We start from the raw sequence: 72,089 nt of genomic DNA, 5'->3' as shown, positions 1-72,089 counted from the left end.
CAATACTGTAGTTTATGCCTCATATAATCTTCTTTATGCCTGGATCTCCCAGAGCCATTGTGTAGACTACCATGGACCCCCGATACGGGCAAGTTTGTGTGGTATGTTGACATACTGTTTAGTGAGAGTGATCAGAGTCCTTTTAAGATCTCGGACTTTTTAACAAACAATGCATTTCCCTATTTGTGTGAAATTTCCTGTGAGTCTATTTCATGTAGACGCCTTGTGTGACCCTTTGGAGCGGGGGGGACACGGGACAAGTGCCTGTAACAGTGTGTGCAGTACAACAGTGCACAATTTATCACAGTGTGACAAAGCCAGATCAAGGCAGCAGAGTACAATAATCAAATGGGTGACTGATAAGCAACAGCTGGGTAGATGAGATTTTTTAGAAAAACAGAAGTATTTAATGATGCAGCTTAAAACCTTTCATGACTGCATATGTTTATGTAATAAGATATTTTAGCATTGAAAAACGTTATAATCTAAAAGTACTTACAGGAGATGCATTAGTCTAGCAAGTAATTATGTTGATCTCTCTGAGACTCTTCACAAGATAAAGTTGTGCAGGATTTGACCTGTCTCAAGCTAAAAGTTGTTAACATCGATTTGTATCAGAAATTAAATACTATAAATCAAATATTCAACTCTGAATTTTAAAATTTGTTGGACATGTCTCCAGACTAGAATCATATTCTTTTGCAGATTGGCACAGTTTAGGGATGCATATCTTTATGCAGGGCTGGGGCTTTTAGCTGACACCTCAAGAGAAGGTTAATGGATTGAATAGGTTCTGCGAGGTTGCTTCTCTTTGTGTTTTCACAGTAATAGAAAGAAAATCTAGTAAGGAATGCAGTATAGGCGAACAGAATGGGATGTTGTGCAATCTTCTCAGTTCACACTGTAAAACTTATACTCACCCAAATCAGTTGTACTTAAAAAATAGTACCTGAGGCATATGTATAAGAAGTTCTACCTTTTACACTGGCACTTTGGTTATCAAATTTAAGCACAAATTTGAAGTTTTGATTTGTCTAATATTGTTGTTTAGGATGGCTTGTGTTGATGCCTTCAGATTTTCTGTAGGATTAAATCGTATCAGCTCTCCTGCGCAGATCATTCTTGAAAAAAACAGGTTGCATTTAAACAAAACTGTATCAAGGTATAATTGCCCCTTTGCATCTGTGAAAGTGTGTCTTGCTTGCAGTGTAGTGGGAACAAGAGTTCCTTTATGCTTCAGCATCCAAGCAGAGATTTCCATTTAATGTGTGTGCTAGAGGCTTTTGATTGTGAAGCAAAACAATTACATTTCTCTACCTGCTTTTCTAGACTTCAGCATTTTATGTAGTTTATTGCTTTGTATTCTGGCTGTGTCTTATTTCAGAATGGTATCTAAGTTTTAGGTTTCCGATTTTTGGAAGGAAAGCATTTAACCAGCTTCTTTGAGTCACATTTGCTGTATGAATTCTGATCATAGGGCTTTTTGGTAGCCGGGTAATATACTTACTGTTGTTGAGTTTACTGTGTGTTGAGGTAGAGGTGGTTCCTTTCCTTGTGGTTAACCCAAATATCATTTAGCCCTAGATGATTCAAGAAAGGCTTTTGCTTTGGGAGCTAAAGGGTGATGATTCTGGGGTTAGTTCTTCATATGTTGATTTTCCTCACATCTGCATTGCAGGAATGGCAGAAAAGGAAAAGGGGACTAATCCAAATTTGAAGACTCAGATTTACAGAAAGTGAACATAAAGTTCACATGGAAATTATGGTGTATAAACACAAGAAGTTGTAACAAAAAAGAGAAATATCCCCAAAACATTTTAATGTGGAGATATAACATGTAAATATACCCAATACAAACAATATCTTTTATACTAATATATAGAAGAAAATTCAACAATGCTAGGTATTAAAAAAAGCCAATTTTTTACATCATCATAATTTACCTTCTATTCATTGGAGGCTATTCTAAACACTTCCATATTTTTTTTTTTAATTTGCCATGTCATTTCTATGTAATTTACTGTACATTAAATAACTCAAGTTGGTTTATCACTGGTGGACAAGTCTGTAGTAAATTTGGGATATTGAAGATCCCTGAAAGTAAGGAAATAGTATTGTCCTGGATTTCAGTAAAAACTTTTTACAGTTAGGGCAAGATGTCTACTTCTAATGGGAAGAATTATCCCCCGCCTCTTTTTAAATCCGTCTGTGATTTATAGTGAGCTTCAGGAGTAACCACCTCTGGTTTCTACTGCTGGGAACAGTTTGTGACAGAGCAGATCAGGGAAAGGGACACTTTGTTGGCATAATATGAGAACTTTAAAAAAAAAATCAAAAGACGAGCAAACAGAGAAAGTATTAACACAGTGGGTAGTAAAACTCTAAAATCAGTTGCCACAAAAAGTTGCAGAGATACAGTATCTGAAGGTTCAAAGAGGGAGTAGACAAATTGATGGGCAACAGGTCTATAAACAGATACTGAACAGCTTAAACAGGGATGTGCCCTAGAAATATGCCAAGACAGTAGTTTTGGATGCTGGGAGATGCAAGGAGAACAAATCACACAAAATGATCAAGGTTGCCTGCTCTTATCAAATAGTATCTCCCTTTTCCCTCTGTGGGAGACAGGATGCTTCCCAGCCTGAACTATTTATCTGACCCAGCAGAACATTGTATGAGTTCAGAAGAGAAGAAGCTGTACAATCTTAATCTTTTATTTAAGCCTTGTCTTTGCACTTTGATCACTGACACTGTCTGAGTGAGCGCTTCACACCTCTGTCCTTTTGCACTTCAGAGGCAGGAGAGAGAATGAAGCAGCTTCTTCAGTTCATGCACTTGTATTTGAACTTTCGCTTCTAACGAGAGCAGGAGAACCTCCAGAGGACATGGAAACTGATCTTCTTGTTTTATCTGGGCTTCAGGAGTAAACCTAAAGGGATGAACATGCCCCAGCTTTGCAAAAAGAGAAGGAGTGGTAGCTACATGAAGTTTATTACGCCCCATCAAGTCTGCCAAGTTTAATCTCCCATTACAGAGAGAAAGCTGGCTGTGAAATGGTTTGGATTGACTGACAACCTTAACTAAACACTGAGAATGATTTTGTCTTTGTAGTACAATTCATGTCTTTCCATCATGTCCGTGTGTGTAGTGTTTTCAGATGAATTTAATTATGAGTGATGAATACTAGCCTTATGGACATGCTTTTCTCTGTAATACTGTAACTGGTTGCTGTTCATCTGGACTTCTCAATGGTGTTCGCAAGTGTCCCAGGCTGCACTTCGCCGCAGTTAGTTAAACTGTTGGGGCTTGGTTGTGAAAGTTGAATGTTTGGTTTGGTTTGTTGTTGTTTCAATCCTGAACAAAAGTTTTGTGTTTCTTGTTGTTTCTCTCCTGAGCAAAAGTTTTGGGTTTTATTTTGTGATTACCCAAGAATATTAATTTCTGATTGGCTAAATGGAAGTTAGTGCCCTTGATTTTATTTGTGATTTCTTTGGAGTAGATACTGACTCAATTTTCGGTTTCTTGGGCACAGCTCAGTAATGAAGGAAAAAGTAAAAGTTACAACTTTTTTTCTGGTAAAAACTCCTTTTGCTGATATTTGTGAAGATGTTGCTCTGTGCATATGCTACAGGTATGCATCTGACCATCTCCCTATGACATGAGAAATCAAGATCGTAAAGTCTCATGCTACAAGTGAAAATTGATCTTTGTTTCAGGAGAAACAAGCTTCTAATTTTCCACTTCCTGGAGTATTTATCTGTAGCTCAAAAGCTTTTAGATTGTGAAATGCAACATCAATGGGAAGAAAAGCAGAAGACTTTGTTGCAAAGTACATAGAAAGTTAGATGATAAAATAAATGTATAGAAATTACTGCTATTACTATATTACTGCACTGTCATGTGGTGTTATATTCTTTATGTGCTCAAAAGAAAGTGACGACTCCTTTTCCCTCCAGTCTCAACATGTTGGCATTTGCTTTGATTTCATTCCTGATGCTAATTTTATACTGAAGCTGAGGTGACCTTTATATGTACCACTTTTCCAGGTGTAGCCTACTAACTTTTTAGCCATGCAATAACCATTATTTGCATTTCTAATGAAGAAAGGGACTAACTTCTGTTACCTTTTCTACCAAATTTGCTTTGAAAATTATGCTCATCTAAAAGGAAATATATTTGTTGGAAACTTCTGAAACACATAGGATCAGCTTTAAAAAAAAAACCCTCTAATTGGCTAGCAAAAGGAGGAGGCAGCTGGAGTGTGGACTTGGAGCCCAAGGCAATGGTCTGAGATTTCTTCTCTGTTTACACCACTGCTGACACAGAATAACTTCTACCATTTTTGTGGTGTTTCTCTGCAGTTCTAGTAGTGCATATAAGAAGACTTTTTAATACATCTTGCAAATGTGAAGGAGTTTTACCTGGCGGGCAGGCTTGCTACTCTGCTCAGCTAGGTAAGATGCATTCATTGTCATAATTCGTGAATGTAGGAGCGTCTGAATTGGAATTCTTGCTGTTGGGAAAGGGCTTCTTCCTGAAAATGTTAGTCGAAAATAATAATTAAAAATTATAGAAGAAATTTAGCTTGAGGGCAAGTGGGACAAGTTGACATACACTGACACACATGGATAAGTTGTCATTGTGGTATAGGCTCATGTGGCCATGTCTGAGTCCAGCAGTGTGCTCCATCTAGCATGCAATGTGCTGATAACATTTGTAGTCTTCAATGAGGGAGGAAATGTAGGAGTTGTATTAATAACCAAATACTTAGGCCTCCTCCCTTTGATCTTAACCATTTTAGTGAACTGTTTGATTTAAGTACATTTGTTACATTGGTGGTGGTGTCACTGTTAAAAGACCCCAGCTGCCTGCTTTTTTGTGAACAGAACTGCTCATTTTAGCTGTTGAAAGATGTTGCAGGTCAAAGGAAGAACCAGAGATTGCCAGCCCAATTATAAATGTGGGCATCTGCACAGAGCTTGCAAGGCCTTGGTCCACAGGTCACAGTGCCAAACTGCTCTTTGTGTCCCACTCTCACAGATGTGATTGGCACATATTTCGTTCCTTTTAAGTGTGATGTTGCTGGAAGTCCATGTCAGATAGTTACAGGAGGCATCATAAGGGTTTGAGTCTAACTGGTGTTTGTGTTTTTGAATTAAAAGCCAAGGCATGACACTTTTTTCATACAGATATCAAATGTAGTATGCAATACTCAATGATAGTAGATGAGCCCTAAAAAAAAAAGACATTTTTATTTCAAGTCTTATCCATTCATCAATCCTTGTCCACCCTTCTGTTCCCTTCCCGAATCAGCAATGTCCCCTCCCTGCCCACCTGGCACCAGATGTGCTGTCAGGCACTACTGTGTGTCCCAAGTCCTCCGAGTGGCAGAATGCAAAATCTCAGGTGACATTCACCTGGAAGCGCTTAGCCCTCAACAGCTGCAGCCCCTTGATTACCTTGCCCGCCTCGGTGGCTCCGTGCCGCCACCATATCAATTGCTTGTCAATTCGGCTTAGCTATGACTTTGACTGACTGGAATGAGGGAAGTGGGAGTGGGGTGTAGGCGAATGGTTAAAATTAATTGCTACATAAGAAAAAATTGAAAGATAATTATTCCTGCTTTCCTGTCAGTGCTCGGGGGTAGATGACCTCATTAACTTGCAGCTTGTACACAATTCAATTACTAGGAGATGGAAAATACATTTTTAATTACCTCGGTGGCTTGTGCTCCATTCATCTCCATTTGCATGGCTTTTTTACTGTTGTGTTCTGAAGAAGCAGCATGGTCTTACTAAGGCTACCGTAAAAGCTTGCTTCTTGTTACAATTATTCTTGTTTGAGGTACGATATTAAATGTGTGAGATTAACCCTTTGGTGCCAAGTGAATTGGGAGGTCCTGTGGTAGCACTCATGTTTTTAGTTAGCTTGGCATGTGAGGATTTTGAAACTAACCGTGCCCAATAATTATGTGGGGTAACTTTGTTCCGTTGTGCATTTTGTTGCTACATACTTTAAGAAAGCATTAAATTGATGCATAATAAGCAGATCACCTAGTTAGACAAATATCATATCGATGTATGTCGTGGGAAAGGATTCTTTTGTAATTTCTAAAAGCCTATTATGGCATTTACCAAATTAATGATGACTTAATTGTTTTAAATACATAGCTAGACAATGATTTTAATGCATGAGTTTTTAAAACTGTCAGTGGTGTGTTGAAGTGTACAATACATGTGGAAGGAATATTTGTTCATCACCAATCATTTGACTTAAAACTATTGCAGTACTGAAAGGCTTGGAGCTAAGAATTGAGGAACCCTATGACTTGATGCATGGAATTTTTTGCAGGAAAGACTTGTCAAGGATTATACACTACCACAGCTTAGGACTGTGTCATTGCTAGGGTTGCATCCAGCAACTGCCACAAAAAAGTTCAAGACCTGATCTTGAATGTTTCGACTCCTGCTAGTCACAGCGTGACACAGGCTGTGATCCTTGCTCTGATGGTGCACGCTGTGCTGGTGGGGAGAGCAGGAACAGGCCAGAGACCAGTTGGTTGTTAGATCATGAGGTAGTGCTGAGACAAGTTGTGACGTACAGAGATGTTTACTGGCGGGAACAGAATGCTTTATATTATCTGTGTCTGGCCACTACTTTGGTCTCTGCAAAAAAAAAAATTTGGGACATAATGCGAGCCATTCTTGAACTATTCATATAAACTTCATTGTGAATGTATTAGGCCTATTTAATTCTTCTCTAAAGAGCATTAAAGCAAGATAAGGCGCTTTAAAGGCTCACTGTCAGAGAGCCTTTAATGGTGTTCTAAGAACTTGCACTGAGAACTAAACTATTAGTCCCTGGTGTGCTCTCAGGTTAGGTTTGGTGGACCTGTTGCTGGCAAAATCTCTAGTGCTGCCAAAAGTCATTGCATTTGCATGAGATGCAAACAAAGTCTGTTACCAGGTGCACTGTGTTTACTCTGACATGTAGCAATATTTCTATTGTTCTTCCAGAGATAAACAATAATGCAGTCCTAAACTTTCTTGGTTTGTTAACAACAGTCAAGCCAAAAGATGTAACACAAAGTATATAAACATTTTAAGAACATGGACTGTATGTGGAAGCAAATGTGACTTGAATATAACAGTTGGAGGAAATGAACACAACTTTAGTTTGCTTGGAATATACCCTGACCCCTTCTCATCTGCCTCCATCTATTATTTTTATTGTTACATCAGTATCTGTTGGTCAAAAAATTTAGGTTAGCTGAAATACTTATAGGCTTCTGTGGCTGCCTGGACTGTCAAGCCTTTGAAACATATGTGACCACAGCAGAATTTTTTATAGTGCTGTAACTGTCTTCCCATTAAGGGAAAATGAATATAAATGGAAAGATACTAATTGGAAACTGAGTTAAATGTGATATTTGGGCCAACATCAGTGATTCTGTAGCGTTAAAATATTTTCAAATGACACATAAGCCAAACCTTTCAGGATCTAAGGAGAGAGTCTGATTCATCTGAATTTTTCTGTGGATTTTTTTTTTTTGTGCTGAGCAGCCACTGCCCTCACCATTGAGCAGCAGGGCTTTTTGCAGCTCTGTTTCTGTCCTCCACCACCTAGAAACAAATGACATCTGTACTATTTGCAAAAAATGGATCCTATCATGACCTGTAAGTCTGGATTTTCCTTCGTATTGTTTGAGGGAGTGTTTCCCCTACCATAGTGAAATTTTTGTTAACATGAGTTTGTGATGGACAAGTGCCATTTAAGACCTCTACTGTCATGTACATGGGTATACATCCCAATTCACCAGTCCTTTTTTCTGTGAGCTTGTGTGTCTTTGTGGTAGAGTGTTGTTCTGTGTTACATGGTGCAGTGTGGGGCTGAAAATGGTGAAGAAAGTGAGATTTTGTTCTCAGTTTACAGCATGAATACAAAACCAAACACAACCTAAAAACCAAACCTCATGTTTATGAAGTATTCAGTAATAGGAGTGCAGTAGTGGGTAGGTACATCTCACAGTTTATCATCTCTACCTGAAAAGGATGTTCTGTCAATACTACATCCACCTACAAATACAGAGGGTGTATTTGGAGACTGAATATCCAGGCATGAATTCCCAGGCAAATTCAGAATGTACCTGGAGTCAGAGCATAGTCCTGGAAATCTGTTTCCCACCCTGACACATAAGCCTGTGTCAGCACAAAACCCCTGGTATCTACCTAAAAGTGCTCACCTTTGCTATGGAAAACTCCAGCAAGGAAGTAGAGCGCATTCCTCGACTCAGTAAGAAAAGGAAAATTGCATGTGTGAAATGAAGTTTCGAGTGAGATGGTACCCCAGGACTGTTGGAAGACACATTCTGTAGGAGATGTCGTGGAAGGGATTTTACGTTCAATGGTCTATTTCTCTGATCACATGGTAGTAATAACTTGTAGTTAACTTACAGTAACTTCCTTTCTTGCAAAAATCCGTGTTGATCTAGTTTGTTGGCTCATTTCCAAAAGAGATTTGCATATGTTGATTGTTAGAGGCTTTCTTTTAATCCTCTTCTGCCCTCCTAGTTGAAGAACTATTGGAGTTCTTTTCCTCCCTCCCCCCACCCTTGTAATCAATAATATAGCATTTACTCCCAAAGTAGTATAGGATTCTGTTATGATATCAAATACACTATATTATCCTATTATTGTGTTTAATTATAGTAAGGAGATTGCAGTTTTACAAAATATGCAGTTTCAGGTTCTCAAAACCTTCAGTAAGTCAACGTTGATATAAACTGTAATATGTCTTGTTTAAACTGCAAAGCCCAGTTATCTCTTACAACTGTAGAAAAACGGTTCATTAGAAGGACTTAAAAATACAGATAAAGTAAAGGAATGGGCTCATTATAAAATGTTTCACACATAATCTAACTAATTAACATAATAAATTGCAGGGAACCGTATTGGAATATCATAATTAAATAAATTCCATATGGGCCACATAATGTTTTCTTTTTGGAAAATTGTATGCCTTGGCAAATAAAATATTCAGAGGATTAACTATAAAGAAAAAAATGGCTTTGTGTAATTATTCTCTCTTGTAATTTGAATTAGACATAATTACATTTCCTAAATACGAAAGGAAAATAAGTGTGATCTATAGAGAACAGACAACACCACCGAGACAAGTCTGTCTTTGTTTCCTGACCCATTAAGTGACAATTATGATACTTGTGTTAAACATCTTAGAAGTGGCATGAACTTGCCATAACTCTTCACTCATTCTGCTTGAAAAGATCATAATAGGAAAAGCTTTTGCTCTTCTGTTTTTAAATGGCTTTCAGACTATCACTTGTGCAACACACAAAGTTCATGGAAAAATGTAATTGCATCAAGTACTATTTTCCCCACGTACATAAAATAAAGGAGTGCTCTTATTGCAACTCCAAAGCCACATAGCTTTCTAGAATATACTACTGTAAACCTCTGTAAAATGTATGTATGCTTATGTCCTGTCACATGCCACTGGTAAGTGCCTGTGCGGTTTCAGTGGAAAAGACACAGAGTTTGCAGATATCAGGTGTGTTCGTGCACTTCACGTTGAATTACTGATGCAAGTTGTGAATGTCGATCTTCGTTTCTGCAGGTTTTTCCCCCCTCTCCATTTATTTATTTAAAGTTAACAATTGTCAGACATGTAATCTGAAATAAATTCAGTGGGTTTTCTGAACATATTTTTTTACCAGCTAGCAAAAGATGCCTCGGAACTTTTTGTATGCTTGTGGAGAGCTATATTACCTAAGTTCAGGTATATTCCATGTATTGATGCATATCCAGTCAAGTGTCCTGTGTGAGCTTGAGGATATACACACAGACTTTACAGACTTTGCCTACTAGTTGTGCTGCTCATTCTGTGTTAGACTAAATCGTATATGCTATTGAGAGTATACCTACTCACTTATTCTTAGATACAAACCATACATTTTGGCATTTGCATGGAATTAATCTGTGAATCATCTACTTATGATTTATTGTGTTGTGATAAAAGAAAATTATGGAGGTAAATTATAATTATGTGGCTTAACTAAATAGTTGCTGAGGTAATTTCATCATTATTTATCATTTGCAATTAGCTAGGAACTATTCTTACGTAAGTGAGGGAAATAGATGGCTTTTTTTTTGCTGAAATTCTTCAGCAAGACATGGTGGTTCACAAACTCCTTCAATTTTTTCTGCTGGGAGACTTGGAGACTTCATGAAAGACGCTTCTCAGTATGTATCTGTTGCTGTGTAGTGATGAAAATGTCTTTTTTTGCTTCTGTTTATGTGATAAAAATTATCTTCTGTTTGTTTGCTGTTAATGTTGTTTTCTAGTCAGATATTTTGAAACAACTTTTCCTTTTTTAATATGTATTTCTGCTTCAGTAATTTTCTTTATGCACAAGCCCTTCTGTTACTTTTTATGTGTTGGACTCCTGTGTGTTATGCTGTTGCACTCTGATTTCTCCTTGGGTCTTTTGGCTCATGGACTCTGAGAAAGGCCAGTGGAAAATTTGCTTGCTGTATGTGTGCTGTCTTCTGTCATTCACAGAATTTTGCTGATAAATCATCCTTTTTTTCTAATTTCTTTCCATGAAAAAAGTATCTCCATCCATAAGTTCTTGTGGGATCCTTTGATTTGCAGCAGCCAAACCTAAAGATAAAAAAAAGTAATTGATATAACTGTGGTATTTTTATTTCTTGCTTTCCTATAAGGCACTGTGTACTGGTACTCCTCTTGGTCGTAACACTGCTTTTTATTCACAGTGCGTCAATAGCAGGAAGATGTTACCCACACGTTTAGATTCCCTGACCTTGAGCCACTGAAACTAATTTTCAGTCTGTTTAGTATCCAGTATTATAGGTAATGCTAAGCAGTTTCTTTATAGGATGCTGTGGCCCTCATTTTCATGAAATCTGAATGTCATTGTGTTTCTGAATTACCCATTGCAAAGACACACAGGGAAACCCTGAGGTTTTCCAAAGCTATACCATTTTGAAAGTAGAGACTTCTACCATCTGTACACCGTTATATGCCCCTTTATTTTCAAGTATTTAAAAATAAATACACAAATCTGTCTGGAGCCAGCATGTAGCTTCTTTCCTTGGGGACTCCTCTTCCTGAACTGTTTACTGAGCCTTACCTGGGGTTCAGCCCTTAATGGGTTCGTGTTTAGTCTTGACAGTAGCTTAGTGCTCCCTGTTCTCAACACCCATCCTGACACCTTTACAGTCAGTTTAGATGGTGTCATTAGTAGATCCTTAGAAGGTGCTTCAATCAAAAGACTTTTCAATACTGCCTAAATTACAACCACGTGTGCTTAGTTTGGCAGTTTTGACAATTCCTATGTGTAGGACAGGAGGCTTATTTCATCTTTACAGATGCTGCTCTTGTTTAGTCTCACACTGCACTGGAAGAAGAGCTGGTGTGTTTTTAACTAATCTGCTTGATACTGATGTAAAGAAGACTCAGCCAGAGCCAGATTTTCAGCTCCTTCTCTTCTGCTGCTTTGCCTTGCTCAATTGATAGAATGCATCCAGATCTCTATCTTGTAGACTCAGACGGATCCAGTGAAATGGTCTATGATGCACGATTTCCAGACCCATCCATAACACCTGTCTTTTAAGTTGGTTTTAAGTATGATCATCATTTGGCCTTTGCTGTTCCTTTGAAATGTATGTCTGTATTCAGACAAAATTTCTTCTAATAGCTACAATGCTTGCTGCTCTTGGAAATTTCTGTAAGCCTTACCTGGTCCTAATTTTTAGTACAAATTCACTGAAAATAAGCATCTCCTTTCTTAGATGTCTCTGTTTATGGGATATTTTACTGAATTTGAATAGGTTTTCTGGAACACCATGCCCTCAGTTATCTGTGAAACGGCAAGATTCTTTTCGTGCTGAATCCAGTTAACAGAAATATTTTTGCTTCTCTGTAGTCTCCTAATTCTCCTTATCTATTTATATATTGGTGCTTAAATAGATTAAATAGTGAGAAGTCTTCTGAGACTTAGCCTCCTTGCTTCTCCAGCTTTAGCTGTCTGTTCTGCAGATTCCTCTTATTTCTCTGTAACATCACAATCCTGATACTATATCTTGCTTTTCCACACTTCAGACTCATTTTTAACACCATCATTTTAAATATAGTTTTACTACTTTGGACTATTCTTAAGTCTGCTAACTTTTCTCATTATGAACTATTTCTGACTTCCATCTTTGCAATAAAATCACTTCCCTTTTTTAAAATATTACTGTTGATTACTGCTACATGATATGATGTTCTGCAAGGAGGTCAACCTTAACTATTGATCACTGCTGAACTGTGTGTATTCTCTTGCAGTCCTTCCAGTGTCTAAGGGCTGAGTCCGAGATAGCTGTCACCTTTCCACTTTTATGTGCTTCACCATAGTTTTTGTGAAAATCAGCTGATGATAAACCAAACATTAGTTTCCTAACCTGTGCTGTTATGAGACATTCAGCCAGTTTTCCTCATCCCCTTCTGCTCCACTACCCCCAGTATTTTGCTTTAATGCTGTTTTCTCATCTACAGACTCCATGTGCCTTTCAGATTCTTTGGTCTTTAAAATTTTCTACGCAAAAAAATACTTTAAATCAGATGTAGAATGGAAATCACATGCAAGTACGAATGGGATTATACTATTATTCTCATTAGTCCTTGTTCCAGAAATGATAATTTAAATATGGATTCATAACTGTTGTTAGCCATCTTAATAAATTAATTCAGTTGGGTGGTTAAATTAGACCTGTAGAAAGACACCTACACACTTGGAATTGTGTGCCCAGATGCTAAACCGTGGAAGCAGAACTGTAAGTCTTGCTACATTAAATTGAAATTTGTGACCCAACTAACTGTATGCTGATTTTTATTAGGTTTTGTTTTGCTCTTCTTTGCCAAATGCTTCTGCAATACCATGTAAATAGATATCTGCATGCTTGTTCTGGCCCTTGGGATTCTAATTGTAAGAGACTTTGCATAAGGATTTAGAGATTCCTGAGTCATCATAGTCCTGAATTTGTCATCTGTGTGGATTATGGAAGAGGGCAGAATTTTATTATGTTGTTTTTAGAGGCATGTTCCCATTTTGTAGAGGACTATGCTCTTGGTGTTTTCTTGAACTTCAGGCTCACTGCAAGCTGGGGTCCAAATGCCGCTGTTGGTGCCATGGCTAGGTGCCGTTGATCCACAACGTTTTAGTGCTGTGTGAAGTATGGCTCCTGACATCTGAATGTCAGGAGGCAGCCTGTTGGTATGCTTCTTGCTGAAGGCTGAGCTAACTCAAAAGTTGTACCAGGTCTCAAGGGGCTTTATACAGTTGAGTTTTGAAAAAAACAACATGGATGGACATTGCAGAGTCTTTCTGGGCACCTGTTTCATCCTAGTTATCTCATGACAGCCCACCAGTTCCTGCTCCAGACTCTCCCCATGACTGGGGATGTTTCTGGTATCCACAGGCACTGTGGCTACAAACTTCTCTAGCACTGCAGACTGAAGCTCTGTGGGACCTCAGGTCTGGTAGCTCAAACATGGTAGATGGATGAGGTAGCTAGATTTCTAACCAGCTGCATGTATGGTCATCTGCATTTACGATGAGAGAATTCCCTGTCTGTCTCGCTTTACTGTCGTGAAACAATTAACTGGTTAAACCTAGAAAGCCAGGGGACCATTTGCCAGTCATGAGACCTTTATTAGTTTGACAGTTAAACTATCTTTGTGTAACCCTTGGATACATTACTCAGATAAGAGGGAGAAGGGGTCTTTTTTCACCCTAAATGGTTGATCTGAAACCCATATGACTACATTGGTTTTTTTCCCCCTGCTAAACATGATAGAAGCCTACTGATAGTTTAGTGATGCAAAAAATCAGACATTTGCTACTCTCTGACTTCCTCCTCTGTTGTTGACTTTCAGGCTTTGGTGGCCTCACACGAAGCAGCCCAGTGTGTAACCGCATGGCTGGTAACTCTCCCGGTGCCTCCGTGTACTGGAAACGATGATTTGCCATGTGGGACACCACAGCAGGGGAATGCCCACGTGCAAGGGTCTGATCCAAAAACTTCTGAAGTCACTGAGGATTTCTCGTTTTATTTCAGTATTACTTAAGCCAGGTCCTCCAGGCTGTGATTTTTTGATTGGCTTGCCAGTTGTATATTTCTAAAATACCGCCTCTTTTATTGACCTTCGCTTTGTCTCTTTGGCGCCCTTCCTAATCCTCTTATTTCTGAACAGTAAATTGGTGTGTGCAATATTTTGAGGCATAGGAGGAAGCTTTGAGCCGTTTGTTCTCTTACTAAAACAAATGACACAATGGAAAAATAACATCGGGACATGAAAGGGAGGGAGGGGAGGAGGAGGAGGAGGAGGGGAAGGCGTCGGTGGGCAAGGGCAAGGGGAAGAGCTCTCGGGGAGGCCCGCTGTGAGACGCGCGAGGGCTTGATGCTCGCTGCTCCCTTGCTCCAGCCGTACCCTTCTGCAGCGGGGACTCGCTCTGCTCCTGTTTTTGTCTGTCGCTGGCCTCTTGGCTCAGGATGTTTTCCGTCTTCTCTATATTTCAAAGCTTTGTGGTAAATAATCAATTCAAACCAGCACCGAGTCTCTCTTTCTGTAATTCTGAAAACCCATTAAATTATATTGTTGGGGGAAAACAATAGTTGTGCTAATCGTGCTCTGTGCATGTGCATCTTAATTTCCCCAGAGACCCGAATATGAATTTTTACTAACATGTTAATTTTGTGGGTTAATCAGTAGCTGTAGGCCGAATGAATGGATTGACTATGTAAAACTGTTTGATATTGAAACAACTTCTTTTGACCCTCTCAAATTGGCTTCATTCCCCTAAAGACGGTTAAAGTTAATTAAGCACTCAATAGGTTTATGGTGTTTAAATTAAAATATATCACTCCTCATTGTGTAGTCATCAGCCCAGGCCGAGGCGCTCCCCCCCGGGCTGCCCTCACCGCGCCGCGCCCCGCCCAAGGCGCCGCCAGGGGGCGCCGTGGCGCTGCGCTCGCCGCGGCCGGGCGGGACGGGGCGGGGGGACGGGGACGGGGGGTGTCAGGGCGGCCGCTTCCCCCCGCCGCCGGCCCGGCCCCGCCCGCGCCCGCCAAAGGCTGGACAGCCCCCCCCGCCCGCGCCGCACCCCCCGCTGGCGTTCAACCCCCCCTTCTCAATTAAACTTCCGCGATGAAATGCCAGGGCCCTGGGATATATGTTTACTGAGAAATAACTGAAATTATGCATGAAAAATATATAAAATAACACTTAACTCTTCCTTTTAAAAAGACGCATTGAAAGCTGTAACAATTGATGTGCTGCCTTTCCCCTCTGGGCCCTTTTAAAGGGCTGGTGGTGGCTGGGGGTAGCGATTGCTGCTTTTCAGAAGCCATGACAGTCACGTTAAGATCTCCGAAAAGAACTGTATAATAGGTAGAGTGCAAAAAAATGAGATAATGGTAATTCTCAAAGGAATACACGCTTTAAATTAAAAAGCCACGGTGCTGCTGATGTGAGCATTATATTAATGCTTGTATGACACAATCCTCAAAGCTCTTCTTCCTTAACCGGTTTACTTCACCCTTGAAAGTGAGGGCTATGTGGTGCCCTGGCAAGGCCAGCACTGTGCACGTCGATTCCCTGTTTACTCGGGAAACAACAAAACCAAAACTCCAGCATGCCTTTGGCAGGTTTAGTTAGTAGCTGGGTGCTTGCAGCTAAATAAAGCTATTCTTTCTCCTAAAAAAAAAAAAAAAAACCACCACCAAAAATACCAACCGAACAAACAAAACCTAAAAAACAACCAACAAAAAATCACCAACAAATGAAAAATACACATCCTCAACAGTTCAAGTATAGTAACGAACGTACACTTGTGTGTAAGAGTTTAGAGGCAGGGGCAGCATGTGGATTATAATTGAAGTTATAGTTGCAGATACTTCCTTGGAAAAAGTCAAGCTTTTGTTGCACACTTTTCACGAATAATCTGCCCTTTCTATGCGGGAGAAAGCAGGTGTTGGAATTGGGGAAGACTTCATTTGGTTGTGGCCGTGGTGGCTGACGCCCTGGGCAGCCGTGCCAGCGGGCTGCACGCGTGGCAGGCCGGCACAGGGAAGGCCGAGTGCCCGCGCTCCTGTGTGGTGCAGAGCGCTGCGGCCCCCTTGCAGGTGGGGGTGAGGGGAGGCCATTCAGCCCTTCCTGCTGCGTTCGCCGCTGGTGAGACCTCATCTTGTATCATACTTTGGTAAAGCTCAGGCTGCAAACCTTCTCCGTGCCTGGCTTCACTGTTAGTGCTTTCTGTTTAAACAACAGAGTGACGCGCTGCCCTAACTTCCCCGTAATCATTACAGGGAGGCTGGTCAAAAGCGACCCTATTTGTCAGATGCCCCTTGCAAGCATCAGCGCTGAAAAAGATTGTCTTCAGACTGGCCTGCTTAACCTACAAAACATTTCTGCATTCTTCAAAAACTAGAAATGCTATATGAATGTAGAGGAGCCATGGAAGGAGGCTACAAAAAGTATCAGATTAAATCACCAAAGTAGTGTGGCATCGTAAAAGCAATAGATCACTCTGAAGGGGGAGACCCTTGTTACTTCTGTGGGTCACGTATTATACTTGCTTTCAAAATACATCTCGGCTGTATAAGAACCTATATATATCTATATTTTATCAATGTTAAAAATGGGCATGAAATCCTATGATATGCTTTTGTAATAATTCAGATTAATTTATCAGCCTATTTGAGTCTTCTGTTCCTCTGTTTACCTTTCCAAAACAGAGTTAATATGATACCTCCTGTGCATGTGGGTGTATGTGGGTGAAATTTTCTAATCTTGGATGGATTGCATGTATCTAATTTTATAAGATGAACAGAGTGAGTTACTCTTGTCTGAGCTACAGATTAAATAGGTATTTTCTGTAATTCTCTCCTCTTCTGTGCAGATCTGTGGAGGGGAGGATTGTGTTTAAGAGAATGTCAAAGTCTGCCTTTGTGAGGCCACAGCCGACAAGTACTGTCTCTGTTGCAGCATATTTCTACCTTTCTGCAGTAAACTGTTTCCTAGTGTTTTTTAAACGTATTTCATGTTTCCCCATCTGTGCAAGCCAGGTCTGTTGAATCTACTGCTGGGCAGATGAGCCAGAGGCAGGGCTATTGCAATTTCATCCTCCACAGTGAAAGCTGAGAGATGACTTCTTGCCTTCTGTACCCTTTTAGAGAGCAGTCTTCTCCAGTAAGTGCAGCTAACATTTACGTTGGCTGGTGACAAGAGAGGAGGACGTCTAGCCATGCTGTGAAATGCTACTTCCTGTTGAAACTCGTAGTTCACATTTATAGCTGTCACCACAAAAGGCAAATGACATTTTTACATGGTAAGCTTTCACAGTAGTGCTCAGAGGGCTAATAAATGTGCTTTACAATTCTGGGTGAGGTTAGACTGACTATGCAGGATATGCTAGCCTAATGGACCAACAAAGTGTTTTTATGTCTTAAATATCTTCAGATGTGATTGTACCTACAGAGGGTACTTTATTCATCAGGGTAGCTGTGCAAATAATGCAAGTACCTAATAAATAGGGGTAATTATTAATATAAAATATGACTTTCTTTTTTCCCCTTACTATAGTGCTGCTTGAAATCAGGACTACAGCACTGGCACAGCTGATAGTACACAGATGGTTTACTTCTGTGCTCAAGGAGTGGGTGTTGTGCGGCTCTGCCCACCATAACATAGCCATGAGGTCAAAAATTTGCAGCTTTTTTTTTTTGCTTTGTGCATTGCTTTGACGGCACTGGCACAGTTACAAAAATAAACTTGTTCTGTAAGCCTATATTCAATATCATGTTTTGCGTACGGTAAGAGTTCATCCAGATAGGAAATCTACTTTGCAGCAACACAATCTGCTTACCAAATTAAATAGGTGAAATCAGGGGAATTTCAGTAATCTTTTGAGAGCAGCTTTGTAATATAAATGAGTTTGATTGCCACTGATAGTTGTTTGCCGGAAGAGCTTGAGGATTTTGGAGATGGCACCTCAATAATAGTTGGAAGCTTCACTGGCTGCAGAACTGTGCCTTAGCTGGTTTTCCCACACTGAAACACAGTGATGGCGGGGATGGCTGCATGTGCCCAGAGAGATGAGCGGCTGCACCGGTGCTTTGGGCTGGAAGAAGTGAACATGGCTCAGCATGGACATGAGTTGTTGCCTGTTGTTTCCTGCCTGCAGTTAGTCAAGGTGTGAGAACGTAACACTTAACAGGTGGTTAGGTGGTTTCAGAGAGAAACAATTGATTTAACAATAGACAGGCTGAGAGAGCTGGGGCTGTTCAGCCTGGAGAAGGCTCCAGGCAGACTTACAGCAGCCTTCCAGTAGCTGAAGGGAGCCTACAAGAAAGCTGGAGAGGGACTTTTTACAGGGGCATGTAGTGATAGGACAAGGGCTAATGGCTTTAAACTGAAAGAGGGCAGATTTAGATTAGATATGAGGAAGGTATTCTTTACTGTGAGGGTGGTGAGGCCCTGGCACAGGTTGCCCAGAGAAGCTGTGGCTGCCCCCTCCTTGGCAGTGTTCAGGGCCAGGCTGGATGGTGCTTTGAGCAACCTGGTCTGGTGAAAGGTGTCCCTGCCCATGGCAGGAGGGGGTTGGAACTATATAAGGTCCCTTCCAACCTAAACCATTCTATGATTCTGCAAATAGCCTGATGAGCACTCTAGCCAGTGGCAATAGGAGAAAGGTGCTTTTTTTAAATATTAAATTATTCTTATCTTGAATCATAGTATTTAAAAAAATGGAATGTTAAGTATAAACTTTTTTTTTTCCTCCTTCTGTAAGTCTTCGTGCCTAATTCAATAAAAGGGCAGTCCAACAAAGAGTTGGAGTATCGCATGCAGATTTAGCTAAGGCATAAAGTGGAAACCAGATTTGCAGAGCTTGCTCTAGAGCAGCTGACTTGGTTTTGCTCAGCAAACCTGGCTCTTCCTAGTGTACATCCTTGCTAAGAAGGCATGTATATATGTTTTATTAAGCGTGCATGATATGCTAGCAGGACCTTGTCTGTTTCAGAAATCAAATGTAAAAATTGTAATAGCTGTGTCTATTCTTTTAATCATGGGTTAGTTAATACGGAGGAAAAAAAATCTTTTTATCCTAGCACATCATGTAATGTGTTTTGGGAGGGGTGCCAAGCATGTTCTCATTTCTATTTGGTTTTTGTGCAAAGGTGTTCTAAACAACAGTGATCAGCATCACAGACAATACGAAAGGAGCCCTGTATTTTCTGCCTAAGAACTCTAAAAGTGCTCCCCATCAGAGGTATATCTTTGTGTCACTGGAAGACTCGCATGAGGCCATGAAAACACGTCATGATGCTTGCATGCAGGTCTTTAACTACTGCTATGTCACCCAAGAAATGCATGCAAACTTATTTTACTGCATGAAATACTTTTGAGATTTGGACTGTTTTGGGGCCTCGCTCTGCATTTTCACACGTTTGTCAAGGAACAGTAATATATTTGATGTATGCTGGGTGTTAATATGTGTTGAGGGAAACTGTCCTCTAGCCAGAACACTTTGAATCCAGTGGTCATCATTCTGTTCCTTCTGGATTGACGTTAATTTTCTGTGATGCTGCTGGGACTAGAAGTGGACTCAACTTTCAGTTCCTATGTTTTTCCAAGGAGCAAGTGAAGGAAACAACCTTTCATATTTCACAAAGTTTTACTGCCATATCATTCCAGATGGCTGTGAACAATTCTAGCAATTCAACACTTAACTTTTTTTTTTTTCTATCTTTTTTGGATATTCGTTTTAAATGTTGAGAAAGAGCAGATGAAGATTGGCAACCCCCAAGGGAAAGAGGGCACATGTAATTCAATAGCAGAGGATTTTTCAGTTTTTCTTGTTTTTTTGCATTGTATAACCTGTCCGTGAGAACTTTTTAGCCCTTTGGGGTTTGAATGTTTTGCTGCTGGCTCATAGCTTCCTCATGTCCTCTGGCTTATTCTGTTCTGATAAAACATGACTTGTAATTTAGAAGAAAATTATGTAAATGAAGATGTTAAGTTCTTACCAGGGCATTATAAACTTCAGTTTTAAAGGTCAACTTCAAGAAAACGTAATCTTTTTGATGTTGTACTTTTGGGGTGATTTTAATTGGCAGAATGGGCAAGGGGGCACACTGATGATGATGATATTTAGCAGATAACAGCAGCATAAGCTATGTTGAGTAAAATTAGACAATAAGTTATTTGAATACCATTAGTTTCTACTCTAAATTTGAATCTCAAAATAAGTCAATTTAGCATGGCATGAAACTAATCAGTTTAGTACCTATTATTATAGTTGCAAACACTTTTTTTTTTATGAGTTTCATACTGTTGCAGAAGATCAGGCTGGCTGCTGCTTTTGATATCCATATAGAGTGGAAAAATGTGTTGGTGTTATGGTTGTCTCTTTCTATTGCATCTCTGCTGGTGGTACCCAAGCACTAATCTATATTGATGTACCTTTGCTCTTAATAATATTAGACGTTATATCTTTACCATTTTTTTTTTAAGGATCAGGAATTTCTTTGCTAGGATGCTCAGAATTTTTCACGTAGCTAGGGTCTCACTTGAAAGCTGTGTGGAATTGTGATTTTTGGATCAAATTGCCTTGAAAGATTGCTTCCAACACCACTCTTTGCTGCCTGCCATCTGCAATAAGGGCTATTTCTTTTTTCAGTTATGAAACACAGCCAACTTGGCCCCTGTTCCTCAGGGTGTTGGGAGGAAGAGCTTCTCCTCAGCTGTTGCCGAGGGGAATTCCCTGTAACTCTTAAATGTCCCAGAAAGAGGTGAAAGCAGAATGAAGCCTGGCAATGGATATTGCCAGGCAGAATCGTGCTCAGTGACCTCTGTCCAGTTCGGGTCAGAATAACTGTCAGTTCTGGGCTGAGCTATGCAGCTGAAGAAATTGGTCCTGAGTGTGTATGAGAGTCAGACTTGGAGTTTTTGTGTACTCCTTCGCTTCCCCAGTTCCGGCAGAGCAAGGTGTGTGATACAGAGAAACCAGGAGCTGAGTCTCGGGTTAGATTTGACTGCTTGGATCTAGCTGTGGTCTTAATTCTTTCAGATCTGTACCAAAAATGATGGCAAGACCTCTTAAACAAAGCATTTTTCTTGTCACTCACAAGCTTGGTGTGTTGCATGTGAAAATCTACAGCGCCCCAAAATCTCAGAACTTTACTTTTGGGCAGCCCCCCATTGCTTATTGATGCAGGAGAAGTAAGAGATTTTTCCACGTAGGAATATTTTTTGTTTGTTTGTTTTATTGCCTGAAAAATATTAGAATCTTAAAAATTAATCTGTTATTTGCTGTACTCCTGTTAGCTTTCCATGACTAATTTTGGGTTAGCTAGCAATTTTTCTTGTGACTTGAGTTCTTCTATATTCCAGTACTTTTTTATTTCCACTTGTTAATGTGCAAATCCTGGCTCCCACTTCTGTAATGCTGCTAGAGATTTCCATCTTCGTAACACAACTGTAATGTTTGGTCACTATCTTATAACTTTTTATCTGCTGTTACTTTTGTGTTTGCTGTGTCTTAATTGTAGGGTATAATCAGATATTCCTCCCGCTCTTTAAAGCAGGACTACATCATCATACAGAAACTTGGAGGCGATAGTTTTCCAAACTGTCCCAAGTCCATGTCTGCACCACCCACCCCCACCTCCCATCTGCTTAGTTCACCAGCTTTGAATGGAGGAGGTGCTGGTTTCAGTGCCAGGATATTTTTCTGTGCTGCTGCTGTTATCCCATCTTCCATTGCTGTTTCCATTCTTCAGTGGTGTCTAACTGGACAACTGGCTCGTTTCCTAGTGTTTCATTTGAAGATCTGTCTACCGTTTCAATTGCAACATGAAACTTAATAAACAAACTCTATTTGACGTTCTAATAATCAGGGAGTGACTCGGGAGCGCTCTGCCCCCAGGGCTGCCTAGCCAGGAGGGCAGGTGTGGGTGCTGACCCATGCATCCTAGACCTGTTCCTTTTGTATAACGCTATCATGGAGGACCTTCATGCTTCCATCAGATGAATACTCACATGGTAGCTGTAGTTCTGCTGACAGTAGGTAATGTTATTTTTCAAATATATAAAAAACTTATATTTTCCTGTCTTACATAGTGTGGATCTGTCTTTAATTTTCAGTGTGAACACGTGGGAGACAAAAAGCAAAACATCGTAGCAGTCAGAACTGACAAATAATGCTGATATATCTGAAAAATACATACTCTTTTATGAACAAAAATCCCACAAGTTGATATGGATATATATAAAAATTTTCTATCATAAAAAATAAGTTCTTCTGAAAACAAAATAAAAAGAATGGTTCTGCCAGGAAAAAGATTAATCTTATTTGATACAAAACACAATATGCAACTGTTTTTAATTCTATAACTTTGCAAGTAACAAAATTACTTCACATTACAGAAAAAAATTGCGGAAGGGAAGAACTTTAAATTAGCAAAGTTTCCTAAACAAAGTTTAGATTAGTAGTGTAGTAAAACCAGCATTTATTGTGCTGTGTATCACAAGGTGGAAGTAACAGATATCGCGCTGTTCATTTTGCTGTTTAGACTATTGCCCTTTCGCTCCCTTTGGTTTTTTTTTTCAATTAAAAAAAAATTCTTTTATTGTGTGAGATATTCTTGATGTTGATGCTCCATTTCTTTCTGTGCATGTACATTAACTGCTGTAAAAGGCCTGGCTGGGCTCTTTGGATGCTACGGCTGTGCAAATGATTAATACAAACGCTGCTGGGAGATTATCACAGCAAAGGCAGCACCAGATTATGGAGAGAAGTGCAGTAATAGCATCCAGGAATTCTGAAGCTTTCAGCTCAGATCAGGTACTGGCTCTCCTCAGGTAAATCGCTTCACATCTTGGTGCTCTTATACTCCTTACTTAGAGAAAATAATACTTTCTCAATCCAGTGTAAGACGACTGTAGATAATAGAGAAGCTCTATAATTGAAGAAAGTATTATTATTAAACTTTTTTTTTTTTACTATCATACACATCTACCTTTTAAGTCATTTGCACAAAAAAATCCACATTACTTGAGAAACTACATTCATTGTCTTTTGCAGGAATTAGACTCGTATTGTTTTAGCATTAGACTGATGTTAATAACCTGGAGTGTGGCTTATGGATGGGAGCTACTGCACACAGTGTTTATATATGGAGTACTGGAAATAGAGAAATCCCATCAGGATCACCAGCTAACCAGTGAGAACTGGAGAACAGTACATCCTGAATAGTGCATGCAATATTCTGCCCATATGACAAACACTAAATCAAAAATGTTCTGGTCATCTGTAGAGCAGCACAAATATCGTCTCCCAGTTTCCTTTCCCTCTGCCCCCAAAATGATTTTGTACTACTATCAGACTGGGTGTTGTGAACTTGAACAGATACACATGTTTTTCTTTTGCAAAGAACTCCCATGTACAGTTTCTAATTAAATGATTTTAATCATTCCATTTCAATCAAGCTACATAAACATCAAATATCAAAATGGAATTTCTGTTCCTGTAGTCCTTCGCTGCCTCCACAGAATTGTTCTCAGCAATATAAATGATATTTGTTCTCCTGTTACTGCATCTCCAGATAATGAGCAGTTTTATTATAGTTGAAGCATTACCCCAGCATGCATTTGCAAGAAGCGTATGACAATGAAAGAGTAATTTTTCGTTATTTTTCTTAATATCTTTAGACCATCTATGCATCTGATAAATATTTATACTCAGCTTTGTATAGAAATATATTCCTCTTTTTTAAATTACCCTCTGCCGCAGTTGCTTTATATGACTTTTTTTCTTTTTATCCATCATAAAGCTATTTTTCAGGTCATCTCAGTATTTTGCATTAATACTTTCTCTTCTCTGTATTTATTAGGAATGTGTGGTATGGACAAAGGAAGCATTATTTAGTTAAAGCAGTTCGAAGTTTTACTTTAGATCTATTACAGGTTGCTGCAAAGTATTTTGTTTTCCTTTAATACATATCTTTGTTACTGCTAAAGTTATGATACTTCTAGAAGCGCTACTTAATGATCTTGTTATCAAGTAAACTGTGTCATAAAAAAGAGTATCATGAGATATTCCGACGTATTCTGTTTCTGACAAGATTTGTCCCTTTTTAATTTGAATGTCCCCCTAGCAGACAAAGTTCATTACAACTAACTATAGAACCTCTTTATTGTATTTACACTCCCAAAAGGAAAAAAACCCTAAAAATCTCTATTTGGTTATAATGCTTTCTGCAAAGAGAAACTCTGAGGCAGCGACTTTGGCTGATCTGGGATAGCGAATGCATCAGAATATTCTGGGTAAGTAATAGTGCCTGCATCATTTTCAGGGGTAAGAAAAGGAGAATGAAACATTTAAGTGCCTAAGGGATGTGTGGGGGCCTCCTGTTTGTCCGTACTTTTAAAACTGTATCCTGTTTCACAGCAAATTTTAAAGTTGGGATCAGTTCTCCTGACACTGGCATTGTTTCCTTCTATTGTTGTTGTTACATTTATATTGGTAATTATTAGATGGATGATTCACAGGAAATCCACTCTCCTCCTTTTAATTTCAGTCTCATCTAAAAATAGAGACTCTATAGCAGAAGAGCATAATGGAAGATAATGGGATGATACACAGAAAGGATATATAAAACAGCAAGAGAAAGATCAGCTATATTCTGTCCAAAAAATCTTCTCGGTAGCACTTAGCACTAATCATGAGGAAAAAAAGACATTGCCCTCTAAAATCCTGACAGCTAAAATCCAGCTGTTTGTTGCTGCATCCTAATCCTTTTTGCTTTACAGGTTTCTGCAATGATAGTATTTTAATTTAATGAGTGTTTTGTGATTTTCAGAATTGCGAATCTCCCTGTCACAGATCTTATTAATGCAGATTTAGCGTGAGGAACATTGTCTTAGTGACCAGGAAGGGCACACTGGTATGTATTTCTTGATTATCCCTTGTTCCATGTGAAGGAAGAGTCATCAGTGACCTGGGAGATATAGAGAACACATGTGGGATGGATCTGTTTTCTTGCTAATTTAAGAAAGTTAAGATGTGTGTCTTTATCGCAGATGTTGTCAGGCAACTTAAACTGCAAGGAAGAGGTACATATTTATATTTGTGATAGTTTTCCAAATTTTTTATTAATATACTGTTGATGTTTGGATAGTTCTGAAGTATTTGTAATTATCTATTCTTCTCAAGTGGATGTTAATCATGGCCTTGCACAACTCTTGGTACATTAAAGGTGATTGGTAGTATTATTGATATTTGCAGGCATGCACTGTTTCTAAGGATTACATTATAATGAGTCATTTTTCACTTAATCATCCTTTTTCCTCTGCCAGTGTAGGCTAAGTTAACTCCACTGATCGCTAAATGAGAATTTGAACCTATATTTTATTGCCAGTGATGTGAGAATTCATATGAAAGAATTAATATGAACCCTTTTATATACTTAGTGGAAAAGTATAGTGCAGTGAAAGCTACCTATTTTCATGGTCATCTTGGTATTGAGAAAAATCTGTTACGCCTCGTAACTTCTTATTGTATTATATAGGACCCATGAGAGTTTGATGCAGTTGGCAAGTGTAAGAATGAATGCAGAAATGTTTCAACAGATGTCACATTTTGTATTTTTGTTGTTTTTGAATACTTTGTGCTTTTAACAACACCCTTGTCCTGCCCAGAGTAAAAAATAAGTTTTGTGTGTATGCTGTGTGTTCACCAACATGGCGCAAGGCAGCTCTGTCCTTCTATAGTATTGTCCTTCATGCAAGCAGCACAGAGCTCTGTGACAGCTGTAGTGACACACCATACAGTTAACAATCACAACAGCCCAAAGCCTGGATTTAGGATTCACAACAGCTGGAACTGAGATTTCTGCATTTGCCAGTGTATTTCAAGGCCCTTTAACTACTATAAAGAAAACCATTTTGTTGCTGTTTTCAAACAGAAGATAATATCTGCTGAAGAATGAATTATATAACAAAAATCAGTAGGTACTAGCCAGAAGATAAGTTTAGTGGCATGGTAACTGTAAGTCAGGAAAAGAAATGGTAAAAGAAAGATGGTAGAATAACTCAGCATGTATATGGATAATATTGTGAATCTTGTATGTGTTGTATAAAGCATTTAACAAGTCAATATTTTCCACGTTTACCAAAGCATATACTTTTAGTTTGCTTCAGTGGTGCATTAAAATGATGGAAGTGTGGTAACAGTTGTAATTTAGTTTAGTTTAAAAGAATTACTTTTAGCAGAATTGTACTATATCAGAAATTTGGAAATGTTGAACTGATATTTTGTATGTCATGAATGATTTTTTTTTTTTACAAGGAGAAAGACTTCATTTATTTTTTTTAAAGTAGCTAATTATAAGTTGGTATTTTTATTCTTTTTCAGAATGTGTTCATCTTCCCATTTGTGCTTAGAGGTGAAAAGGGTTTTAAAAATGCACACTTTTTAATTTTAAGGTGTATTTTTATTTGTGTTTTTAGTGATAGGGCTTGCTGACTTTTAAAGGTACAGATTAATGGAAGAATACAAAGTCTGCATTTATCTAGAATTTTGATTGCAGCATATAAGCTTATAAACTTCAAAATTTAAATTAGGAAGACAGATATTGTTGAATAATTTGATGCTGAAATGATACTGCTGCACTACTATTATATCCCTTTCCTCTTGCTGTGTGTAGAAAACTTTCTTCAAGAGCTGCATATACTTTTGATGTCCTGCTGCAGCACTGTTTTATATCCTGTGCCTTTTACCATCATCTGTTAATGCAGCCTTTGCCTTAATCAGTTGTCTGTACTTTTCGCTCTTTCAGGCCTATGTCTCTGACTCTAGAGGAAATGCTTGAGATCTGGAATTAGTTGTAATGATCAATATTTCTCTCTTCACTCAATAATTCTTAAAGAACTTTGAAAACCAAAAAACTAACTCCCAAAGGTGATTGAAACTTGTAATTTCTTTTTGCTCGACGTGAAGTTATATAATCCTTCAGCACATTACGTGGTTGTCCTGTGGCATTAGGGTATTAGTACTAATGGAAAGACATAGTTATTACAAACAATTCCAAATTTCACAGTGTGTATCTTAATAGCAGAAAGGGATTTTCTCATGATTAAAAAGAAAAATGGGTGGCAAAATAAGGAAGAAATGCTTGTTACATAGGATGATTCCCTGGAGGCTTAATTACTGAAAAAACAAATAGGAGGTAAATGTTCAAGATGTTTACAGGTTAAACATTCCGTAAGTATCTTTTAAATAAGAGTGTCTGCAGCCTTGGAGCAACTAATTGCTCAAGAATCACAGCCATTTACGCTGCCTCATTTTCCCCTGGGATCGACACTCACAACAGGGTAATTCTTACCCTGATATAAGTGTCGCAGTAGGGACTCAATGTAATTTGCTGATATGATATCAAAAATAGCATTAAGGTAATTACATTTTGCACTTGTAATGTTTCACAGGCAGTAATATAACTGAAAATTACTTTTTTTTTGATTGTAGTAACCTGGCCATTCCCCACCAGAACCACTTTTTTTTTCTTTTTCCTCTTAAGGTACAGCTGTGAAGTTACTTCAAAGTTTTGGGGCTTTTTTAGCATCTCCACTGCAGAAGGGTATCCAGTAATCAGAGTTAAAGAACAAACTGAAGTACGTATTACACTGACTCATGGGACGTTCTCTAGACTAAGCTGATCCATTGCATGATTTATCTTCAGTACTATTCCACAGCAGTTTAAATGGAACCCTTTGTTCCTCTTGTTTTCTGGAGGAAAAGTAAAAGAGTAGATTTTTTTTTTTTTTTTTTTTTTTGTGGTTTGGGTGTATTTCTGTTGATAAAATTAAATCTTTGTGTTGAAAAATTAAATTCTCTGTAACACTAACTTGTGAATTATGTAGACTGTGTAAGGAAGCTCGGTGTTTGCAGCTGTTAGGATTAACTGATCGTACTGCTGTTCTTACAGTCCAGGGCAATGAGAGTGCAATGAAAAAGTTACTACATCAAGAAAACCAGACATCAGTTTCTTGGAAATTGGCATCAAGCTTTGGATTTAAATTGGGCTCCTCTAGTTTACACAGGGTGGCAGAACGGACAGGGACAAAGGAAATTAATTTAATTATCATTTAGACTCAGCTTGACCAGAGGTTTTGCTAACCTTTGTAGTAAGTTGGTGGTGTTTCTTTCAAATCTTTTATCAGTTTCTGGGAAATACCCAAAAAGCCCTGAGAAGCATTTTCTTATTTAGACATGATATCCTACTTAGATGATATCTGATCATTTTATTTAGATATTTTATGTTAGATTTGCCACTTTGGTCTTACAGAAAGGATAATTGCTCATCAAACCCTGGCCCAAACAAGCAAAGGTATCCCAGAGATGGCAAACGTGGGATCTGACTTTACACTTGTGTAAATGGTAGCGTAACACAGACAATTTGAACTGATTATAATGTTCAACTTAGCTAGAGTAACTGGTGTGGTTGTTGGCCTATCAAGCCTCCTCGAGCTGCCCCATTGAAAGCTGGCTGCATGCTGCTCTGGAGTCACCTGTGAGGTGCTTCTGCTCCATCCAAACCTCTACTGAGTTTTTGCAGGAAAAAAAATAACAGTATTTGTCTACCTGGCATTTGCTTTGAAGGACTCGCTGAACATGCTGCCCATAGTTCACTGTTTTCTTTCAAAGACTAGTCATGAAAATGAGGAGAGGAGTCATGCTGGACTGAATATTTATTTCTGCAGCTGTTATAATTTTAATATAAAGAAACAACCATTTAAAAAGAGATTGCTTTTCATTACAAGAGGTGCTCTGAGTAAGTCAGAGTTAAAGCTTAGAAATGAAGGCTAATTGATATGATGTATTTGAGGGCTCTCTTGCAATGGGCTGTCACACATAGGAAAAGAAAGACACATTTGAATATAATTTTTATTTTGCCATAGAACAGTGCTAGGGATCCTTTTTGCAGACAGACAAATGCTTCCCATTACTTTATGCTCAAAGGCAACATTGAAAGTGACCTGGAACAGGCAGGAACTGACTTTTTTCTACTAATATGATATGAAAGTTTTATCATATTAGGAATTTTCTGTCATGGTGGATTAGTATCAGGTCACATTAATGTTCATTTTTACTAACTTACAATGAAATGTGCTAACATGACTACACTGTCACATGAGAAGAAAGCAGAATGATTCTATATTAATGTGATACTATAGAAAGATTTCAATACCTTTGTCCCATGACAAGTAGGAAGAAGTTAAAAACAGAATAAAATACAATGGCTTGGGTCAAGGAGTCTGTGATTTTTTTTTTTCCAGGGATGAAGCCGCTTCCCCCTCCCCGCAACATCATGTCCATATTTATTTAATACTTCCTGGGTTTTTGAAGTGATTAATTTTGAAGCAGTTTGGGCCTGATTTTGTGATTATGGTTGTTCTCACATTTCTAGTTAAAGAGCTGCAAATACTGAGTACCTATACAAAACAACCCAAGGTATTCCAGGCTGATTATCCCTGAGAGGTGTTGACATCTCAAAATGTTGACCCAAATTAAAAAAAAAAAAAGAGAGAGAGAAAAAATACTAATAAAAAAAAAAAAGCCATCATATTGTGTCCATGCTCCATTATGTACAGAATGCTGTGGCCAGAAATAATTAACAGGCACAAAGGGTGGCAGTTAGTCATTTGGCTGTATGATTGTACCTGCAAGGTTTCTTTCATCTGGAGCCAAAATCTGATAAAAATGGCTAATGTCAGAAAAGTTCAATCTTATCTAAATTATGACCAGAGAAAAGCCTGATTTCAGTCTTGGCTCTGAACTTCATACAGGCTAAAGTAGATCAGTTTGGCTCCTAGATTTAAATTCAAGTCATCGCTAACTCTGGAAGTCTGTACTTTGGCTTTCAAATTTTTTTTTTTTTTTTTTTTTTTTTGACACAGCTAATATTCCTAAAAGCTTTAGTCTAAAATCAAAGGGGACAAAACCTTTCAAAAACTCCAAAGAGGTGATTAATTAAAATGCACTTATTTTCAAAAGTACAGGATTTCTTCATTAGGTGTGATCCATGACTAAGACTGGGTTTCCTGCTAGAAAGTGATGACACATGTTTACATCAGGTCAGAGGACATGTGCACTCTTCTTGCTGCATGTGTAGCCCTTTGCTACAGGCTCTTGGCAGATGAGGGGAAGAGAACCACCCCTCCTTTTCCAGTGTGAAGGTGAAAGCTGTATTTTTAGTTGCTATTCTAAGTAATAGAAGTGTCCTTGTGACTGGTCTGGAGTCAGTTGTCCTTTTGCTGCTTGTCATACTCGCCTTGCATGGGTTGTGCCGTGATGACTTCCAGGAGGACTGCGGACCCGCAGGGAAGGGCTGGAGGTGTTGTACCAGCTCGTGTATGTTAACACCTACAAACGAGATAGACAGGCCTTTGTGCTCGAAAGAATGGGAAAGGCAGGCAGACACGGTGGGCTCTCGGCCTGTGTCACAGATCAGGGCACTGCCCATTGATGGAACTGGAGACTTCAGCACTGCCATTGAGCTGGAGCACAAGTCTCCCCTGATCTAGATTGTTCCAGCTGCTTTTATAAGCAGGTCATGGCATCATTGAGCTGATCAGCACCCAGATATAAAAAAGGCGGTCTTGACCCAGGGAGTCTGGTACCTGAAATGCTCTGCATCATTCAAAACGCTGACTTCGGATGCTAACACAAGGAAAATCTCCTGATCCACGGCTCAGCACAGGGATAATAGCCAGCTGGTAACAGATACTGGGGAGGAGGTGTGGAAAGCCAAGCTGAGCTTGGTCTTTGAGGAATGTAACAAAATGTTGTATTAGAGAGAAAAACTCTGAAGTTTTTATGTCAGTATATTGGAAATGTGTTTGTTAATCACATGTAGTCATTTAAAAACTCTTGCAGGTTAGACAGCCTAGCCTCTTCATCCTAGTGCTGTCCCCATGAGGTTCAGAAATTCTACACCAGAATGGCCATGATTAAAATGGCAGCACCACTATCTGTAGATTACTGCTCTCCATCATTAATACTGTTATCTCTTTCTTCAGACTGATATTTAATTTTTATGTTTGCAATTATAAGTGATTTGTAGGAGGATTCATTGCACAACCTGTCCAGAATCATTAAATTCACCTAGGTTGAATAACCTGATGTTCACCTGGAAATAACCAAATCAGTGACATTATCTTACTGAATTTTCAGCTCCCTTAGAAGTATAGAGCTTATCTTTTCTTCTTTTTTTTTTTTTTCCTCTCAAGTTTAGTGGCTAGTGGGAGGGGAACAATTTTAATTCATAAGAGGTAATTAGCCAAGTCTGAAAGGTGTGCACTAATTACAGAATGCTGTATATCTTGTGTAGCTGATTGCAGCACAGGTTTCTGAATGGTAGCTCTGATTTTTTTCCAAACACTGTTCAGTAATTTGAAATGTTATTAGGGGATTAACTTTCCATACGAAAAGCTAAACTAATACTTATTATACAGATTATAACAGTGAGTGGCCTAAGAAGCTGTTGAGGCCATTATTTTGCCGGCTGTAGTCACTGCCAAAGACAGAGCAGAGTGCAGGATAACCAGCCCAGCCAAGGGAATGTGCAGAGCACCATCTTCTGCTGTTCCTCATCCCTCCTACGTCTGCCAGCACGAGCCAAGCTGATATGCCCCACTTCTGAACATGAGTCCTAAACGAAGAGGCAGATGAGAAGAGGTGTAGGGATTGTTGTTTGCTATATTGTTCTGCTACAGCTGCAAATCAATCAAACTATGCTCAATCATATTTAATTTTTAATTGTTTTGGAATGTGGTTGTCGTCTTATTTAGAAGCCAATCCTTGGGAAAAGACTACGTGGATTTACTAGTTTGAGAAAGCAGCTAAGTAGTACACCTTTTAAATATTTACTTCAGTCATGTTGATATTGGGTAAAGCCAGTTTTTGCAGTCAGTATTTTTAAACCACTTTAAATGGCTTGGGTTTATTCACTCTTTGTGGTGGTGGTAGCTCTTATTCTCTCCCTCCTGCCCAGGTTTTATGCTCCTATAGATCCACATATTCTCTCTTTATGTGACTCTGATATTTGTTCAAAACGGGCAAATTAAACTAGATTCCTCCAAGCTAAAAGCTTCAGTCTGTAGTTAGTGCTAAAGGCTTGTAGTTACAGTGAAAACCTCCCATTCCATGTGAACGATGCAATAGCAAACGCAGACCTAATTTTAAATGAAGGCCATACAGTTAGGATCATGGAGTATGGATGTGGGAAGGATGTGCTGCAGTAGCTCGTGCTGGTGGTGATGGAGAAGAAAGCTATCAGATCTCTCTGCTGAAGAAATCATCACTTAAAGTGTGCGGCTCAGATCATGGGCAGCAAAATGCGCACTGATTGGTGGATGGAATATACCTGAGTATAGTTTGAGCTTCTGGGAGAAACGTAACCCTGTTTTGGAAAAGAAAGGTCTAAATGATAAAGTTTTCTCCTCTTTTTAATTCTGTGCCCTGGTTTACTGTTAAATTACACCACCACTATCACCCTCCCCCTAAAACAAACCCAACCTTGCCATCCTTACTAAAAGAAAAAAAAATAATGAAAAGATACATAACTAAATAATATTATTTACACTGTGTTATTTACACTTTGTCTTGGAAAGCACTTGGTGAGTCCAAGCATGGATTAATAATTTAAAGCAGCTTTCCTTATGACTTTTTTTCTCTACCTTTTGTCTTCATTCTAGATTCTTTGCATCTTCTCTTTAACAAATGTCCATATTATTTTATTGAGAAGTAAATGATCTCTTCTTCTCCCTGCCCACCTTATTAATCAAGGCTTCCTTTTCTTTGCATTTCAGCGCTGCTTCTGTTTTTAAAATTATTAGCCTAACCCCTGTTTGTACCAATATATAATTAAACAGCTTATTGAATGCACTTTGTATGCATTTCTGGAATACATTTGCTGTTCTAAATTTTTTAATGCATTTAGCTTACAATATGAAACCTGGGGAAATGATTCTGAACATCTTCACATCAGGTTCCCATTGCCTCTCTTTGTCTATCCTGGTGGTAATATCCTTGGAGATTTTCTCCTACAGGCATCTCTGAAACTCTTAATTGAGCCACTAGTGTGCTTGTTTAAAGTGTTTCCCTCACTTGGTTTTCTAAACTGATTTTTAAGCTTCCCCTACATAGGTTTTCAGTTTCCCTAGGCTTTCCCTTAACTAATGGCATTATGATGGTCTGTTTCTTGTCTTTAGGGATCTCTCTTGAACTACATGAACTTGTAACGTGTCAGTGAAGACTTCTCTCAATTTCTGTTCCCACATTTTTTGCTCTCTTGGATATCTGATGTCTAATCTGTGGGCTTCCTTAGGGCTCAGTTATAAGTAGCTATGCATCCTGTTGCAAGAGAAGAAAGGGGCATAAGTCACTCCCTTACTCCCTGGCATTGGCTGTTCATGTACAAGTGCCAATGTGAAGGAGCAGTTGCTACTACCACTGAGCTGATAGGGAAAATAAGTTGTACCGGGAAAAAGCTGGCATAGGTCTCACTAACAGTGGATCAAGCAGTAAATTCTTTTGGCTGGTTATATGAAGGTATACCAATATATTGCATGCGTCCTTAGTTTAGTTGTCTAATCAAAATTAGTAAGCTCAGACTAAAATAGCAGTGAAGTCTTTGGTTTACAAGTAAGGTCAAAGTTATGGGAAGCCTTGCAGGAGAGATTAAGGAAGATCTATAAAACACCCAGTGTGCTGGTAATTTTAAATTGTTTCTCTCAAAAGTGTACTTTGATTTAGACTAATCGTGCAAAAAAACAAAGCTATCATAGGTCTTTTAATTCAGTAGAGCTTAGTTATAATAAAAAACTTTACCTTTCCATTTTTTATTGTTATTACAGGGTAAGGTCTGCTAAAACCACTTCACCCCAGTAACCTGTTGCAAAGCAGTGATTGTGAAGGGTCTGTGCCATCTGCCATCCTGTCAGCCAGAGATAACGTGCTGCAAACACTCTGGGGCTGAGATGGGGAAGGACACTGTGTGCAATGAATTACAGCCCAATGCTCCACTGAAGCTTCTGAGGGACCTTAACCAGGAAATGTGTACAGCTCCCAGTCACCACGCACAGATAATTAGTGTCTATAAGAAGAAGTGCCATTACCTTCACTCATGCTGAATGATGATGCAGTGCCATAACTGCAAAAACCAAGGGAAGGAACTTGCCCTCAAATGTCTGCACTGCAGAGGCGAGGTTGGTCACGCGCTGATGGTACTTCACACGGTGGTCATCTTGGCTATTTATTTGGTTTGTCTGAATGTGAGTCAAAGTACATGCCCTTGGTGAGCACTGCCAGTGCGTAATTTGCATTAATACAAGAAAGCAGTAAAGATGGGAAAAGCCTTAACACCCCCTTATAGGAGCGTTAAGGTATGTTGCACCAGATACAGTTATGTCTTAGAATAGTTGCAAGTTAATTATTTAACTATTTCTAGTAGTCACTGTGTTCTAGTTTGCTTTTTTCACTCTCATTCTGGAAAGTGAATTCTTACTTTGGGTTTGTCCTGATTTAAAAAAAATAATTTAAAAAACCAAACCAGAAAAAAACCCTCATACTGAGAGATTTTGAGCTGTATGATTCACTTTTGGTTTTGTTTCATTTGGTTTAGTCTTTTTCTTCTAATACTTAATCAAATCTTTCACTTCTCATATTCTGTGGATAGGTTCAAAAGCGTTTTTGTTTATCTTATGTATTGTTCCATATATCTGTCTTGAGCCATGTTGGCTTCTCATGTCATTTTGACACTGATTTACTGGAATGAACTTATATTTCAAACTCTGCTACCATTCTTTAAATGCCTTCTATTCCACATTAACATTTCTCCACAATAGTTAGTTCTAATTAGTTTTATCCAGCCTGTTTGCAAATCTAGCACAATGCCTTCTGAAAATAAACATGCTGAAGAATATCAGATATTTTAAGATAATAAGTGATTGAGTGACTTTGCAGTTGGTAGATCATCTATGTTTTATGTGTGCTTGTATCCAATTATATATGTATGAAATAATCATTTAAATCCTAAAAAAAAAAATTAATTAGCTGATCTGCTTCAGAAACTCTTATTTTTCCTTTTTTTTTTCCAGTGACCTATAGTAAGTAGAGTTTCAATGGCTTTCGAGTAGGTCCTAGATTGCTATTAGGATGTTCAAAAGAGCTCTTGTATTCCTATTGGCGTGTTTTGATGGCATTCTCACTGCCCTCTGATATGTGTGTACCTGTCCTTGTCTTAATCTTACATAGGTTTTCACCTCTTCTAGAGAAAACAAAAAGCTGCGGAAGTGCCAGGGTATCTTTATAGGCCTCAGTGAAAGAAACTTGCATATATGTGAACATTTTTATTGTGTTTTAATCCAAACAGCTGAAAAAATTTCTTCCTCATCTGTCTTTCATGTGTTGCAGCATACATGTCCTCTACTGCAGCAAAAAAATTCTACAGGGATGCTTTACTCAGTGTTTCTTTGTATTTAGGAGGATGGTTTATAGCCAAATTTATTTTAAACAGTGCCTGTAGGTGTAAATGAGCATAGGTACATTAAAAGAGAGAGAAATAAACTACATTTTTTTGGAGCCATACCAATTAATACTCTCTGAGGGTTGATGCATTTGCAGTGTGCTGTTCTGATCTGTGTGGTTGTTTTCTCTCTCCCTTGTATGTTATTTCTTCATGGTTTGGTGGTCTTGAGGTATGAATTTTAGTCAAATAAAGTTAAAACTGTGATTGTTTTATTACTTGTATTACTGTAACTCTTAGGAATCCAAGTCATGAGGCACAATTTCAGTGTCCTAAGCACTGTACCAGCACTGAACCAAAAGACATTGCGAAATAATTTACAGCACAAGAAAAGGGAAAACACATGGGTGGAGGCAAAAGAAGGACTGCACGCAGGCTTTATTGACACCCAGGATGGGACCGGTAGAAGTCCTAAGAAGTTTCTTCCTCCTCACCCTCTGAAATGTCAATAGGTCCGTTAGAGAGATTCCTCTCTTCCTCTCCATTTTATCTTGCTGATAAAGAGAACATAAAAACTTGCTGGCTGGCAGTTACATTTTTAGAAGACATCATGGCTGAGGAGAGCTTTGGGAGGGCATTGTGAGCCAACTAGAAAGTTAGAAAACCCTCCCAAATACAAGGAACAGCATGGGAGCATACACACAAAATTTTTGGCTTCTATTTGTCTTTTAAAAAATGAGCTGCTTGTGTTGTGGGTGAATGACAGGAATAAAACTTCCAGCAGTGGGTGAGAGATTGGGGATATTGGGGACTGTAGGCTGTGAAGAGCTTTGAAAGTGAAGATGAGTCCCTTGGAGTTTGTTGGCATGGAGAGAGTGTTGGCTCTGCTTTGCAGTAGTGCTTTGAGCTCAGCATGTGCAGGGGCAAGTCTGTTGTCAGGAACAAGATATTGTAGTAATAAGGTTATGAGTAATGAAGAACTGCGCAGTTAGAAGTTTTAGCTGTGTGGATGGACAGGAGAAGTCTTGTATAAAAAGAGACTTCAAAGACTGCATTCCAGAAACTGGGTTTGAATGGCTGTCTAAGAGAGGTGTAAGTGCAACTTGATCAAAGCAGACTGTTACACCTTGCCTGAGTAGATATTCACAGTAAATTTGGCACTAGTGTTTTTCATCTCTCTCAAATTTTCAGGGGGGTCAGAGCACAAGTGAAACAGGCTTCATCTGTGCAGAGGCTAGTCTTCCAGGTTTGACTGGAGAGCAGTTGGAGAGGTAAAATTTTTTTCCCTTTGCACTATTATTGCTGCCTATATATCCCCATCTTAGTGCCTGCTCGTTCTACCCTAAGTCTCAATTACCAATTTCATAGCACTTAGGTGACCTTCTAATTCCAGTGTTTGGCTTGTTTCCTATATGCCAGAAGCTAGTTAGATACAAGGATGACACATGAATGAGCATACCCTTGAAAGAAGACAATTTTGGGATAAAAGAGCTATGGCAGTCTCAGCAAGAAAATTCTGTCTTGCTCAACTCCTCTGTGTTGTACCATGGTATCCAAGAAAAGATTGACGCTGCTGACCTTTCTTTCCAAACACGTAGGACCTGCAATTTAGCCAAAGCACTCAGGTTAAAGAAGCAAGCAAGGCACCACCCAGTGCTCCTTAAGCAGTTACATGAATGTTATATGTTCCTGCTTGCATCATGCAGCCTCATCCATGTGCCTTGTTATGGCTTCATTTGTGCCCCTTCGTGGCTATAAGAAATGTGAGCGACTCCACGCGTAACTGCCTTTGCTGAGTGGAACTGAGGAGGCAGCTCTGTGAATCACGCAAGCATCAATAATAAAAAAAAGAGGCATAACAAGGAAGGGATGAATGTGGTTCTGGTAACGCAGGGATGGTTTTTATCTGAGATTGCTCTGAGTTTTACCAGGAGCAAGGTGAGATGTGCCGAACTGAAGTGGGTACAGGCAATCTAAGACTTTGCTTGCCCTCCTCGAGCCTGTGTTGCAGTTAGGCTATGATTTGCCCCTTTGACTAAATTAGAAGGGGCTGGGCTTTGCTCACAATGTGTATAATCTTTTTCTGTTTAATGCATTTTTGAAATTTCATTTTAAAATGTGTCTTTGGAGATGGTGTAATCCTGTCCACAAAGTACATCTGAAAATTTGTCATGCGAATAAAAGTAAAACTTTTGATTTGATGCTGTTCTAATCAATACTTGTTAACATTCTAGCATGCAGGTAGCGAAAGTATAAAAGTATGGTGTAATGCAGTGGAATGCAAAAGTATATTTTCAGTTCTATTCTAAGAATGCAGCAAAAATAGCCCAATGTCAAATGCTATTCGAGTATCATTTCTTAATGTGTCTGATGCACTTACTCTTTATGTGAGCCCACTGATATCTTGCTTATGCCACAAAAATTTAACAGTATCTATTTCAAAAATATTTTTTTTGCCTCTAGGTGTTCTGAATTAGTTCCTTGGTTTCATTCTCAACTACTTACGGTTTTTGCAAGGACTGATTGATGGTGTTCCTACCATCATGTTGTGTAAGAGAATTTAACAGTTCTAACTTAATTGCTCAGTATACATTTTACAAAATCTAGTATCTCTGCACACTTTCACATCTTGGTGTTACCATCTTGCCAAATTGAGAGAAGGCGGCTGTAATAAATTCTAACACTGGTATGTCTGGTTTGATATCAGTAGCAGACAATACTAGAAGAAGTAGCAACAAGAAAGCTACATTAAAAGCTTCTGTAAACCCTGACAGACTCTGCAGTGGCAAAGGCAATACTGTGTGACGTTGAATTTTGCTCTTCGCTGTCAGTATGCAGTAATAATAAAGCAAGCAGACAAATGGGAGGAAAAGGTATTCAATGTGCTGCATATATTAAAATGAAACAGCATTTTTAGCTAAATCAGTTGATCTGTACATCATAGTAGAACCGTCTTGCTATATTGGCTGCAACCTTTAGCCACATCTCAGATTGCAGACTGGAGTTATGTACTGACAATAACCACACTGTTTCGCTGACTTATTTTGACAGCTTATGTCCGGTTACTTTCAGTGATTTGCAAAGCTGACATTTCCCTTTAGTGAACCTGAAACTCTTTTCTGCTGTATTGCCCAGATATTTTTAACATACCAGACAGTAATAAAAAGCAGAGAAAAGAGAAGAGGGCTTCATTCTCGCTGAACCCATGGAGTGGGTCTTATAGCAAACATGAGGGGCAAAAGAAGCTGTAGTTTAATTGAGGACTGGGCCGAATATGAGGACATTTGTGGTCAGGGGCATATTTTAATGAATTTATCATGCTACAAATGTCACGCTATTGTTTTGTTCCTTATCAAATATTCTTCTGATATTGCAATATTATCTTTCCTTGTGGTAAAGCGTATCTGATTTATACTGACAGCTTTCCTAAGTTAACTTCTCTGTGAATTCCCAGTTCATTTAATATTTTTTCCTCTTGCATCCCACACTTGAGCTACCTTTGTTCTGTGTCTGAAGGATAGGAAGCTGATAGTTATTTTATATTTCAAGGCTGCTTAATGTTTAATGAGGCTGAATATGTTGTAAAAAGCTTCAGAACACTCAGACTGGTTAATATTTCATGCCGATCTACAGAGACAACTATATTGATCTTTTAAGCATCTGCTAAACAAGACAAGGAATAAATTAGATTTTGGTCAGTTTGATTTGGCTAGTGAGTTAAATAGCTTTTAGAGCATTATCACCTTTTAAAATGTTTTGTTTCCAGTTGAATAAAGTAGATTTTAAAGGCGGTATTTCATCATGTCATTTCTCATTGCTCTTCATCTTGCCTATTTTATTTCAGCTGTGCTTGTGTATGTTATGAAGGGATGCAGAAACATAAAGAGAGCATATTTGCACTGTCTGCTTTATGCACCTGTAATTATACCTTCTGAAGCCATAGTTGAGGGGGCCCTACTTGTCTATATCGACTGCATTTTGGACCTAGGTTCCCACTATTAAGATAATGTTTATTTACACAGCAGTTACATGCCTAGAAAATTCTCTGAATACACTGCAAAGCCACATCACAGACGCAGTCTGATTTAGAGGAAAGCCTACCTTATCCCCAAGTTCCTGATTGTGACACGCAGTTTATTTGAATCTACTTTGGTTAGATCTAAGTTATACGTAATATTTGATATTTATATTGTGGTTTTACCCCAGAGGACCCATTTTAATGTGTGTATGCAATCTTCTTTTTTACAAGCTTTGGGATAGCAAATGTTAAAAGTTGATTTCCTTGCAAAAAGAGGGAAAATAAATTATTATATCCTTTCAGATACCTGCATAACTGTTCTGTAAACCTAATGCTAGTTGATAGAAAGGTTTTTGAAAGGGTTTTTTTAATACTTTTTTATATTGCAATAATTTCATAACCTTTTTGTGATGATTGTTTCCAAAATTCGCACGCAGCACATGCAGCAATTGTAGAGCTGATATAACAGAGATTTTTATCAAGAAACTGAGTGAGCAGCCTTGGAATAAAGTCATGGGGTTTGACTGTTAGCTCAAGAAGGTATCCTAGAATTTTAATGGTCATGCAACTACACTGAAGAAAGACCAATGCAGGAAACATTTGCTTCACAAGGTGCTAGTCTGACTAAATTTAAGTATAAATTACTGCATTTATTGTCTCTAGGAAAACTGTACTCTGTAGCCTACAAGAAGTCTACAAATATTTTTCACATATACAAATATAGTTCACTTTTAAGTGTTTTTCTAGTAAATTAAATATTCCATCTCAGTATAACCCTAAGTCTCTCTGTTCCACGTTAGATATATTTTTTTATTTATGAATATAGATAGGAATAATGGAATAATAGTATTTTTAGTATCTTGCATTTGGTTTCTTCATTTAACTGTACTGCGCTGTATCCAGTTCAGAGCAGATGTAATAGTTATGAAAGCTTACTTTCTTCGGTGTAAAGCATTTCAAGGTTATCAGCAACTGGGGAGGTTTGGGGTTTCCCAGAAATGTTATGTCTATATTGTTAACTGAATTTAAAACTTGAGGATAAAGAAAGCATGGGGAGATTTAAGGAAAGGAATTAATGCAAAATCTTCTAAATGAAGAGCAGGAATAGAGAAGAGAAGCTTTTGGTTTTGTTAGATTCTAGGAGACCTCTGCAGCCCCTCTTTTCCCTTCATTTCTGCTGCTCATGGAATTCACTTGTGAATTCACCTTTGGGAAAAAAAAAAAATCCTCCCTATGATTTTGAAATGTTTCATATAAATGTTACCAACTAAAGGTTTCACAAATTCTTTTGCGCTTCTTCACTTGATGCATTTTCAGCTAGCATTCTTTTCTTTTCTGTGTCCCAGCAACCAAGGTGAGATGCTGTGAAAGCAATGCCAGCAGAACTTCAGTTTAACTGAATTTAAAGTTTGTGAGGGGGATCATTGGAAATAATCTGGGGGGGAGGTGTCTAACCTGTAAATCTAGTCAATACTATTTTTGGTATGTCTGTTGTCTTACAGCTGATCTAATGCTGAAAGCCTCCCTCTCTTTTTTTTCTCTCTCCTTCCTGAAACATTAAACTCCCTGGCTTTTAACCAAACAGAAGACATGTCCCCAGAAGTCCTAAAAACATCATGCTCTTGGGACATCATTAACTGACAATTAGAATGAGGGTGTTTTTTTCTTCCTAGGTACTGTGGCCTTGACAACCAATTTGTCAACTTCAGTCCTAGTGGTGGGATTCATGGTGACCAACACAGCATTTGTTATATTACGCACCTATCAAATTTCCTCAGAATCCAATAGCAGCCTTAGGTGGGAGAAGACGGTGCATGCTGGAGCAACCTGTTGAGTAGCTTTGTTTTTAAACTTTATTTTTACCTAAACCTCAGCAATCTGTTGGGTATGAAGGCAACATCTACAGTGATGGCTATTACTTGGGCAGTGCTGCTGTACGAGAACTGTTTGAGGATGTGGCATGTGCTACGGGATTATCAAGTCACGTTTCTGTGACATCATCCACAAAAGCACCAAGGAGCTTTTCTCAGGATTTTAAGGTATGTCTTCAAAAGCTATACTAATTTTTCATAAAGTTTTTGTCCAACGGACTTTCATTTTAAAGGTTGTCAGGCTATTCCTATATAAAGAAAAGATTTCCCACTTGACTGTGAAAGCATCTTGATGTTTATCTAAATTTTTGTTGATATGATGAAACTTTGTCATTTCTAATGTATGTGTCACCTTTAATTAGTATTCAGATTCAGTATCATGCCATGACTTGTTCTATATGGCTGTCCTGGAATTTCTGGTATATGATGGTTTCAGACGACAAATGTGAGGCCAACTACAAAACACTTAGGCAAATACTGAAACTTCAGATGCTGGTCTACCAGATCATATTTGGACAATTTATGATTATGAAATAAATTCTTCCACAAGGAAAATAACAAACATGCAGTATATGAAACTGAGCTCCAGAACTCTGCTGTGCTCACCACAGCCAACACTTGTGCTGAAGATAGATATCCTTTCATTATCAATAGGAATAGCAACGCATATCCATGAAATTGTATTCTTGTCACTGGCACAGTGAAAAGACCCTCCTATCTGTTGAAGGTATTTTACCTTCTCCTGTGGAGAGACAGAATGCAGGTGTGAAATCGCCTGTTGTGTCACATACGCATGTATGTCCCTTGTACATTATTTCACACTATGAGAAAGCTGGTACCTTTTTCTTCTGAGGTTGCTTTGAAATTCATCAAGTTTGGAATAACATATACAACACTTGAGTTTGAGGGACATCAGTCTAACTGATAAACTTCAGTGCAAAATAATTCTAAATTCTTCCTTTGTAATTAGTGAATATGGTTAATATGCCCCTGGCTAGACATTTAAATGGAATATAGCACACACTAAATTGGAGTAAAAGGCACTGCTTATTAGTGGTGTATGCTTCCAAGTGTTTGACTACAAGCTGAGACAGGTTTTGCAAAATCTTTGGCCTTGAAATGTTTTCTGTGGCTCCTCCTGCCCCCCTGTAACACTAGTTCCATTTGCTAATGGTAACTTGCTGTGTAGGAGTAATACCACCATCACTCAGTAAAATGGCTAAGTTTACTTGAACAGACTAGTAAAACATTAGACACTGTCTTTCATGAACACGACTTCTTCCCTAACTATCTTACATGAGTATGAATCAGTCTAAATTCCTAAAAGTTAGTGTTCAGCAGTAGTAAGGAGATCAGCATCTGATGGTCGTAAGGTTATTTCTAACCTCAGGTCCCACCATCCTGTTGTTCTGCTTGCCTTTGGGTGGCTAAGGCCTTAGTTCCTCCATATAGGGACTAGGAGTTCTGCTGTCACTGGGGTCAAGATCAACTTCTGCATTGCAAATAGCAAAGCATTATCCAACTATTGTAAGATACTTGTGTAAGTAGATCAGGATAAGCTGCATTCTCCTTTCCTCAGGGAGTTCTGTATGGTACCTTGACTGGAATATGAGACAGATTTAACCTGATTGAATCATCAAATGGAAATATAAGACAATGAACATTAGCCACTTAGTTCATTTCATAAATTCTAATAATTAAAACTGCATGTGCAATAATAATGGCTATTCCAGATATCTAAGAAAAATGCACCTTTGATATGTTTTGGCATAGGCATAATGAAAACATTTAGTTAATGGAGGATCTATGTAATAAGAGTTACCATACAGAACCTGCAGTTGGAAATACATAAACACGTTTCCCAACAGCATTTCACTAAGTCACAATTCATTAAGAAAATCGGCAATAACTGACAAGATAGGCACAAAATAGGTTTTCTTGTTGCTGAGATGAAGTATGGCTCCCAGCAATTAATGGTTTTAGTCATATTAAGCAGATAAATAATGCTATCTGACATTACAGTATTTCACATTACACTAAAATTTTGTAACGTTTGCTCATAATATGACTTGAAATATGTTACCTAGGAAAAAAAAATGTTATCTCTAGAACAGTCAAACCCCATTAGAAACCTTAGGCTTGAAAAATCACAATGTTAACAGTTATATCCCCTAAGCAAAGGTTTGCTTTCCTTAAATAGTGTTAAATTTAAACCCAGAAGCTCTAGTCTCTTTTGGAGTTCCTCTTCCTCAGTGCATTGAGCTTGAAAGGGAAATTTAGTGCACGAAATGTACTGTGCATTACTGACTGCTGGTAAGTGAAACACTATGCAGAGCTGCAGAAAGAAGAAGGTAGCCTTTAGAGTGAAATCACTTCAGTGACACTTATGTTCTCAAAAAAAATGTTTCTATATCCTGGTTTATAAAAAAAAGCTTCTAATCTTAATATGAGTCCATAATCCTTACAATGATTGATAAATAATTTGATTATTTTAAATCTCATTACAGTTGGTATGTTTGTCTTTTTCATAGCTGGATATAGCCTAACTGAGTACCATTCTTTTTATAAAACAAGATCTTACTGTTAAAATACTATCGGTCTAAATTTCCAGTTCCTGTTTGCATGAGTAACTCCTCTGATGTTAGCATCATTACTGATGCAGGTATAGTTTTATATTGGAAAATGCCCGATGTGTTCCAAGCATTAACAGAAATTGAGAACAAACATGGGAACATGATTTCTCTCTGATGCTAATTCTATTCCAAATTCATTTGAGTAACGTGGAAGAAAATATGATTGCTTGTCAAAGCTCAGATGCAGGTTTTTTTGCTGGGACAGAATGCAGTAGATTTGGAAGTGTCATGTTTAGCTGAAGGCAGTGATGCTTAGTGTCTCAGCACCCAACTCCACTCAATTTCAACAAGAGTTAGCAAACAACCTTCCCTTGGGCTCCAGTGAAAATCCTTGGCTTAAGCATCCAGTCTGAGCTGCAGTTTCACTTGTGGGAAACAAGATTTTTTTGAGGTCTCTTAAGGAATTGTTCCCTGAAACAGCAGAAGATAATCTGAGTGCAGAGAGAGTACTGCAATTCTGTTACCAAGATACAAAATGTTAAAATTTAGTATGAAAGGACTACTAAAAACAAAAGTTCTCAAGAAATTTGGATTACTGAATACCTTTCCAAATCCAAGTCATAAACAAAACAGATAATCTTTTACATGTGCCAAGATACAATTTTATTGCTTCTCAGATAACACTGCGTTTAGGCATTTACTTAACTTGAGGGTACTGGAAGAGCAAAAACAGTTCGCTTATGTCTTATGACATTTGTCCTACTGTATGTTAGTGGAAGAGGTAGGGACTTTTCGGAGACATTGCTGGCAATATCATAAGAAGTGCACACCAAAAGCTTAATAATTGTGCTAGCAAGAACGTGTAATATCTGCCAGACTCTAATATCTAGATGTAATTATCTTCAATTGGAAGATGTAAAATATTTCGCCACAGTTCTTACATGACCTTATAAAAATGACAACTGTTTACAGAGGTCACAGTTCTGCATTGTCTCATGATGATTTTCACAGATTTGTTACATTACTGAAGCATACTGCAAGCTGGGAGTCTCAAAGCTCCTCTCTAGATGGTTGTATGATCCCCAGTGTGTGATGCTGTACAGAAAACCTCCAAGGAACCTGCAGGTGAACTGTGTTGCGGAGCCCTAATCTCCTAGTGTTAGTGTTCAGAACAGATTCTAGTGATAGCAATGGCAACTATCTATATTGGACTCATTTCTAGCCACTTATTTTTTTAATGAGGTGAAGAAGAAACAGTTGGTGCCATACGTCCAGCTGCTGTTTGTAGATGACCACCCAGTGCTGTAGGAGCTGCCAATGACCCGATGCTTTAGCAACTACTGGCTTTAAAGGCTTGGTTCCTGATTTCACATCATCTTTCTGTGCTAGTCTGTGTTAGTGTTATTGCACCTTCATAGTATCAAAAAGAAGTATTGGTTTTATTGTGCTTATTTGAAAACCAGTACATTTTAAAACAACCAAACTTATCTAAGTTGGGTATATAAAAATATACATGTAACAGCTCACATTATACAGTAAAAAAGAAAGCACCTGTGTGGAAGGCTTACCCCTTCCTTTAGGAGGAAAGCTGTCTTCATGTAGTTGCTTCAGTGACATGTACTTACACGTATATACATACAAATCGAGAACTTTAGCCACATAAATCTGTCCTCTTATGTGGCAGAGAAGACAGAAGGCCCAGAGGGGTGATATGTCTCATTCTTTCTCCATCACAGAACTGCTGCCATTCACACTGTGTGAACAAGAGTATGACTTGGGTGAAGTGCGAAAAGCATGAGATAAATTATGCTCCATGTGGCATAATTCCTCCCAGGAAACAGCGTAACCAACAGCCCACAAACAATCGTACGTTATTCTGTTGTCAGAAGGAGCAGCTGTCACTATGAACTCCCCAACCCTCGCTGAGCAATGCCGGCACAGGGTGCTGGGCCACGTGTGCTGTCTGACCTGTGATGGGGGTAAGAGAGCAGGGCCAGGCGTACATGTTGCACTTATAAAGCTACGAACCAGAGGGCTGCCAGATACCTTCTTTAGCACCTCTCGCCCAAACCAGGAGAGAAAAGCAGTGTGGAGAAAAAGGTTCTGGATCTTTCGTCAAACCTTTTCTCTGTATAGGAGGGTCAACGTATAACTCTTAATTGTTATATGCTATTAAAAAAGACGACTAAATAGCTTAGTCTGTTTAAACATTAGGTTTCTTTCTAATCCTAGCTGCATTTCACTACAGTAAAAACAGGTACTTGAAGAAAATATTTCACTATTAAAGATCCTTGCAATTATGTTTTAGAATTGCCCTTTCTAGATCAGGCAGGCTCTAATCTATTAAGAAAAGTTACCTTTTGATTTTTTCCAAAATAAAACTGTAGTAATTAGATACTGTATTTAGCCATGTGAAAAGAGTAAAAAGCTATTTCTACACGGTTTCTGAGGTAATAAGCTGGCACGTTAAAAATATATTAATGCAAGTCATTCAGTTGTGAGTGCGTCCCTTGCCCATCTTCCCCAAAAATAGGGGATGGACACGGTGATTTCAGTAAAGTGGAGAAAAGGTCTGTGGCATACTGGTTGGTACATTGTATCATAGTTCATCATGGTTTCTTGTGAGGTCCTCTCCATAATTAGTAGCTTGACTTCCAACAAACATATTCCAGTTGTCTAGAACCTCGTCTTTCGTTAGTTTTTGATCCTGGCGGGAGGAAAATAAAATCTCTGTGAGAACACTTTCAAAGCTAAGTAAAAGACATACCAGCACAGACTTATAAGAGCCCTAGAAAACAGACAATTGCAGACTGCAGGTTCAGGAATTACTGCAGCTGTCATGGTGAGTGAAATTTGGACCCCAGTGGGAGACACAAGTCCCACTGGCTTCAGCTGGGTCAAACTGCTAACTGAAAATTCTTTGTAATTAGCTCACTGCCAATCAGTGTATGGGTTATCTCATGCGCAGTTTTGCCCTGCGGTTTGGTTTTACCTTCCTAACAGTAAAAATTAAAATCCTCCGGTGTATTTTGTTGAAGATGGTTGCTTATGTTAACAATTTACGCATTCTCTGTGTAAAAGTGTTTCAGCTTTTCAGGTTCCACCTTTATTCACACTGCACTTCTGAAAATCACCATCTGGGATCTACTGAACCATTAATCAGTTGTACACATTGAGCAGTCTTTAAGTCAAAGATGTGCGTTTGATTATAAAAATGGGGTTTTTTGCTACATCCTATGTGATATATCTTTAATTTTTCTCTTGCAGTCTAAATTAGCATACAAAAACCATGACTGCTCTTAAAAGGAAACAGGATCTTTCTACTGTCATAAAACTTCCAGGTTTAAGATGATAAATAATTTCTTATATAACCTACTGAAAGCCAATGGGACTTCTAGAGCTTATGAACTACATTTTGCTACTTTTAATTTGTGATTCTAACCCTACCAACTGAAATTGGAATTGACACATTAATGCACTAGAAATTCCAGCCTCTAAAACGCCATTTAAAATTTCCTAATAACTTTTCTTATTAGTACTAATCTCTTGCTAGTTGATATGTTTAAAAAAATCACACCACCTTACATAACTTTAAAAGAAAAATATACTAGAACACTAAGTACCTTGTCTACATCCGACTCATAGACTAAGTGCCTGGCTTCAGCTAGTGCGTGATCATAGTCTTGGGGGAGAATCCAGTGCTGAATCTCCTCTTTGTCCATCTTTCCATCCTTGTTGAGGTCACGAAAATCTGAAAACTGTTCACGCTCTGTAATGACCCAGTCAGGCTCTGGTCCACCCTCTTCATTTGGAAACATATCAGCTGGAGAGGAAGTAAAGGTCTCACTCGAGTCACATTTAATTTGCAAATTATGCACAAACTAAAGACATTTGCACAGTGTTCCTCAGAGGAAGGTTAAACTTTTCACTCTTTGCACAGCATTTCTTTGTACAGAAAATGAAATGCGGGGTGTAAATAGAGTAGCTCCATCTATCTTCTCTTGGGTCTATTTCATCACTGCTGGTGATTCTGCCCATTTTTACGTTACCCTTGTATTGTAACTGTGCACTGCTGGTGAGCCTAACACTAGAGGTGAACCTATCCAAAGGCCATCATCCACTGAATTTCAGAACGAAAAAAATTCTTTAAGGATCTTTAGTTAAACAGCAATCATAAGCTTTAGTGCTGGCCTCAGTCACATGCAGAGAAAAGAACTCAGCACTTCTATCTTGTCCCTGCCAGCAAATGTCTTTGTGGATAACATCAGACTCCAGCCAGCAGAGTGGTTAAGGTAAAAAAGGCACAGGGGAAATTTAGGAAAACAAAAATTGATAAATGGAACTTCAATACTTTTGTCCTGCTTTTAGAGAGGTCCACATAAGAGAAATTCATCTCAGTGGAGGAGTCCTTTTCTAACCATGCAGTGCTGCAGCACGCTCCAGCAGAAAGTGGTATTCTACAAAGGAAGACCTGGAGAAGTCATCATGAATGTGGTGCGTTCTGTGTCAGAAACCACAGGCAGTGCACTTGCCATAGACTGATACCTTGGGATGGAGTACCACGTGTGACACAGGATGCAGAGATTACATACACAAGCTGCTGTGCACATCAGTCCTGTGCTATATTTAAGAAGCATCAATAGGAAAATGCCACTGTGGCAGCAGCTATCTGTGTAGAGTTGAGAGAGTAGCAGTGAGTACTAAGAGCAAGTGATTTGTATCTGTTCTTTACGGCATAGGCCTTCCAAATTGAGTAGTGTGTCCACTTTACTCTTTCTGGTCACTGTGGCCAATCAGTTGGTTCCTGCCCATCAGGGCTGCTTACTCCTCCAGCCTTCCACTTTCCTGTTCATAATTAAAGCCTGCTTTGTGATACTGCTCCTACACCTTTTGGGTTTGGTTTTTGAGGATGTGCTAAGGAGAAGTGTCCCCCCCGGATGGTCTCAGGGCCAGAGGCTGGCTGTTATCTATAGGAAGTATAAATGCTGGTCTCAAATCTAGGAACAACCTCCTCCAACCTGCAGCGTGAGCGAGTACACTAGATTGCAGTTCTCTATTGGTAGAACTGTCCACAGTGTCCCTGAAATACTCTATTACCTGCTCATGCACAATAAGAATTTAGTTCTCTCTGCTTAACATGACTAAGGGTATTTTGCTTCACTTCTTGTGTAAAACCTAAACCAAATTTTGTAAAAGACAAAATGGGAGGAAGGAAGGAGTGAGGAGGGAGGAAGCGTTCTATAACCTTCAGCAGCTTTCCCCATCAAATACTTGATATCGAGACCGCAATTTTTGGACTTCTTTTTGTTGTTCCTTTTAAACTACCAAAGAGGGGAGCTGGGTTTCTGTTTGTTTTTTAACCCCAGCTTCATCAGAAATAGAATAAATTGTATCTGAAAAAGGGAAGTAGAAATATTTTAAGCATAGTTTTCCTCAACTCATGAAAAAAACTTCAGACAACACATTCACCTTCTTTTTAAATTTTTTTAAAGTGCAAATTATATTGTTTATTTGAAGCAATTGACATGTCCTGTCAATTTGATTTTTATCATCCTTGCCAATGTGGGGTGATTGTGACTAGAACATTCTATGTGCCTATCTATAGAAAACAAGAAAACCCAGCATTCACATGGTATCAAATGTTGACAATTGCCTTATAATTATATGTAGGTAATGTCACTGAATGAACTGAAATTACTGTGGAAATTATGCTGCTCTGTTATTTCAGTCATAAATGAATAGCATTCACATTCTGAGGCTAAATATAATTTACAAGGAATAGAAACCCCCTGCCATTAATTAACGTGTGTATATTGTTCTTGATTATACGTGAAGTGATCTTTATAGCACCACTAGAAACAGAAAGATTCATCCAAGTTTGCACTAATGCTTTCCTGGTACTACCTTCTTCATTTAAAATCCATCCAAGTGAGTGCAATGCGAGAAGTTAGCTTTTGGAATCAGCATAGTGATTCAAAAGGCTAAAACTTATTGAGTACTGCTGATCTCTAGTCCTGCTTCTGTTTTGCCTTCACAGATCTAAGTGCAAGACAGCAGCTAACTGCCTAGGGTGAGCGAAGTTTGTGCAAATTAACTGTGACTGATCACTGTTTTTGTTCTCTCTCTGCCACTAAAGTAATGCACAGCTGACTTGCACGCATTTCACAACTTCTTTGAGAATCTTAAATCTTAGTGCTATTTTTGCACAGTTCATTTTTAATGCACCCTTTATTTCTAGAAGAAATGTAATAGCATCACCATATAAACCATTAGAAAAGTACGGGTTCTTACTTCCTAATTGAATTAGGAAAATATCTAGTAGAAAAAAAGGTGAATTTTCTTTTTTTTGCAATGTGTGCTTCCCAGCTATTTTGCATAGTTGGGTGCCATTCAAACTAGGGAAGAGACTAATTCAATTTCTGATCCTCCTGCATCTCCAGTCAATGCCTTCAAAAAGCTGCTAATGTGGTCAAGCATACAGAGAGTATTCCCGTCACAAAAATATTATTCTAGATCCTCTTAGCCAAATTACATGAGACTAAGAGGAGAATCTTAAACTGCAAACTGTGAGGAACCTTTTGATGGTGATGTTGCTATCTGCCTAAAATGAAATTAAACTTTCTGGATTAGATGGTTGGTTTAAAATAGTTGAACTGGAGCACAAAAACGTTCATCTTTGGCTTGTTAATACTGCTGCAAATTTGAGAGAAGATGGACAAATGGACTGGAGATTATATAAGAAACCTCAACACTTACCAATGTACTCATCTTGATCCACAAAACCATCCCCGTTTTTGTCTATGTCTTCTAAGGTTTCCTGGAAAACAGTTTGGCATTGAAGTAAGCAAGAGAGAACTGAGAATTCTGGCTCCTTGCCTCTTTGATCATTTCACGTTTGAGGCCTTGACCTGCGCCTGTACACTGGCAAATGTACTCTCAGTGATAGCAATGTGATTGTTGTTTACACAATGAATATACAAACGTCCTTTCATGTTGAAAAAATTCCCTGCGCATGAATGAACTGGACACCATGCCTAAGTTAGGGGCAGACGCAAGTTTGGACCACTTAGCTGCCACATGTCAGCATACCCTTCCTTTCATTTGTGTGTTAAGTCCGTACCCCAAGACTGTTTCTTGATTCCATTTAGCTGCCTAAGTGCATTTAACAAGTCTTTCTTATACTGAGAGCTCTAAATGAAGTGAATTTCATGAAACACTCCTTTCTGTTCCGCATCTGGCTGTTATCTGTGTCTCTTTCTAAACCCTGCATGGAAAGGTTAGAGAAGCATTTCAAAGCTCATCCAAAAAAATAAAAGTAAAAGCAATGGCATTGGTTTTGCTCTGCTTACTAAGACAACGATGTTTTTCATATGCTCAAACTCCTCTGGGTGAAGGAAAGCAGTGAATTCTTCACGAGTGGCAGCTAAGTCTCCATCCAGATCCGCAGTTTTGAATCGTCTTTCATCTCTGGGCAGCATTTTTTTAAAACTGTGCTGATCGGTTGCATCTTGGAATTCTTCGGGATTTTCTGCAAATTAATCAAGACAACCTCAAAGCTGTGTTCCTTTTAACACATATTGCCACAAAGAAGTACCCCAATTTGCTGTTAGAGTCTAGAAATACAAAGGCTTATTGCCAGAATAGCTGCTGTGTTAAAATGGATCTTCTCTGTCCTGTGAAGTTTTAAATTCAGGGGTCAAGCACTTGGTTTGATTTTTAAAGGTGACTTAGTAGTACAGGTAAATGTCTGAGTAAGCCTTCTTTTGGAATCTAGGATAATGGATTTTGCAGTATTGTATATCATCCTTCTTAGGTCCATGGTTTTTTTAATCTGATTTTACAAGTGCTGCTTAGGCAGTATTTGGGGTAGATTTAATTCACAGAAGTTTTATTCTTCTGAGGAATCAGTGTGATCTACACACAACTTTTCAGCTTCAAAAAGCAAGCAAGCCAAAGGAAAGTGGTTTCAGAAGCTGGCAGACTGAAATTATCTAACTGCTACGCCTCTGCTACAGGGAACCTAACAATTATTTTCAGTTTAAAACAATGACATTTTTTCAGGGTGTTCAGTGGTATAAAACGAATGGTATTTGATATAATTTTTAAAATAGGATCACTAAGCTGACTTCAAACATGAAAAATATTCATATTATAACAATTTCATAATTTGCACGTTGGGAGACAAACATGGTTGAAAAAGACTAGTCCAGGAATCACAGATGGGAACGTTCACTGTGCATTAACACAAGACCACAAGGTAGTAGCTGTTCTCCAAATCTCGGGGGTTACAGAGAGCAAAGTAAAAGAGCTGAGAAGGGCTCCCAGGGACACTGCTACAGGGATGGTGTGTCAAATATTTCCTGCCACAAACATAATAAGCTCCATTTTACTCTAAGATAGACGTTGGAATTATTACTGCTACTGGAAGCTTGCTCCAGAAACTGCCTCTATGGAAGGCAGACGTTGTCTTCTTGATTCCAGTATAAATGGTCAATTAATACCAATTTGTTGTTCTGTCAGCACTGCCCTTTAGCTTAAGCGATGTCTTCTCCTTTCCCTTCATTAACTTATAAAAAGCAAAGGGAATGTATGTGGGGCGGGGGGAAAAGACTCGGATGTATTTTTAATACATGTTTCTTTTATTAAGTATTTTAATTTGCAGTTGATCACAGTCTGAAGCATGTTATTTTGCAAGAACTATTTTAATCAATAACTTTGCTATAGCCTAGACCCAGCCTAAATTTCTAGCATCTAGATTTAGATAGACTGAATTAACAAATAGTGCTTAATTATGCAATATATTTTTTTAATTAAAGCACCGTTTTTAATGTTAAAAAAATATTTCTAACTGCAGAAGACTTTAATTCAGCTTTGTCAGTACATTTAATAATCCCTCTACAAAACCTTCTGTGTTCTTTTGGCCCATGTGGAAATGGCTGCAATAAACAACTACGAAGTGCTTTTGACATCTGAGATTCTATAAAATTTAATGCAATTTTCAAGAGTCCTAAATGTGACACCAAACTCCTGTTGACTGTAAGGCATGAAATGATGCCTTCCAATAGAATCATAGAATAGTTTGGGTTTGAAGGGACCTTTAAAGGTCATCTAGTCCAACCCTTCCTGCAATGAGCAGGGACATCTTCTACTAGATCAGGTTGCTCAGAGCCCCGTCCCACCTCACCTTGAATGTTTCCAGGGATGGGGCATCTACCACCCCTCTGGGCAACCTGTGCCAGTGTTTCATCACCCTCACAGTAAAGAATTTCTTCCTTATATCCAGTACAAATCCACCCTCTTTTAGTTTAAAACCACTATGCCTTGTCCTATCACTACAGGCCCTACTAAAAAGCCTGTCCCCATCTTCCTTATAAGCTCCCTTTAAGTACTGAAACGCCACCATAAGGTCTCCCCAGAGCCTTTTCTTCTCCAGGCTGAACAGCCCCAACTCTCTCCGCCTTTCCTCAGAGCAGAGGTGTTCCAGCCCTCTGATCATTTTTGTGGCCTCCTCTGGCCCCGCTCCAACAGTTCCATGTCTTTCCTGTGCTGAGGGCTCCAGAGCTGGACGCAGGACTCCAGGTGAGGTCTCACCAGAGCGGAGTAGAGGGGCAGAATGCCCTCCCTCGACCTGCTGGTGACACTGCTGGGGATACAGCCCAGGATACGGTTGGCCTTCCGGGCTGCGAGCGCACACTGCTAGGTTATCGTCCAGCTTTTCATCCACCAGTACTAAGTCCTTCTTGGCAAGGCTGCTCTCAATCCCTCCATCCCCCAGCCTGTATTGATTTGTGTTTACTATTTTATAAATACTATTGATATGGATTAATTTCAATAGCCTTTGAGCATATAAGCTGAAAATGTTAACTTACCTAGATAATAACCATATGTGGCTTGTTTGTATTCTTCCCAGGCAATTTTGTTGTCCTTGTTTAGATCATAGTCCTTCCAAACTTTAGCCACATTTTCATAGATATAGCGTTTCTGTACCCGTTTAATCCAGTTTTTTAATTCCTCTGTTGTGAGATAGCCATCTTTGTTGTCATCTATTCTATCCACAATTTTCCTGTAAAAAGAGACCAGCATCCTTACGAGTTGACACAAACTACATGCAGTCCAGTTTTAGTAATCTTTATCTGGCCCTGATTTTCCACAAAAATGCAGTGCTTAAAACTTATAAAGCTGCCCTACTGGCTAAGGCTATCTTACATTTTGCAGATTATTTTAAAGGATATGTCTCTATTCATTATTCAGTATTGCTATGAATAATTGAAATGGAACTTGCACGATAAAAATTAGTGAACAAAGTACCTCAGATACAACCTAAGAAATCCAGGTATTATCTACTAACTTAGGTTCTTCACTGTCGACACGGAGTGTTCATGCTGGGCTCAGAATAGAAGACGCTACCTTCACCTCGGGAGAAAGCCTGTACTGCAGCTTGCCAGAGGCAATGAGGGCAAAAAGCTAGGATTTCATGGACTCCTGCAGTTTCTCCTGTGGCTTTCCAACAGAGTGACGATAGGGTGAAGCGAGTTATATGACTGTGTAATGCTGGGCACATACACCACCTATAGTCTTCCCTTCCATTTCTGTTCCTCCACTTCTCTTTCTTTTCCTTCTTTCACAGCAAAAAGCAATATTGCTTGTGTAGCCATGAATGCCTGTTACCAGCTAAAGCAATAGCTAGTCTGCAGCAGGTCTCCAGTCATTTCTGGCAGTTGGGCTATAAGCCACTGTCCTGTGTAAAGCTGCTAGCCTCAAGTCCTCCTCTATCATTTAGGTTCTCTGCAATAAATCTCTCAAGGCATGCCTGTAATTGCTACGCAACACCAATTTGGGTTGGAGCTTGTAAAACTGGCTTCTGCCCTAGCTACAATTGTTGACCAGATGATAAAAACCTTCATCTAAAATAAGAACGTAGCTTTAATCCCACAACTTGTAGGTGAGCTTGTCATAGCATTTTTCTGGACACTGGCCTACGGGAACCTGTGTACCCCGCTCTTAGAACTGGAGCAGTTAGGACCATGTCCCTTCTGCGCATCCAGATTGGCTTCAGCCACATCAGCTGTTTTAACCCTTGTGTCACTGCTCATGAGGTACAGAGAAAAACTGCCTGTGGTTGCACTACACCTAGTTTGGTGACCACCCAGTAGCCAACTCGAGATAATCCAAATGGCCATTCCCCACAGGCTCCCTCCTCATACCTATGTCACTTCTGTAAGGAGGGGTAAGAGCAGGAGTTGACTTGTCTAAATCCTGACTTGAGATTCAACAGGTGAGCTCCCTAAACCTCCACAGAGGACACAGGAAAAAGCTCTGCACTTTTACATATTCTTTGTAATTCAACATCTTGGTTCTCCACAGACAAACCGACCCTGGCCAATTGGAACTGATCAACTAGCGAAGCAATCCCAAGACTTAGTTATGAAAATGGTAAGTAGAGTCAAATAACAGCAGCACCTTCTGCTGAACTTCCAGTAATCCTGTGCGAGTCTGATAGTATCAGACTGATCTTATAAATGTGCTATTTCAGAGCTACGGAGGAAAAAACGGGGCTGCTGAATGTGCTTTCTGAAATAGTAAAGTATGAATTAACTGACTGGAAAACCTCTTCTCTTTTGTATAAATCTCATGGGGAATTTACTGACAAGGGTCCCTTTTCCCCCCATGATGGACTGCATTTGTCAATGGATCTGCCCCACAATGAATTTGATTTAATTGGTTTAGCTGATATTTATTTCTATTGTTAAATGTATTATTTATAATAATTGATTCTGCTAGTAGTTCTTTGGTGTTTTTAACACAAAGAAGTCAGGACTGTTTACCAGAAAATGTTTCATGCCTCCTTCTTTTCACCTGTACTCTTGTTTTTATAGGTCCATTGCATCCACGTGCACTATTCCACTCTGCCTCCCAACTGAAGATGGGGACAAAGAAATAGAGGCTCCCAAAGGTTATGGGTAAGAAGCCATTGTATGGGCTGTGGACCTTATTTTTTATACTGATAATTACCTGTAAAATGGCTCAGGATCATTTTAAGTTTTGTAGCAGAGCTAGTGTACATTGGTCAGTCTGAAAAGCCTTTATTTTAAATAGTTAATTCCTGAATACAGCAAAAATTCAAGGACCATGTTAACAGACACAGAATGCCGGCTCATACACAGGAATTTACAGGCACAAGTGTGTAATACCTCAAAGCTTACTTTCTCCCGTTACCTTAAGTGGGATAACAGTCAGTAGTAGTTTCCCACCTCATGATAAATAAGCTAGAGAGTACGTGCAACAGGTACATATAACCTGCTATTACAGAGATTTAAGCTGTCAGTCTGCAAAGACATCTGGTGATGAAACAAAGTTGGGTCAAGAAAATCATTGCTATGAAGTGGCTGAAAGAGGGAGGCTTCTCCTCTGTGCCCTGTGCAAGTGCAATGGTATGCTGATAAACTTTGGCCTTGGCCTGTATTAAGAACAGAAATATTTATGTTGTGAGGATCTGTAACCATCTTCTGTGTTCACTGAAAATGACAGGCCCATCACAAATGGCAAGGAGAAGGTTCAGAGGACTGCAGCCCCACTCCCCTCCTTCTTAGCCCCATCTCCAGTCCCTTAATGAAGTCCCGGGATGCTGCACCAGGATTGTCACGCTTCTCCAAACCCCGGTGGGTTTTGGTACTCCGCATGGGCGGGCATTGTGTGATTCTTCCCTTGTCAAGTGATGCAGCGTTGAGAACAGGGAGACGGGATGCCCCTGCCATGGAATCTGTCATAAGGGCAGGTGCACTCCCAGGTCATGATACAATTATGGGCTGGTATGTGCCACAATCTCAAACCAAGATCACACTGTGCAGCTGCTCCTCCACTGAGGCTGCAGGTAGTTGAGTTTGCAGGGCTTTTTCTGTATACCACTAGTTTCCATTGTTTGCTGGAAGAAGGTGAGAGTACCTTTGCATTTACTGGTGCCTAGCTCTGGGATTCCAATCCCAGCATTGGTCATTGGGATGACCAATGTGCTGCCACCCTTCCTAAGCAAAGTAAAATGCTTTACAAATGCAGCAGTGTGCACTTTGGTTAGAGCAGCAGACTACATGTTCCTGTTTTCTTCCAGAAAGCACTGAAAAACAGCTTTTCATTAAATGTCTTCTTCCCAAGAGCCACTCACCAACTGAGAAATGTCACTATTTGTAACCATTGCTGCAGAGGTTGCCCATAACGAAACTGTTTTTCTCAGTATATCTGATTATTAAATCACAATAAAAAGAAAGGGAAGCATTTTAAAAAAACTCTCTCTACCTCCCAGTTTGATATCTGAAGTTACAAGGTTAGGAAATGCTGAAAGTCATGAAACGGTCCCACAGGGCCCCCCAGGAGCCACATCTCTGATGTTCTGCTGCACAATGCTCAGCATACAACGTGGGCTTTGGTCCTCAGATGGATGCTGTAGTCACCTCCATTTGAAAGGTTACTGACTGTGGCTGTAGCTTAACATGCCTGTGTCACCCCTCCCAAGGCGCACACAGTGAGATGGCTAGAAGTAAAGCATCCTTCTTTGCTGAGCTAGTGTTTGAAAAACTGTTTTAAAACAACTCTATCGTTTAACCATGTCCCCAACTAAAATATCTGTACTTGTGTAAGTGTAGACCAATTTTAAAAAGGCACGTCCATTTTAGTGACACACTTCATGAGAATCGAAGTCACGGATCATGTGTGCTGAGAACACGGTTTCTTTCGCTCCTTCTTGGAACAATGTAGATGAAATTGGTCATTTTTGGTAACCACTTTATCTGTTCACTCACTGAAATACAAGCAAATTGTAGTGACAGCTTCCAGAAGGATCGAGAGGTCAGTCTGTGAGACAACAGCGATACGGCACTGAGAGCTTTTGGTGGAACGGCACAGACAGACGATGAGCGAGTACCGCTCCCTATGGGAGCACAGGCAAAGCTGATCTCCGTGAGAACACGCAGGTATTTCAAACGATTTTCTTGTTAGTAACTACATAACAGGGTCTTTCTTTACCTGCTGTTAAACTTTGTTCTGACTAGTGATCTGACCTCCTGTAGGTGTAAGGGAGGGAGAAGCAGTATAATCAGGCAACTGTTGCCTGGACTCTGCTCTGAAAGGCAGCAGGGAAGCAAGAGCAACGCTGCGAGGCAGCGGGCAGCGATGCTGCGAGCGGAGGAGCTGTGGGAAGGCGCCTTCGAGCGGAATTGTAAACGCAGCTGTAGAGACGGGCAGCTTTAACCTTGACGCGGGGCTGGCAAGGGACCCGGGGACACGGAGCTGCAGCCGCAAAGCCCTCCGGCAGCGGGCGAGGTGAGCTCTGCCCGGCACCGGCCCGCAGGCTCCCTCCCCGAGGCCTGCTGCTGCGGCACCGCGAGGGGCGGCCGACACCAGCGCAGCACCGACGGCCGCTCGTCTGCAGAGCCGGCCGGGTGTGGAAGAAGCGTAACCGACGTGGCACCCACCCGAGCCCCCCCGCCGGGGCCGGGGAGCTGGAGCGGGGCGGGCAGCGCCCAACGCCCAACGCCCCCCCCCCGCCGCTCTCCCCTCCGCCGGCCGCCCCCCCGCGCCGCGCCGGGCCCTCCCCCTGCCACGTCTCGGCCGGCCGCCGCGCCTCTCACCCCAGCTTCTCCCGGCTCTCCTCCGGGCTGAGCTGGTCGAAGCTCCGCGCCTCCTCCTTGCCCAGGAAGGCCTCGTGGTCGTACTGGAAGCCCGGGCTGTCGTCGTGCTGCGCGGCGCCGGGCCGCGCCCGCTCCTGCCGCGCCGTCGGCTTGCCCAGCCCGCCCGGCAGCAGCAGCAGCAGCGCCAGCGCCAGGCGCCAGCCCGCCGCGTCGCCCGCCATGCCCCGCAGCGCGGCAGCCCGCACCCCTCCGCCGGCCCCGCTCCCCGCCCCGCCCCGCGGCCGCTCCCCGGCCCCGCTCCTCCCCCGGCCGGCCGCGGGGCGGGGGGGGGCGGGAGCGCGGCCCGGCCCGGCGCCACGTCCGCACGTCCGCCGCCGCGGGGCTGCGAGCGCCTCGCCGGGGAGCCGGGAGGAGAGCCCCGCGGCGGGGAGCTGGCGGCCCCTTCCCCCCCGCGTCATCACCGCGCGCTGCGCTCGTCCCGCTAAAAAGCCCCCGACAGAGCGGGTGGCTCCCGCGCCTTTGCTGCGGCGCACGGTGCGCTCGGCCGGAGCGTCAGGCGGGCGGGTCCTGCCGCCAGCCCAGACTGGGCAGCAGAGGACAAGAGTACGGTTCCCTCTGCTCGGTGCAGGTGACAGTAAGGCCAAAGGTAAAAAAACCCAAACCTGTGGCTCTGTCTGGAGTGCTACAGCAAGGTGATACCCAAGAAATGCAGAAAAAAAGGTCGTGAGCACTCTCACAGCGGGTATTTGTCGTAACAGGGTCGCCATCGCTGTAAGGGAAGCAAACTCAGGATCCTAAAAATCGCAGGAGACAGAAAGCCCAAATCGTTTAGCAAGAAGGTTTTGTTTTCCCCTTAAATTACAATGTGTTTTGCTCACGACTGTGAAAGTCTCTAGACAGAGGTCACTGAGATTTGCACCTGATACCTTTCCTCTTCCTGTGTTCTATCTCTAACTCACTACTAGGGAGGATTGTCGTTGTCTGCAGCCCGTCATACGTTAATGATGCTGCTGCTACGGGGCCCTGTTTTAAACTGTGTGGCCAGCGCTTGCGGATGAGCGTCACCGCAGGACCTGCCTGTCCGTTGTTACAACGGAGCTGAGGGTACGAGTAGTTTCAAATTGCAACGTCTGACTTGTCAGCCCGGACCACCGAGTATATAACGGGTATTTACGATGTGGCCGTTGGCTGTACCACTGAGGTGCAAGGTGCTGAACCCGACCACGGCCTCCCTGCTACCGCTGTGACCCCCGCAGACGCCCTTTTGGCCTGAACCCCGTCTGTAGCTGAACCGCATCGGGCACAGGCTGGGCTGGAAGGGCAGCAGAGAGGTGGTCTCAGAGACCTCCACGGCTGCTGTTTTCTGCCTTTCGTGACTTGTGCAAAGCCTGAAAGAGAGCCATGTGGGGCCAGCGGTGTTTTTCCCTTGGAACCATCAGTGACAGTTGCAGATTTCAAACATTTAAATGGTCAAATACGTTGGTTTGTTACTGAAGTCTAGACTGAGCGGAACACTAACGCATGCTTTTCACTTGGGCCACGCGAGCTGCGCCTTGCTCCGGGCCCGGGCAGTCTGTCCTTGGGGTGTGCCTCTGCCGAGCGAGCCATTCACAGCTGTTCTGGCACGCGTGTGGCAGCTTGAAAATGGTTCTTCTGGTCATACCAACTGCGTGGGAGTTTACAAAGCCAGTGAGACGTAATGCTTTTGTTCGGTTTTGTCTGTTAAGCATATACCTGTAAAACAAAGTTTCAATTAACGTATTCAGGAATCACATATTTGTGCAGTAATTCAGATACAGCTCTGCCTTATGTCTCAGTCTTCTAATATTCCCATCCCTAATTCCTATGTCTATAATATTGTTTCTAATGTTATTCCAGAGGTGGGCTAAGCTGAAGTGCTGAATTTTTAACTTCTTGAGCCACGTGGTGCTAGAGTGTGCTGCTAGTGAAGTCTTGACATCGGTAACAGGTACGTTTTACTGCCCATTCACCCCATGGAGTTGTAACATTGTAGCTTCGTGTTTGCTTTTAGTAGCAGAGGAATACGAAGTTATTTGAGGGATGCAGGGAATGAATCTATATGTTCTGTTGTCAGAACAATTTGGAGCTGCCTCTCTGAGAAAAGCTACAGTAACAGCAATGCGGAAGGGGCTAAGTGCATACGTGGTCGTTCATTTGAAAGCCTCCAGACACTGGGAGGGTTTGCCTCAGGGAGAAGGGTTCTGGCCATCGGAACATTTAAATTTTGCCCTGTATTTGGATTGAAGTGTGAGTGAGCCCTGAAATGCGGTGATCTTATGAAAGATGGGAAACCATGAATACCCTGACCTCTCTAGACTTGATTTGGGACCATTAGTAGTAACAACAAAAATTTGATTGATCCAATATGACTTCTTGTGGAAAAGGGAAGATACTGCGATTACTTGTCCTTAGAGGGCTGAAGTCTTAGATGTTCATGCTGAGAACAGACTGCAAGTTCAGTCAGAACAGTTGTCGATCCGTTCAGTCTTAGTGTTGCCAGATATTTTTATCACTCGGATTAACGTTTACAGATTTTGCCATTAGGCTATGGTGACCTCCAACACCATAAACTCTCAATACTCTGTGAAAAGCCATACCTTCTTCTCCTTTTACTCACTTCACAAAATGGTCAAAGTTTCCTCCTAAACCCTTCATCCACAACACTTGTTTCTTAAAATACTGAACAATTTTTTCTGAGATACTGGTATTTTCTGGTGTAGTAATATTACTCTGAACATCTCTGCTGAGAGAAACCTACTGCTACTCAATGATTAATATCAATTAGGTTGAGAGTTTAAGGTGCTATTTTTGTAATCCACACTTCTTTTGGTAATGCGTCTGAGTTTTATACACATAAGGTTTCTTTGAAACCTTGCAAAATACCAGGTCTGCAACATCGACAATGTTTTTTAGCAATACATTTATGCAGCAGCAGGCACGCTGGGTAGTTTATAAGCTTTTAATGAAACGCTGGCAGATATTACAGTTTTATGGGCTGGAAAACAGTGCAAATCAAAGAGCTTTGCTTACTGTTTATAGCATTTTTCCCCTGAATCTAACAATATTTATCTCAGTTGTTCCATCTTGCATTTTGCTCTTCACATATTTACTTTCCCTTTCACCGATATATTTACAGTCAACAAAGTATTTTGTATGAAATATGCTTAGAGCTACAATATGCCTGTCATCATGTGGGTCCAGTTACCTGGATAAATGCCTGAGATTACTTGTTTTGTATCCTACTTTGTCTTCAGCCTGCATTTATCCTCATAGGGTACACTAATATCTTGCATCTTCAGTCAGTATTTCTGGACATCATTAATTGTGCCTTTCCTGAGGCCGTGTAAACGATCCCTAAAGGACGCCATGCTTTCTGACTGCTTGCTGGCTACTACCCGTTCTTATCATGCTTTCAATAGTAAAACTCTTCTTGGAGAATATCATCTCTATCAGCACATTTTCCGAGTCCTGTCTGCTAAAATAGTCAAAATACTTGGTGTCATAGTGTAGCTTTCTGAGTAAGGACCTTTGTGTGCTCTTACTTAGATTTGAAGTCCATGTTAAAACTAGAATGAGATTCAGGCCTAAAGACTGGGTCATAATTTACTTTGGAAGGGTATGGTGAAAGTAAGAGTGGTGTAGCACCTAACAGTCCTTAGAGTGCAAACATAGCTTTGGTTAAAAAGTCAGCCTCCAAAACTGCTTGAAATCTTCTGCCTCATCTAAATCTTTACGAACTGTGCAGCTCTCCTAACCATCATGCAAAGACACACTTGTCCTGGCTGATTCCTGGAGCTGATACTTTGCTTCTTCTGTCCTTTACAAAATTCGTTTGTTTATTCCCTGCTCACATGGAGTACCTCCGTGGTACTTGGAGCTTGGCTCCGTTTACACAGAGATCCCTATGTAAATAGGTAAAACATTGACACACTTACTGGTTTTCTCATCAGCAAATCAAGTACACTTCAGAGTCTCCGCGTAGCTGCGATTAATAGTCCCCTGAGGCAAACTGGAAGACTGAGAGAGTAGATTTAACTCAGCAGTCCAGGCGCTTACAGTGGCACTTCGTTATCAGGGAATGACGGTTTTCTGGGACTGGATGCTGAAACTCAAGTGAGCTTAACTTAGCATTGGTGAGCTTTGGGAAGTACCAACATTGCTAGGGTCAGCCTGGCAGGCTGCCTGGTTTCCTAGGCAGAACTCTGAAAGTCTAGGTCTAGGACAAGAGCTAATTTCAGCCCTGAAAAAATGTATTCTGCAACTCGGTTAGGGAGAATGATTATCTTTGACGATAACTCTGCTAACATTATTAGGAAATAAAGAGAAGTATCTGTGAGAAGTAGGTGATTTCAAAGTAAGCAGAAGAAGAACTTGCTTTTCAGAGAAGATAGAAATGGAAAATGTAACAATTTTTCTCCTCAACTCTACTATACTCTGTAAATCCAGAATAACTAACTTATAGTATTCCTCTGTACATAGAACACGTGACTGGTTTGGGTGGATATGAGACTAATGTATGTCACTTCAAATTAAATTATGGAAACCTATTTTGTATTTTCCAGAGTTATATTTTACATTCTAGTTAGCCTAATGCTTTACCTGGACCCAGATCATAGCAGCAGCACTATTTTTTAAAACTTTGTCTTTTCCTTAGGGCACAGAACACCTCCATCAAAATTGCTGAAAAAATTCTGTTGACACCAATAGACAGCAGCTCAAGTCGTTTGTATGCAGTGCAGCTGTATTTTATCAGAAATATAATTGTACCAGTATTTCAGAATGAGCTTTTTATATCTAATTTATTTTGGATGATCTAACATCAGATGTCCTGTATTTGTACTTTCAGCCAAATTGTGTTAGGTGTTAATTGCTCTCTTCACCTTAGGTGTACAACTGTAGATGGACTGTAACTTTCGTCCCAGCCCTTGTGGGAGACTAGCAATTAGGAGATCAGGGCACAGTCAGATCCCAGCCTGCAAATGGCAACAGAAACGTTGCAGGAGGGGAGCTGGGGGAACATTCAGAGAACTGCTTTGACTAGACTTTTGGCCTGTCCTGACAAGCTGCCTCATCACAGCATCATGTGCCTTTTCTGGTTTTTCGCGTGGGTGTAGTCTACATCACTCCCTCATCCTCCTCTTTTTTTCATCTTTTTTGTGCCTAGCTTGCCAGAAGCAAGTTTCTTGACGTAATCTACCCAAAATAATCATGTCGATACCATGAGGTTGACAACCTTGTTTGCTCTGTGCGATATACCACTTCTCTTGCTATGTACCTTTCTCATCTAATTTGTGCCCAGGTGGCCAAGAAGGCCAACGGCATCCTGGCTGGTATCAGGAATAGTGTGGCCATCAGGAGCAGGAAGGTGATCGTGCCCCTGTACTCAGCACTGGTGAGGCCGCACCTCGAATACTGTGTTCAGTTTTGAGCCCCTCACTACAAGAAGGACATTGAGGTGCTGGAGTGTGTCCAGAGAAGAACAACGAAGCTGGTGAAGGGGCTAGAGAACAAGTCTTCTGAGGAGTGGCTGAGGGATCTGGGGCTGTTTAGTCTGGAGAAGAGGGGAGACCTTATCGTTCTCTACAACTACCTGAAAGGAGGTTGTAGTGAGGCAGGTGTTGGTCTCTTCCTCTCGTCCTATTGCTAGTTACTTGGGAGAAATGGCAAGAAGTTTTGTCAGGGGAGGTTTAGATTGGATATTAGGAAAAAATTCTGTACTGAAAGAGTGGTCAGGCCTTGGAACAGGCTGCCAAGGGAAGTGGTGGAGTCACCATCCCTTGAGGTGTTCAAAACACGTGTAGATGTGGCACTTCGGGACATGGTTTAGCAGGCATGGTGGTGTTGGGTTGACGGTTGAACTAGATGATCTCAGAGGTCTTTTCCAACCTTAACAATTCTATGATTCTAATTGCACTGTAATCTCTTTGGGCAGGTATTTTCTACTGATTAGTTGCTGGTTACTACTACTAGTTGCTGTTTCTACTGATTTTCCACCGAGCCTGTGCAATGTCTGGCTCGCTTGGGCATGAACTGAGTTGGCCCTTAAGGTACAGTTGTCAATTAGTATAGCTAACAACCATCTTAGATCGCTCGGGAGCAGTCTTGAAGTTTTTGTCTTATCGGGAATCTTTGTGATTAGTGTTTTTTCAAACATTTACATTTTCAAGTGTATAAAAAGATCCCTTTGCTTCTGACAGCATGAATCTGTGCGCTGTATGTGCAATTTGCCCTGGTAATTACTTATGTATGGTGATAACCATAGCAACATCCCAGGTAGATAATGTCATGCAAATTACTGCAGCTCCAGGGATGGAAGATGTTAATACAAGTACATACTCGCACCCCTGGTCTTCAACATTTTGCAGCGACTCTCGCTTCCCCTCCCCCGATACATGTTGTTTTTAAATTTCCCTTCCTCACTATGATCGGGAAGGAAAAGAAAACCTCTTGCTATTTTTCTCATTGGTATTCAAGCAGAGGGAGGGGGAGGGTGGTCCTTCAACGTTTCTGTCATGAATAATTTTGTATGCACAGTGGAAATTCCACAGTGTATGTAGGGCATAAAAGTCTAGAGACTTGGATACGCTGCAGGGCCGTGTTGTGCTTAAACCCAAGTTCCTGCATTTGTAAACATGGAGTGTGAGCATGTGGGGCTGGAATTGTAGCCACAGATGTTTGGACTGAGGTGTAAACCTCCTCAAATCATTTACAGAGGATATGGGAGAGCAGCTTTGTTTTTGAAAGCAGACATGCCGTGGCTGAATACTTAGCAAGGCCAGTGCATTGTTAATGAAATCAAGAAATAGCGGAAAGGAAGCTGGTAACAGTTATCCCTTGTTTGGTCATAAGCAAGAGAAACAAAAAAATCTATATGAATGCTGAGCTGCATATACACTAGTCCTTGTGTAACCCTAGAACCCTGGAGGTATGAAAGTAGTACAAGACTCTAGCCTGTAACTAGAATCTTTTGTTAAAGATATAAAAAAAGGCAGGCAAGAAAATTGGTTGAGTAAGGGTTTTGCTTTTCTGGTGATTGTTGCTGAATTCTTTTTGCTCTGTGGTTAAATAGTGGGAATGTGGGTGTTAGTCCTGCAATCAGTGCTGAAGTTACTGATTACTGAAGGCTGCACTGCCCCAGCCGTTAAATGAGGAAAGACCCTGATTAAAGAGGGTGGAGATTTGCAGAGAGTCAGAGAAAGACTGCAGGCAGCCAGAGGCATACGTGTAGTCAGATCCCAGTTTGTAAGGAAAATGTTCCCAAAGCAAGTGGAGCTATTCATTAGGCCAGCACTGAATTGTCTTCATCATAAAAACATGGTCTTTGTCAAACAGAACCATGGTGCGCAGTGGAAACAAAATCATTGAAGTCGCTGAGCAAGTTTATTTGTGCTAGAGAGGTAGTAGATGTGGCGAGTGTTAGTTAACTGGAGATTAAAATACTGCCAATCTGTATCCCCTGGTATCGGTACAGGGGTGTTTGCCACTCTTACAGGTCTGCCTACAAATCCCAGATGGTAAGGTTTAATCTTTTCCACTCTAATTTCTCCGTGAATTAGCAATTCAATACTTTGCCCAATGGTAGCACTGACAGCACTGTTCAGCTGTGCCAGCTTGCCAAGAATGGTTATAGATGTCAGTGGAATTTGAAAGGTACCCATGTCGGGGTAATCCAGTTTGTTGTTAAACCTTGCAACAGTGCTTGGAGTTACAGACATCCCTGATCGACACTGGGCTTTTTTGAAAAGCGTCTTCTAGGATGCCTACCTAAGAAAAACAAACTGCACCAGAAAGAAATACATAAAGTCAGGCTTTTAATTATCTGACAGAAACTATTGAGCCTAATTGTCTGCTGGAGTTTTTGCGTGTCTGCCTACTTTGCATCTGATAGATACTTCTTTGTCATTTCTGTATTCAGTGTCTGATTGCCTGAGAATGGCCTCTCCTTAGACTCCATATCACGATGAAGGGAATAGTAGATGCCTTGGAACTATAGGGATAGCCAAGCTGAGGTCGTGGCAAGTTAAATACATACCCTCTTCAAAATAAAATTTGGAATAACAACATCATTAGACCTCCTGAAACCCTGTTTATAGGCCAGTTTCTTTGACTGAACAATAGCACTGCCAGACAAAATATTTGACTGTAATTATCCTCTGCTTTCCATGGCTAGGATGTCTTCTGCAGGACGGAACTGACCTCTTCCTAAATAAGTTCAGGGGACAGTGAGGATCATCACTGCCATATTTTTTTGTTTCCCTGTGGTCTTGTTGTTAAAACATATGTCTCTATGGTGTTGATTTATTATTTTTATTAAAAGAGTGAGGTATTAACAACACTGGATTAAAAATTAGAAGTCTGCAAGTAACCTAGGAATGTCTGAGAAATGGTGTCAGTTGTTAATAAACTCGTAGCACAGGTGTTCGGTTGAAGATCTTAAGTTCATCCCAGAAACTGCTGCCGTTGCAAAGCTTCTGTCAGAGCTGCAGTATCATTCCAGCACAGGGAAAAAGGTGTGCATGAGAAAAGCTTTGCCTGGGTCAATGCCACATGTAGAGTTAGCATTGGGTTTAATGATTCTGGTTCCCTGCTCTAGCAAGGTGTTGCCTTCCTCCCTGCGCTATATTATCTCCATGCTTTTATTTGCTTCCAGCTAAAAAAACTAAGGGGACCTGCCAGCATATGAAAAACTGCTGAATTGGTCAGCTGTGCAGTTTGTATTTAACCAGTGGATATATTTTAGCAGAAAGCAAAAGAAATAATAACATCATATACATATGTCAAAAAAGCATGTGTGTTTAATAAATAATATTTGATGTGCATGATTTTATTTACTGTCTCTTCCCTTCACTTTTTCCGCCTCACCAGTTGCTCACCTTTGCTAATTTATCACATGATGTTCAAGGAAACGTTGCGTTATCACATGCAGCAGACATCAACGGAGAGAAATTGGCTTGTCATTAATAATAACTGTAAAATCAACCCTACAATAAACTTTGCTTTTGGGCACAACCTCTGCCTCCTGGGTGCAGAAGTGAAGCAACATCCACAGCTCTCATCTGTTGAGCATTTTTAACCCAGGGTTAATATCTCCATGTGCAAAGGTCAAGCATAGACAGCGCTCGTCACAGGGCTGAGGGATGTAAGGGCCGCAGCTGCAGAGCGACCTGGACTGTAGGTATCCAGGGGAATCGGGGAGCTCAGCTTTCTTTCCTAGGTCTTTCTTAGGGCATCATTAGATGGCAGGCTTCTGGTGAAGACTGACCATTCTGTGTCCATTGTGCCAGGGGAGAAATGGCACAAGAAGGCCTGGTAACAGTTCGCTTCCCAAAACACCCGTGCATTCCTCTGTTACTCCCATAGAGGTTTCTGAAAGGCTGGTGCAGCTACGAGCAGCTGTGGCTGTGGGGCACGTGTTCCAGTGGCTGCCTCCAGGTTCCTCCTGTCTCTCAACCTCCAGACCTGACAGTGATTTCCCTGCTTGGATTAAGGTCCCCGTCTTGACAAATACTGAGGCCTGACAAAATAGCTTGCCGTTCTAAAGCAAGCTACAGCAGAAGTGCTGCTGGCTCAGACCTCTGTGGTTGGGGTGAAAGTGGGAAGAAACAGAAACACTCAGCTCTCAGTAGGCAGTTTGGCTTTCTGGGAGAAGCAGAACCAGGCTGGCTTGGAAATTAAAGGGGGAAACTGCCTCTAAGCTTTGACGTTTTCTATTGACAATATATAGCACAATGACCCACTGAAATGAAGCTACCTGGGAACACAGGCACACCAACTGCAAAAGGGGACAGTCCAATGTCCACTGAAATCCGCTGAAAGCATCTTGGTAACTTTAGTGAGTTTAGTTTAATTGTCAACGGTGCAAAACAATGCTGCGCAGCTTCTAGGACAGAAGTGCAGTATGCTGTAAGCAATATGAATTCCTTTTCTGCTTTTTTGGATCACTAATTTTTATCTCAGTTTATCACACAAACAAATCATAAACTGCACACAACCTTAAATGCAGACATAATGTACATTACTGCGATAATAGAGAAGCTGTGCTCTTTTATCCAGACAGATGGAATACAAATAGGCGTATCGACTGAGTTCTTCACAGTCAAACATTCAAATTCCTAATTTTTCCAAATCTTTAAATTCTAACTTGTCTGTTAAGGATGCAAAAGTGTAATTGCACGAAAAGATGCACACAAAGGACAGCATATCAACTAAATTTTCTTCAGACAACAACATCTGACTGTCCAAAGACTTGGTTGAAAGACTTTCATACAGGGCCTTGCCCTCAATACCTTTTCTGAGTTTTGCTGTAGATTGGCTGTTTGGAATTTACAAACCATTCAACCAGAACGCACAACAACTGCGGTTTTGAGGGTGTATAAATAGCACTCATGTAAGAAGGGTTAGCCACATAAGTATATTAATTACAGGAAGTCTACATTTCCAATTATTGTTTTGTTTTGTAGCCATCAAGGCCACAACACACGAGTTCTTAACTGATCACAAGTATAGCGAACTAGATAGGCCCAGCCAAAAACATCTATGGAAAAATGTATTATCTAATGCCAGAATTGTGAAGTGAATAAGAGATTATTTAGATAAACTGAGTTATGAACTGAAACTGGCTATAGTACACAGCTGTAAACGTCAGTGAACCAGACAGGCTAATTCCTTGCCTATGAAGTAATGTTGGAATGCGTATTATATGCAGTTTATGTTTAAATATAAATACGAGATTACCTTTTAGGTTGTGAAATGGAGCCATACAGGCAACAAACGCCACATCTAGGGTCTTCTATGAGTGAAAACTGTTGTGTCAAATAAGGTTAGTTTAGTAGGGTTGATGGGCTTTAGTCAAGGTTCCTAGAATTTATCTGCCAAGCATAAATAATTATTTAACAACTAATAGGGCAAGGCCAGAAATATAATAACTTTTATGTTGAAATTAACATCAAGTGATCTGTAGACATCTGCTAAGCAAGCTAAATGTGGTCTATGTGCTGTATGTTTTGCCTCACTGCCTCAAAATAACAAGCAGTGCTTATATTTGGAGGGGCAGTTTTCCTTGTTGAAGTGGAAAAAAAATGCTCTGATAGAAAATCACTCGCACTGTTAGGATCAAGTGTGTGATGAACATTAAATAGCCCTACAAATTTAAATAATGCTCAATGCTGAGATTTCAGCCTTGCAAATGCTCACTTCCTGATGTGTGCTCAGTGTGGTTCAGAGGGAAATGGAAGTTCTTTTTTGTTAGAAAAAAACCAAATTATCATCCAGTGCATTCCAGCCTTTAACGGTTGAGCTTTCTGGGGTCCAGTAAGCGTGGGAGCCTGGGCTCCAGTGAATTTATTTTTCCAAAATGACCAGAAGGGTGAGGGAAACAGAAGAAAATCTACAGCATTGAGAAAGCCTGAAAAAGTTCCAAGTAGCAAAGACCGCTTCCAGGCAGATACTGGCTGTTGCCTTGCAGAGATCCGCATTGTGTGCGTAAGAGTTTGGGTTATGTGGATGCCAGAACAGCAACTGCACTTCCTCTGCTGGAGAGGGCTGCTGTTGGCATGGCTTGTTTGCTTTGCTGGCTGTTGCAGTTCATCTGCTTTCAGGGCCAACTATTCGATCTCTGGCATCTTCTCTAGGGGTCTTGGCCTTTTCTCTGTTTTAAAAGTATTAGAAGGAGGTTGAATTGCCGAGTGGGCAACGTAATCTTTGTGAGGCAAAGTCTAAAGCTGTTAGTAAGCTGAAAGGACTGCACTGGCAATTTACCGTGTACTATGCAGGGATGAATGAGAGACTCATATTCATTGTGCTTATGTATGCTCAAGTTCTTTATGTCCATATTTAGATCTGTTAACACAATAAGATTAAGCCAACTTGACTTTCTTGAATGAACAAAGCAGTAAATGGCAGAGCCTCAGCAACAGACCCCATAAATGTGTACTACCACCAGCAGCATGACTAACACTGGACCTGAGATCCTGTGGGGTTTGGCAGTAACACAGAAGACGTTGTTCTGAACAAGCTGGATTCTCTCTCGCACGGGAGCCTTGGCACCAACCTCACTGTAAGCTGGCTTGGGCTTTTATGGGGGCAACGAAGGCTGGGCTCTGCACTGGACTGAATGTCTCTGCCCCAGGCTTTCCTGGCTATAGAAGTGCAGCCTCAGGCTGCTCTGGTTCGCGCTGCAAGGAGTCCCTGGGGATTTGTCTGCCAGCTGGGTTAGCCAGAGCACACAGTGCTCCAGCCAAAGTCAGCTTCCCCTGGTGAGGGCAACCGCAGCGAGTAAATGTCAGATGCTGGCTGTGCCAGTTCTCAAACCACAGCTCGCCCTTGCCAGCAGGGATTTCCCAGCAGGTAAGTGGCAGCAATCTCTGCCCTGTGCTGGCAGCTCCAGAGGACAGAGAGGAACAGGACAAAGTGCTGGGGGTCAGAGAGCTGTTGCATTGGCATATCCAGACTTCTTCGTAAGAGAACAGGTTTTGACTGTGACATTTTTCTCTGCTGCTTCAAGGCACACATGGTGAGAAGGAAGAAATCCCCTTTGCAAAAGGCCTCTTCTTGGATTTCTGTATTGAAGCAGCACACAAGGGATTTAGGAGTGTCCTGAGGCAGGAGTGCTACATATTTTTTTCTGTGGATGGGGCTCACGCAGTCCAGCACAGCTAGAGAGCGCAATATTCAAGCTGGATGGAGAAAGTGGACCACCAGTTCTGTTGTTAGGATATTGCAGCCTTGACTGCAGCAAGGATTAAGCATAAGACATTATTCTAGGTGGCATAGTTGGGCTTCTTTGCAGGCATTCGTCTGATGTGGGTGAGGAACTTTCTCTGTGCCACTTGGTCTTGACTTTCTGTGACAAATGTGAATTACCAATTCCAAATCGCAACATGTAAGAGCTCCTGGGCTGTGCTGAGGGTGTGTAACAACCCATTCAGCTTTATTCAGATGATTAGTTTACTACTTTTAGTAAAAAACGCATGGCAAAGCAGTCGTTTCTGTGCATGTTCTAGAGTGGTACATTATTGCATTTTAGCACTTGACATGAGAGTAATTTACATGCAGTTACTGCTTTGTCTTCCATGAAAAACAAACCATCTACAAGCAGATGCAAAAAGTCTGCTAAAGATTTCATATTATTGATGTTTTGTTGTAGTGCTGCTTGCTAATTACCACATTTAAGAGTGTGCACTTCTTCTGTGAGGTGTAGGCATCTACTTAGAATGGTGCTTCTTGGAAAAAATGTTGACACTAATTCAGCGTCACTGCATCTCGAAAGATTTGTGGGTCTGATTCTGCTCTCAAGCGAAGTGCAAGTTGGGCTAAATCTTCTGAAGGAAGTGGAATTGGCCTGGTGTAAAAATGGCTTTGGGGAAGAATCAGACCCT

General features: G+C 40.4%; 1 protein-coding gene across 1 annotated transcript; it reads right to left on the bottom strand.

The window, feature by feature from the left end:
* Window positions 1-46,453: 46,453 nt before the first annotated feature.
* Window positions 46,454-58,913, bottom strand: RCN1 (reticulocalbin 1). The gene is made up of 6 exons (XM_075427119.1): window positions 58,693-58,913; window positions 53,941-54,134; window positions 51,421-51,599; window positions 50,828-50,888; window positions 47,695-47,894; window positions 46,454-46,778 (listed from the first exon to the last, which is right to left on the bottom strand). The coding sequence occupies exons 1-6, from the start codon at window positions 58,911-58,913 to the stop codon at window positions 46,671-46,673; spliced, it is 963 nt and encodes a 320-aa protein (XP_075283234.1). The 3' UTR covers window positions 46,454-46,670.
* Window positions 58,914-72,089: the final 13,176 nt, after the last annotated feature.

The sequence above is a fragment of the Opisthocomus hoazin genome, chromosome 7, assembly GCF_030867145.1.
Source record: "Opisthocomus hoazin isolate bOpiHoa1 chromosome 7, bOpiHoa1.hap1, whole genome shotgun sequence".
NCBI classification, from domain to species: Eukaryota; Metazoa; Chordata; class Aves; order Opisthocomiformes; family Opisthocomidae; genus Opisthocomus; species Opisthocomus hoazin.
The sequence above is the reverse complement of the archived record's forward strand: the minus strand, read 5'-3'. Positions and strand labels throughout refer to the sequence as shown.

Bases quoted from the DNA above. Each gene is read 5' to 3' on its own strand.
- RCN1 (XM_075427119.1), bottom strand. From the start codon at position 58,913: ATGGCGGGCGACGCGGCGGGCTGGCGCCTGGCGCTGGCGCTGCTGCTG. The intron at 54,135-58,692 runs GTGAGAGGCGCG...CTCTTTTTACAG, and splicing joins GAGAGCCGGGAGAAGCTGGG to GAAAATTGTGGATAGAATAG. The intron at 46,779-47,694 runs GTACTTAGTGTT...TCCTCCCGCCAG, and splicing joins ATGAGTCGGATGTAGACAAG to GATCAAAAACTAACGAAAGA.